Source organism: Cetorhinus maximus, chromosome 20 (assembly GCF_964194155.1).
Source record: "Cetorhinus maximus chromosome 20, sCetMax3.hap1.1, whole genome shotgun sequence".
In the NCBI taxonomy this organism is placed as follows: domain Eukaryota; kingdom Metazoa; phylum Chordata; class Chondrichthyes; order Lamniformes; family Cetorhinidae; genus Cetorhinus; species Cetorhinus maximus.
This window is the reverse complement of record NC_135898.1, coordinates 84819902-84890993: the sequence shown is the minus strand read 5'-3', so window position 1 is coordinate 84890993 and position 71092 is coordinate 84819902. Positions and strand designations below refer to the sequence as shown.

Below are 71092 nucleotides of genomic sequence, written 5' to 3'. Positions count from 1 at the left end.
GAAGGGAAAGACTTTAAGGGGAGATCAAAGGTATGGTCAACAAGACTTTTTTCAACAATAACAACTTACATTTTTATAGTGCCTTTAACATAGAAAAGCATGATCACAATCAGCTGAGAAGCTTTATCTTCCATCTTGTCCAAGATCATAACACATGCTCGGAGGTCATCCTGAGACATAAGTGTTTGGGTACTAGACTAACAATAAGATCATGGGCAGGATTTTTTTGAGGCGGGAAACAGGAGCCAGGTTTGTTTTCAAGTTAGAAACCTGCCTCTGGGGGGAAAGATTAAAGTTAAGGTGTTCACATAAGCCCTTAATTGGTATGGTGACAGGTTCCCTTTCAGGCGAGGGTTTGCGGACTCATGAAGCTGGAGGCCTTGCTGCTTCAGAAAGCACCTGGCTGCAGTACAAGGTAAACACCTCAACAAGGAGGTGCCCTCTCAGCTACCTTTAATAACTTTAATGAGAAAACAGAAAGCAGCCAGGTCACCACTCGTTGGGGGTGGAGTAGGGGAAGAACCCCTCAATAGGGTGCCCTTTATACCCACACCCAGGCAGGCGGGAAGAGCCTGCAGGTCTGTGAGGAGCGCTGGCACCCCAGCCTGCCACCTCCAGGCATTTGCCCCCACCCCGCCCCGGCAGTTGACCACCACCCACCCTGGCCCCAGCAGTTGACCCCCCCTCTCCACCCCGGCAGTTGACCCCCTGCCCCAGAAGTTGCCCCCCACTTCCTCCCCCCTGACCCGGCAGTTGAACCCCCCTCCACAAACTGTCCTCATAATTTAACCATTTACACGCTGGAATAATTCTGGTGAAACTGCTCTGCATCTCCTTCAAGGTCAATATATCTTTACTGAGCTAAAAGGCTTTGATCTGAAGAAGAGTCATACGGACTCGAAACGTTAACTGTTTTTTTTTCTCTCCACAGATGCTGTTAGACCTGCTGAGTTTTTCCAGCATTTTCTGTTTTTGTTTCAGATTTCCAGCATCCGCAGTATTTTGGTTTTATCTTTGCTGAGGTTCAGTGACTGAAGACTGACAAAATGGCCATGAAAGCTGCTGGACTCGCCCAGCTCTTGGCCTGGCCCAACTGTGATGTTTAATGTGCTCGGATGGCATGACAATTAAGACACCAGTTACAAATGTAAGTATTTCAAGAAAGGCAGCCTTCTCAGCAACTCGCATTCTGAGGGCAAATAAGGAACATGAATGCAAGCCATTGTTAATTCATAACAATCACATTCATTAATATATATGTTGCTCCAGGAAAAAAACAGCAGAAGGTAAGGGGAGACAACAGCAAAGTTACTCTGGCTGGAGGGATTGGGGAATGGGTGGGGGGAACGGCATGTGCGGGGAGAAGTGGACAGCATGGGGGGAGGATGGCATGGAAGCAAGGGGAAGGCATGGGAGATATGGAATGGGAAAGCAGGTGGCGTACGAAGGAGGGGTTTGATGGGGACGGGATGGGGATGATATAAGAGGGATGAAAGAAATGGGATGGATGTGCATGACAGGGATGGCAAGGGAAGAATGAATGGCATGAAATGTGGATGGCATGGTATGCTAAGTTGACCGCAAATGTTTTGGAGTTCAAAACAAATTAGGAGCAGGAGTAGGCCACTTAGCCCCTCACGCCTGCTCCGCCATTCAATAAGATCATCGGTGATCTGATTGTGACCTCCACTCCACATTCCTGCCTACCCCCATTACCTTTCACCCTTTGTTTATCAAGAACCTATCTAGCTCTACCTTAAAAATATTTAAAGTCTCTTTTTCCACTGCCTTTTGAGGAAGAGATTTCCAAAGATTCACTACCCTCTGAAAGAAAAAAATTCTCCTCATCTCTGTCTTAAATGAGCGGCCCCTTATTTTTAAACCTTGATACCTAGTTCTAGATTCTCCCACAAGAGGAAACATCCTCTCCACATCCACTCTGTCAAGATCCCTCAGGATCTTATATGTTTCAATCAAGTTGCCTCTTACTCTTCTAAACTCCAGCAGATACAAGCCTAACCTGCCCATCCTTTCCTCATAAGACATCCCTCCCATTCCTGGTATTAGTCTAGTAAACCTTCTCTGAACTGCTTCTAACACATTTACATCCTTCCTTAAATAAGGAGGCCAATACTGTGCACAATACTCCAGATGCGGTCTCAGCAGTGCCCTGTAAAACTGATGCATAATCTCCCTACTTTTGTATTCAATACCACCCACAAAAAACAATATCATTCTATTAGCTTTCCTAATTACTTGCTGTATCTGCATACTAGTCTTTTGTGATTCATGCACTAAGACACCCCAGATCCCGCTGAATCTCAGAGCTCTGCAACCTCTCACATTTAGATAATATGCTTCTTTTTATTCTTCCCGCCAAAATGGACAATTTCACATTTGCCCATATTATACTGCATTTGCCAGATCTTTGCCCACTTACTTAACCTATCTATGTCATTTTGTAGCCTCCTTGCGTCCTCTTCACAACTTACTTTCCCTTCATCCAAATCATTTATATAAATTGTAAAAAGTTGAGATCCCAGCACTGATCACTGTGGCATACCACTTGTTACAACCCGCCAACCAAAAAAAAGACCCATTTATGACTACCCTCTGTTTCCTGTTAGCCAGCCAATCTTCTATCTATGGCAGCATGATACCCCTACACTATGAGCTTTTATTTTCTGCAATATCCGTTGATGTGGCACCTTATCAATTGTCTTCTGGAAATATAAGCATTCACCAGTTCCCCTTTATCCACAGCACATGACTCCTTCAAAGAATTTCAATAAATTGGTTAAACATGATTTCTCTTTCACAAAACTGTGTTAACTCTGCCTGATTGCCTTGAATTTTTCTAACTTCCCTGACATAGCATCTTTAATAATAGCTTCTAAAACTTTCCCTATGACAGATGTTAAGCTAACTGGCCTGTAGTTTCCTGTTTTCTGTCTCCCCAATCTTTTTGAATAAAGGAGTTCTCTTCTAGTTTATGCATATTTCATTTTGTATCTGAGTACACTTTTGCAACAACTTTGTGGGTCGAAAATAATCTCCGGATCAGTGATAATTTCATCAGTTTAGCAGGTCTGGATTGGACATGTTGCAAAAACATCTGATATTGTACTTGAAGTATCAAACTGAGAGGTTAGAGCTATCAGGAAAGACTGAGGGTCTGGTCTGTAGAAAAGTGAAGACTGAGGAATGACTTGAAAAAAGGTCTTTGAAACCATAAAGGTGTTCGATAAGGCGAATGTAGAGAAGATGTTGGGAGCAAAACTAGAGGTTGTAAATGGTTCCTAATAAATCCAGTAGGGAATTCAATATAAATATTTTTGTACCCAGAGTGGTTAAAATGTAGACCTTACTGCCACATTGAGTAGTTGAGGTGCATAGCGTGGATGTATTTAAGATATTTAATAGATAACCACACGAGAGAGAAAAGTACAGGGATATGTCAATGGGGTAGTGGATAGGAGAAAGCTCTTGTGGAGAATAAATACTTGCCCAGGTCAAATGGTCTGTTCTGTGCTGTGAAACTATTTGTAATTCTATGGATAGCAATGGTGTGTGGCTCGAGGCTGCCTCAGCCCTATCTCTGGAATTCCCCAAACCTTTCTGCATCTTTCCTTTATTAAGACACTCTAAACCTATCCAGGGTGATCTGCTGTATGTCTTCATGTGTGCCTTGTGTCAAATCGCTCCTGTGAAGCTCATTGGGACGTTTTATCATGTTAAAGGTGCTACACAAATGCAAGTTGTTATTGTGTTGGTGGGCTGCAGGTATTAATTTTAATACTTTTCATTTAAACCAAAGGCAAAAGGAGTTAATCTCACTTTAAACTATTTATACAGGGCAGATCTGTTTATAAAGTCCAGCTGAACAGTTCAATAAATTCGCTTTACCGATCAAAACAATCAATAATAAATCAAAACAGAAAACTTACAGCCCCATTGAATTCTGCCACGCACAAAGATGGACGTTTTCTCGGTTAGCAATTTCCAAAAAAAAAATCAGCTGTAACCTTCATCTTTTCGTCAGAAAATTATACAAAGGAAAATAACTTCAGTGAGCATAATTTTCCTGCTTACTTCTATCGATAAATATTCTTTAAAATAAATAAATAGGTGACTGCTGCCCCTCACAAAAATGGCAGCTTGCGGTATCCAAGGTGGTTGCTAAGGGTAACGGAGCCAGTGGACGGGGAGGGAGCCAATGAGAGCGCGCGTTGTTGAGGGGTGCGCTCCCTGTTAGGAGGACATGTCTGACTCAGGCAGGGCCTGGGAGCTGAATATTCATCAATGGAAACCTGGCTCCCTGTTGCATGATCCACAGGCTGCTTAGCACTGCAAGGTGAGTAGGCGCCTTTAAACGAAACTTAAAAGGCACAATTTATGCATTTTCAGCATTAATATGTGTTTTTTTTTGCATTCTTATTCTCCTGAATTTGAATTCTCCATGGGGAGCTCCATTCAAGGGTTTGTCCACCTGTCCATTATATTGCCAAGCCTTATCTCAAAATTGATTCATTTATTTGTGCATGCATTTTTTCTACACACTAGGTTCTTGCTGTTCTGAGGGGTACTATTTGCCCATTCTTGATGCATAAGGTTAACGAATGTCTGTTGGATATTTGGCTGTGTAGCCCATCACAGTTAAGCCTGATCATGTTCCTGTATCTGTGTGTGCATGTTCATGTCCAAATGCAGCAAGGCCTGGACAATATCCAGGCTTGGGCTGACAAGTGGTAAGTAACACTTGCGCCACTCAAGTGCCAGGCAATGACCATCTCCAACAAGAGAGAATCCAGCCACTGTCCCTTGATGTTCAATGGCAATACCATCACTGAATCCCCCACTATCAACATCCTGGGCGTTACCATTCACCAGAAACTGAACTGGACTAGCCATATAAAAACTATGGCTACAAGAACAGGTCAGAGGCTAGGAATCATGCGATGAATAACTCACCTCCTGACTCCCAAAGCCTGTCCACCATCTACAAGGCACAAGTCAGAGTGTGATGGAATACTCCCCACTCGCCTGCATGAGTGCAGCTCCCACAACACTCAAGAAGCTTGACACCGTCCAGGACAAAGCAGCTCACTTGATTGGCAACACACCCACAAACATTCACTCCTTCTGCTACCGGCGCAGAGTAGCAGCAGTGTGTACCATCTACAAGACGCATTGCAGGAATTCACCAAGGCTCCTTCGATAGCACCTTCCAAACCCACAACCACTACCATCCAGAAGGTCAAGGGCAGCAGATAGATGGGAACACCACCACCTGGAAGTTCCCCTCCAAGTCACTCAGCATGCTGACTTGGAAATATATCGCTGTTCCTTCACTGTTGTTGGATCAAAATCCTGGAACTCCCTCCCTAACAGCACTGTGGGTGTACCTACACCACATGGACTGCAGCTGTTCAAGGAGGCAGCTCACCACCACCACCTCAAGGGCAACTATGGATGGGCAATAAATGCTGGCCTAGCCAGCTAAGCCCACATCCTGTGAATGAGATACATTTTTAAAAATGAGGACTCAAGTATTTAACGTTCCAGCAGAGCCAACAATTAGGAGTGGAATCGCTTGGCTGCAGCTGATTTATGCACCCCCTGCTCATTCTAGCCCAGGGATGCTGTGGTCAATTCCCCCTATTTCAGATTGATTAACTCAGCATAGATCAGGGATGGAGATCTTCTTGTGTTGTACACTGAGGTGCCAGCAAATGCTCAGTACGTGGCACTCACCTCAGAGGCAGAAGGTTGTCGCTCCAGAGACTTGAGCACATAATCCAGGGCCACATTTCCAGTGCAGTACAGAGGGAGTGCTGCTGGTAGAGGTGACGTCTTTCAGATGTGACATTAAAATTGAGACCCAACCTGCCCGCTGAAGTGTGTGTAAAAGATTTCATGATATTTTGAAGAAGAGCAGGGAGTCCTTCCTGGTGTCCTTGGTTAATATTTATTCCTCAACCAAGGCCTAAAACAGATGATGTAGGCATTATCACATTGCTGTTCATGGGAGTTTGCTGCGTGCAAATTAGCTGCATGATTCCTACATTACAACAGTGACTACATTTCATTAGTTGTGAAACACTTGGTTATCCTAAGGTTATGAAAGGTGCTATAGCAATGTAGGTTCTTTCTCTAGCTGTTATGTGGAGTTTGACTGTGAGAATGTGAGTGCCACTGGCAAGGCCAACGTTTACAGCCCATCTTTAATTCCCTCTGAGAAGGTGGTGGTGAGCTGCCTTCTCAAGTACAACTGAGTGGCTTGCTTGGCCATTTCGGAAAGCAGTTAAGAGTCCACCACAACAAAAACAGAATTACCTGGAAAAACTCAGCGGGTCTGGCAGCATCGGCGGAGAAGAAAGGATTTCCAGCATCCGCAGTAGTTTTTTGTTTTTATATAAGAGTCCACCACATTGCTGTGGCATATAACAATAACAACAACAATAACCTGTTTTTATTTATGTAGCACTTTTATATAAGTATTCCAAAAATGCAACACAGAGGCATTATAAAACAAAATATGATATTGAGCCACATAAGGAGAGACTAGGGCAGGTGACCAAAAGCATGGGTAAAGAGAGAAATTTTAAGTTGTGTCTTGACATATATTAAAGAAAAAAAGTCAGATAGAGAGGAGAGATTTAGGGAGGGAATTCCAAAAGGTTAGGGCCTTGACAACTGAAGAGGTGACCGCCAATGGTGGAGTGAGTAAAATTGGAGATACTCGAGGCTGGAATTTGAGGAGCATGGATATCTCGGAAATAAATAGGTCGCACAAGGTTAGCAGATTTCCTTCCCTAAAGGACATTAGGGAATCAGATGGATTTTTACAACAATCTGGTAGTTTCGTGGTCACCATTACTGGGACAAGCTAGTTATTCTGGAATTATAGTTGATTCAGTTTCCCAGCTGCTGTGATTGGATTGGTCCCTGGATTATTAGTCCAGGTTTCCAGATTGCTAATTCAGTAACATTACCACTATGATACCATTCCTTTAAGTACTCTGTGTACTTCATGGCCTCTGGGTTCCATATCGGAATTTTTGAGTTACCTATTCATTCAGTTGGCATAAATTGGTGGTTGGCTGGTGCAATAATAACTTAAAAATAGGAATTGGATCAGTTTATTGGAAGGGAAAAAAATTGCGCTGCTATGATGGAAAGGACGGGATGGTGGGACTAATTTGATAGTTCGTTCAAAGGGCTGGCACAGACCTACTTCTGTGCTGTATCATTCCATAATGCTTCATGTAAAAGGGGTTATACATCTCATTCCCTGCACCAGAACCCGTTTTCTGTAAATATTCGTCCCTCCACAGCCACCATATTATGTCATATGAACATACGAATTAAGAGCAGTAGGCCATTCAGCCCCTCGAGCCTGCTCCACCATTCAGTAAGATCATGCCTGATCTGATTGTGGCCTTCACTCCACTTTCCCTCATACCCCCTATACCCTTTGACTCCTAATTAGTCAAGAATCTATGTACCGCTGCTTTAAAAATATCCAATGACCCGGCCTCCGCCGCTCTCTGGGGAAGAAAGTTCCACGGATTCACAACCCTCTGGGAGAAAAAATTCTCATCTCTATCTTAAATGGGAGACTCCTTATTTTTAAACTATGTCCCCCTGTTCTAATCTCTCTCCATAAGGAGAACCATCCTCTCAGCACCCACCCTGTTAAGCCTCCTCAGGATCTTAAATGTTTCAATAGGATCACCTCTCATTCTCCTGGATACAGGTCCAGCCTGTCCAAGCTTTCCTCTTAAGATACCCCCCCTCCCCATCGCAGGAATCAGTGGAGTGAACCTTTTCTGAACTACTTCTAATGCTATTGTGTCCTTTATGTCGACAGTGCAGCTCACATACAGAATGCACTGTAGCCCCTCCCAAGGCCCTGACCTCACCCCTTCAGGACAAGGGCAGCAGAGGCATGGGAACGCCATCACCTGCAAGTTCCCCTTCCAAGTCACACACCATCCTGAATTGAGACTATTATCAGACCCCTCGCATTGCTGATACTGAATGTAAACACCAGCTGAGGAAGTCGCACTTCGAAAACCAAGATCCCCACTGCGGTATATCAGGGTTCAAGAAAAGGTCTTATCCATTATTACAGAACTGACGACAGAAAATGAGATGATATCTGGCTGTTTTCTTTGATTTTACAGGTCATGCAATGAACTGCACACTTGGGTGTGTGGTTTAGCACTTTAGAATGTCCTGAGGATATGTTAAAGTGCTGTATGAATATAACTTTTCTAAGCACCTTAGCTGAACTTTGTGGATAATGGAGCTCCCTCAGGTGACAAACAGGTGGAACTGCAATGTTTGAATTTATTGCATTTAACCCCATGGGTCCGTAATATCTAATAATACCGACTGAATGGTGGGATCATAAAGCATATCTTGATTCTTAAATGCAATTAATCTATATACTACCCCATTGAAGGCCTGCAAATCTGAAATTGCCTTCCTAAACCTGTGCGCGTGGATCTCTCTCTCTCCTCGCCCCTGTTAAATAGTTCCTTAACACCCACCTCTTAATATGTCCTTTTATGGCTCTGTGCCAAATTCTGGTCAATAATGCTTCTGTGAAGTGCCTTGGGAAATTTTACTGTGTTTAAAGTTGTTCTATAAATGCAAGTTGTTGTTCCGTCTTTTTTCTCTCCTGAAAGTTTTGGTTCCTTGCAGTATTAGTTGGGGGAAACACTGTCAAATTTAATCCTGCCCTCTGGGATGGGGGTATAAACTGGATGTGCAGGAGCCTTGTGTACTCTTTCCCTCACCTGCACCCCCACCCCTCCCCCCAGTTCCCCAATGCAGGGGCAGTAGATTTATTTTTTATTTAAGTGTGAGCACACTAGGTGCAATACAGATTTAGCAGTTGATGAAACTAGTTTGGTATTGGTCCCTGGGGTAGAGTAGCTGGGCTGGGGAGCAAGGCTCGGGGTCAGTGGCTGGACTGGGGAGAGGGGCCTGGGAACAGAACCTGGTTCTTCCTGGCTTTGAGTTGCATCTTTTATTTTGAGTGTTTTTTTTCTTTTTAAACCAGCTTACATATCTGACTCCATTTCCTGCCTGCAGCTAGCTGCAGGTTAACAGTTAACGAGTAAAGGTTATATTACTGGCTGAGTAATCCAGAGATTGAGTTGAGATCCACGGTGACAGTTCGACAATTTGCATTTGGTTTAAAAAGAAATCGGGAAATAAAGAACATTGGCGTCATGAAGCTGTCAGATAATCGCAAAAACACCACTGGCTCACTACAGCAACTTGCATTTATGTAGCACCTTTAACATAATAAAATATCCCAATCTGTTTCACTGGAGTAGAATCAGTCAACAGGTGTCCAAAACCTTGGTTAAAGAGGTTGGGTTTTAAGCAGCATCTTCAAGGAAGAGAGAGAGATGCGGAGATATTTAAGGGAGGGAAATCTAAAGGCAACTGAAGGCACTGCTGCTAATGGAGGACAAAACAAGTTGGGGATGTGCAAGAAGCCAAGGCTGAAGGAGCGCAGAGATTTCAGAAGGTTTAGACTGGAGGAGGTTACAGATATAGAGATGGAGAAACTTAACATCCTTCTTACCATCTTCATCATAGACCTCAGGGTCTATATGTGACTCCACCATCACGATATACTCTGCCCTGAAGTTATAACAGTACCATCTCAAGTCCTGACTTTGCCAGTGAATTTATTTTCCCAATATTGCTTGGTCGTCAGGAGTGGGAAAGATTTTTTTGTTTTAATTTTCTACTCCTGATCCAGGATCACTGAGGCCAGCTTGTTTTAGACCCCTACCACTGACCAGGATGAGAGTAATGCAGACCATGAGTTGAATGTGGAACTTTAGCCCAGTTACTCACAGGAATGACTATTGTTTTTCATTAGATTGGAACATGACGCTGATCAAAGGAACCTTCACCTACTCGAGTGGTGAGGAGTATCATGGGGAGTGGAAGGAAGGTAAGTCATTCTCTGTACAGTCTGCTGTTGTGTGGCCTGCAAAGCGTGACTGAGGCCATTTATCCTGTCTCTCTGGATAACTTCCTGGTCTTTATTGGGGTCCCAGTGATGTCGGCGCACATTTATACAACACCTTTTTAATCCAGTAAATGACCTGAGACAATTCATGGGGGTGAAAGGAGTGGGTGAATCCAGAGAATGTGGTGAGGTGAGACAGCCAAAGGTTGGAGGGGGTCGGGGTGAGGTGGCAGATGAACAGGGAGCCAGAGTCAAATGACCCAAGGTCATGGGTTGGCAGGTAGGACTAGAGGAAATTACAGTAGTAAGGCCGGGCGTGGCCATGTATAAGATGCTGACTTGTATTTATATCGCGTCTTTTAGGACACCACAAAACAATTAAGTATTTTTCAAAGTATCATTGTGTTAACTGTTGCAATGTCAGAAACATAGCCAATTTGCACATAGGAGACTCCCATAAGCAGCAGTGAGATAAATGACCAGATAATCTGTTTCACTGATATTGTTTTGAAGGGTAAATATTGGTCAGAACGCCAGGGATGACTCCCCTGCTCTTCGAAATAGCTCCTGAGAGGGCGGATGGAACCTCAGTTTAACACCTCATGTGAAAGTGCAAAGCTCCTTCAGTGCTGCATTGGAGCATCAGCTTAGATTTTGTGCTCAAATGTCTGGCGTAGTTTTCTGACTCAGAGGTAAAGGTGCTACCCACTGAACCACAATTGACATGTAGGATGTGTTAGATGAGAATTGTGACCTAGTTGTGTAATCTGCAATGAACGGTGAAGTGAAGCTTCCACACCAGTCAACTTGATCTGTGACACCCTCCTGAGTGGTGCTACTCTAACCGTCACCTACTGTACCAAAGCCGTTAATAGAGAAAGAGTTTTGATAACGCCTGGGTAAAGGATTCTTTGTCTAGTCAGTGGTGGGAGCAATCTGAGATGGTGAATTTGGGTATAACTACAGCCACTTGCATTTATATAGCACCTAGAACGTAGTAAAATGCCACGAGGTGCTTCAACGGAGCATTATTAAATAAAATTTGATACCCAGCCACATTCAATACTGGGACACATGACCAAAAGCTTGATCAAAGAGGTAGGTTTTAAGGATGGTCTTAATGGAGAAGAGAGGTTTGAGGAAATTCCAGAGCTTACGGCCTAGGCAACTGAAGACATGGCCGCCAATGGTGCAGCAATGAAAATCAGGGTTGTGCGAGAGGTCAGAATTGGAGGAGAGCAGAGATTTTGGAGGGTTGGACCAGATGGGGTTATGGAGATAGGGGTGAGGCCAAGGAGAGATTTCAAGGTAGGGATAATTTTAAACTTGAGGTGCTGTTTGACCAGAAGCCACTGCATGCCAACGAGCACAGGGGTGATGGATAAATGGGACTTGCATGGCAAAGCACAAAATTGAAATATATTTGCTTAAATTCCTCTTTTCCCATCCTGTACAGTGATTGGGACCCATATGGTGGACTACTGCCTCCAGCAAGTACTAACGTGAGTGTGCAGGGCACATGGAGGGGCAGGGGGCATGTTTCCTAGGACCTTGTGTTCAGGCTGCTGACATTAACTATCTTTGCTGACCATTCCATCCCCTGACCCCAACTCCTTTCCTGAGAACTCCCATATCTGTGTATAAGTTGCCTTGGGTACTAACACCACCCTCCAATACTCCAGCCAAGTGGGTCAGCGCAGAGCTGAATAGCGGACATCGGGAGTCCATCTGCGCTAAAACATGACTTAGCCGAGCACAGGGTCATTTCAGCTTGATTAACTGGATAGGAATCTTGTAGGTGGTAGAGGTCACGGGTTTGGATGGTGCTGTCGAAGGAGGCTTGGCGTGTTGCTGCACCACATCTTGTGCATGATACACACTGCTGCCACTGTGCATTGGTGGTGGAGGGAATGGTTGTTTAAGGTAGTGGATGGGGTGCCAATCAAGTGGGCTGCCTTTTCCTGATCGCTGTCAAGCTTCTTGAGGGCTCTTGCAACTGCACCCATCCAAGCAAGTGGAGAGTATTCATTCACACTCCTGAATTGTGATTTGTAGATGGACAGAAAGACTTTTGGGAGTCAGAAGGTGAACCACTTGCCATAGAATACCCAGCTTCTGGCACTGAGGCCAATTTGTAGCACTTCTCAAATGCTACTCCATTTAAGATTAGCACGAACCTAGAGATCGAAGCTGGTGAGTTCCAGGTTTTCACACGGCCATTTACCCAGTGAGTTGCCAGGCTACTGTCAATGGAACTGTAATGCTCTGTGACATCATTCAAGCTGTGACCTTTTACCCTTCCACTGCACCAGGTCGCCGGCATGGGATTGGGCAGCTGAGGTTCGCGGACGGCAGCAGCTACGTTGGCCAGTTTGAGAATGGCCTGTTCAGTGGCCGCGGGATGCTGGTCTTCTCTGACGGCTCGAGGTAAGCCAGAGTCCAGACGCAGATCACGTCCCTGTACTACAGGCACTACAGTCCAGGCAGAAAAGGCTGTCCACTTCCTGACTCTGCCAGTAAATCTCAAACAAAAGAATTAGCTTTCATTTATACGCCGCCTTTCACAACCTCAGGACATCCCAAAGCACATTCCAGCCAATGAAGTACTTTTTGATGATAATTGTTGTAATATACGAAAGGTGGAAGCCAATTTGTGCACAGCAAGATTCCACAAACTGCAAAGTGATAATGACCAGATCATCTGTTTCTTAGCTGTTGGTTGAAGGATAAATGTTGGCCGGGACACTGGGGGGAACTCCTCTACAACTATTCAAGATAGTGGGCATGGGACCTTTTATATGCATGTGAGAGAGCAGACAGAGCCATATGACATGATAGATGGATTAAAAACTGTGCATATTTTTATAATCATATATAATCAGTGACGACTTGCACGGAAACTGTTGAGAACCAACTAATATCAGCTTAAGATACGCCTCCCTGTGGCGTTCAAAGTTAGTTCTCTCTCATATGTCTGCAATGGGCAGTCTATCTAACAGCTATGGTAGTTGTTGTCTGTGCCTGCATTGTTATTCCCCTTCTTGCCAGAAGGTGTTGCTGCACTCTATAGTCCAGTTTAAACAGTGAGCCTATCTGTTGGGCTTCACCAAAACACAGTCTTTGCACCAGTTACCTTCCAGTGGTATCAAGGAAGACTTACATTTATATAGTGCCTTTCATTACCTTCAGATGTTCCAAAGTACTTCATAGCCACCCTGGACGTAGAAACTCTTGTAGGAAACCTGGCAGCTAATTTGTGCACAGCAAGCTCCCACAAGCTGCAATGAGCTTATGTCCAGACCATCCACTTTTTAAAGATGTTGGTTGGCCAGGATAGCTAGGAGATCTCCCCTGCTCTTCTTCCAATAATGTCTTTTACATCCACCCAAGAGGGCAGACAGGTCCTTAGTTTAACATCATCCAAAAGACTGCATGGATTTTTCTTTGGTATATTGGCAACTGGACACGCTTCACGTGTGACTATTGACATGCTATTCTGCAGCATGGGGCCTCACAGCTGTGTCCAATCCTGTATCTGTGGTCATCTCGCATCTACATGCCTGAACCTTCACTCAAGGTTGATCAGGGCCTGATCTTGAGTGCTTTTTGCCCAGGGGTTACTTGTGGTAATTCATAGTGCCTCTTTTTCCATATTGGATGAGATCATTAGAAGCAGCACATTCTGGAAATCAAGCTGGGACATTGTGGTTTGTAAAGCCCAGTTACACGCTACCTTTACCAGCTGAGCTGCCAGGGGGTATTGATGCGGTGGCAGGGTTCATGCAGTAGGGAGGTACACAGTCCTTTTTAAGGAAAAACTAAAGCCCAATCTGGTAAGTGTGTCACTGCTGACTGGAATAAACGTTGTATTTGTACCAGGCAGAGAAGACTGAGGGGTGACTGAATAGAGATCTTTAAGATTGTGAAGGGGCTTGGTAGAGTAGAGGTAGAGAAGATGTTTCCACTTGTGGGAGTCTCAAATTAGGGCTCATAAGTAACAACTTGCAATTGTATAGCACCTTTAATGCAGCAAACCATCCCAAGACATTATAAATATCATTACAATAAATCCAATAGGGAACTCAGGAGAAACTTTTTTGCCCAGAGTGGTGAGAATGTGGAACTTGCTACTACATGGAGTGGTTGAGGCAAATAGCATAACATAGATTCATTTAAGGGCAAGCTAGTTAAGTACATGAGTGGGACAGGAATAGAACGATTATATTGACAGGGTGAGATGAAGTAGGGTGGGAAGAAGTTCATGTGGAGCATAAACACCGGCATAGACCAGTTGACCTGAATGACCCATTTCTGTGCTGTAACTTCTATGTAATTCTAAGCATGATGGGATTCGGGGCTGGATGAGGTAACACCACCTGGTTGTTGGACTATGGTAAGCTGAAGCAAAGCTAACTTGACCATGGACAGCTTAAGAAAGGGCAATGTATCTTAGCATACTAAAACTCACTGATGTGGTTTCTGTCATCAGATATGAGGGGGAGTTTGTACAGGGCAAGTTCCAAGGAGTTGGCGTCTTCACTCGATGTGATGGGATGAAGTTTGAAGGAGAGTTCAAAAATGGACGTGTGGAAGGATATGGTAAGGAGTGATCTACTCAATTAATCTCTGGAGCATGTTGAAAAAAGCTTTCGGTAAGAGGCAATCTCAAATCCATCCAACTCAATCCAGCGGGGAGTAAAAACAGAAAATGCTGGAAATACTCAGCAGGTCAGGCAACATCTGTGGAGGGAAATGGAGTTAACGTTTCAGGTTGATGGCCTTGCGGTGATGAAGGGTCATTGAACCAGGAACGTTAACTCTGATTCTCTTTCCACCGACGACGCTGCCTGACTTGCTAAATATTTCTAGCATTCTCTGCTTTTGTTTCAGATTTCCAGAATCTGCAGTATTTTGCTTTTGTGCTCAGTCTAACCGGGCCCAGCCTAAGAAGGGTCAATTCAGGCTAGCTTATCTTAACGTGACACAGCCCATCCTAGCTCAGCTCAGTCTAACCCAATCCAGTCCAGTTTAGTCCATTTCCATCCGAACTTATTTATTCCCGTGATCCGAACATTTTGCACCATGGTTGGGAACGCTGGGCCATTTCTGCCGGAGGCTGAGAATGAATATGTAAAACAAGTGCATGGGATAATCAGGGATTGTCAGTGCGTCATGGCTGAAGAGTTGTGATTTTCTCAGAAAATTCAATCCAGAGTATCTTGACTTGTTGATATCGCTAATGAACGCAGCAATTGTGGTATAGTAGAGACTTTGGACTTATCCTTGGTGGGATGGTAGAGCGTCAGGGTTGTGATGGGAAAGAAGTGAGAGGCTGGACATTTAAATGAATGCAAAACAAAAACAGAATTACCTGGAAAAACTCAGCAGGTCTGGCAGCATCGGCGGAGAAGAAAAGAGTTGACGTTTCGAGTCCTCATGACCCTTCAACAGAACTGAGTAAAATTAGGAGAGGGGTGAAATATAAGCTGGTTTAAGGTGGTGGGGGGGGGGGAGAGAGAGAAGCTGAGGGGCGGGGCGGTGTGGTTGTAGGGACAAGCAAGCAGTGATAGGAGCAGATAATCAAAAGATGTCAAAGACAAAGGAACAAAGACGTGTTAAAGGTGGTGATATTATCTAAGAGGATGTGCTAATTAAGAATGGATGGCAGGACACTCAAGGTACAGCTCTAGTGGGGGTGGGGTGGAAAGACTGACAGGGCATTACAGGTATAGATTTAAAAATAATGGAAATAGGTGGGAAAAGAAAAATCTATATAAGTTATTTGAAAAAACAAAAGGGAGGGGGAAGAAACGGGAAGGGGGTGCCGATGGAGGAGGGAGTTCAAGATCTAAAGTTGTTGAATTCAATATTCAGTCCGGAAGGCTGTAAGGTGCCTAGTCGGAAGATGAGGTGCTGTTCCTCCAGTTTGCGTTGGGCTTCACTGGAACAATGCAGCAAGCCAAGGACAGACATGTGGGCAAGAGAGCAGGGTGGAGTGTTAAAATGGCAAGCGACAGGGAGGTTTGGGTCTTTCTTGCGGACAGACCGCAGGTGTTCTGCAAAGCGATCACCCAGTTTATGTTTGGTCTCTCCAATGTAGAGGAGACCGCATTGGGAACAACGAATGCAGTAGACTAAGTTAGGGGAAATGCAAGTGAAATGCTGCTTCACTTGAAAGGAGTGTTTGGGCCCTTGGACGGTGAGGAGAGAGGAAGTGAAGGGGCAGGTGTTGCATCTTCTGCGTGGGCATGGGGAGGTGCCATAGGTGGGGGTTGAGGAGAAGGGGGTGATGGAGGAGTGGACCAGGGTGTCCCAGAGGGAACGATCCCTATGGAATGCCGCCGGGGGGGTGAAGGGAAGATGTGTTTGGTGGTGGCATCATGCTGGAGTTGGCGGAAATGGTGGAGGATGATCCTTTGAATGCGGAGGCTGGTGGGATGATAAGTGAGGACAAGGGGGACCCTATCATGTTTCTGGGAGGGAGGAGAAGGCGTAAGGGCAGATGCGCGGGAGATGGGCCGGACACGGTTGAGGGCCCTGTCAACGACCGTGGGTGGAAAACCTTGGTTAAGGAAGAAGGAGGACACGTCAGAGGAACTGTTTTTGAAGGTAGCATCATCAGAACAGATGCAACGGAGGCGAAGGAACTGAGAGAATGGGATGGAGTCCTTACAGGAAGCGGCGTGTGAGGAGCTGTAGTCCAGGTAGCTGTGGGAGTCAGTAGGCTTATAAGGGATATTGGTGGACAGTCTATCACCAGAAATTGAGACAGAGGTCAAGGAAGGGAAGGGAAGTGTCAGAGATGGACCATGTGAAAATGATGGAGGGGTGGAGATTGGAAGCAAAATTAATAAATTTTTCCAGGTCCCGACGAGAGCATGAAGCAGCACCGAAGTAATCATCGATGTACCGGAGAAAGAGTTGTGGGAGGGGGCCGGAGTAGGACTGGAACAAGGAATGTTCCTCACACCCCATAAAGAGACAGGCATAGCTGGGGCCCATGAGGGTACCCATAGCCACACCTTTTATTTGGAGGAAGTGAGAGGAGTTAAAGGAGAAATTGTTCAGTGTGAGAACAAGTTCAGCCAGACGGAGGAGAGTAGTGGTGGATGGGGATTGTTCGGGACTCTGTTCAAGGAAAGAAGCTGGTGGGGGATGGAGGTGTAGAGGGATTGGACGTCCATGGTGAAGAGGAAGCAGTTGGGGCCAGGGAACTGGAAATTGTTGATGTGACGTAAGGTGTCAGAGGAATCACGGATGTAGGTGGGAAGGGACTGGACAAGGAGAGAGAGAAGGGAGTCAAGATAATGAGAAATGAGTTCCGTGGGGCAGGAACAGGCTGACACGATCGGTCTGCCGGGACAGTTCTGTTTGTGGATTTTGGGTAGGAGGTAGAAGCGGGCCGTCCGAGGTTGGGACGCTGGTGGGAGGAAGATCTCCAGAGGATATGAGGTCAGTGACAGTCCTGGAAACAATGGCTTGATGTTCAGTGGTGGGTTCATGGTCCAGGGAGAGGTAGGAGGAAGTGTCTGCGAGTTGACGCTCAGCTTCCGCGAGGTAGAGGTCAGTGCGCCAGACAACAACTGCACCACCCTTGTCAGCGGGTTTGATGACAATGTTGGGGTTGGACCTGAGAGAACGGAGTGCAGTAAGTTCAGAGAGAGACAGATTAGAATGGGTGAGAGGAGCAGAGAAATTGAGACGACTAATGTCACGCCAACAGTTCTCAATGAAAAGATCAAGAGAAGGTAAGAATCCAGAGGGAGGGGTCCAGGTGGAGGGAGAATATTGGAGGTGGGTAAAAGGATCTGTTGAACGGGGAGAGGACGCCTGCCCAAAGAAGTGAGCACGGAGACAAAGACGGCGGAAGAAGAGTTCAGCATCGTGCCGAGCCCGAAATTCATTGAGATGAGGGCGTAAGGGTATGAAACTAAGTCCTTTGCTGAGCACTGAACGTTCAGCATCAGAGAGGGGAAGGTCATGGGGTATAGTGAATACACGGCCGGGGCTGGGATTGGAAGATGGGGTGGGGACAGAGGGACAGGCAGGGGTGGAGGATCCTAGATGGGTGTTGGTGTCAATGAGTTGTTGGAGCTTTTTTTGTAAAAATATAGTGGGTACAAAGTACCCGTAATTTAGTTTGGATTGTCCAACCACCCTCAGCGCTCAGCCAGGGGTGAACTGTGGAGGGAATGAGACTGTCTGTGTGGGTTGGGATACCTCCCAACTATTTTCTAATAACCCTTTAGGCCAGTGCCCAATGGGTGGGATGATCCTTGCTCAAGAAGCAATGAAAGACTTGTGTTCTTTGCTGGTAGAATGTATAATAAGGAAACCTGACCTTTAAAATCAATCAAGCAATTCAGGAAAGAAGTTAAGAAACTCTTCTTCATGCAAAAGATGGTAGATGTGTGGAACTGTCTCCCACAAAATGCAGTAGGTGCTAGCTCAATTAATCATTTAAATCTGAGATCGATGGTTTTTTTCGGCTAGCCAAGGGTATTAAGGGATATGGATGGAGCCTAGGCAGGTGGGATAGGATACAGATCAATCATGATCTCATTGAATGGTGGACCAGGCTTGAATGGCTGAATGGCCTTCTGTTCCTAGGTTGCTAAGTCACAGGGTTTTAACCACTTGTTAAAACTTGCGTCTGCATCTCTGAGCTTAAGTAACTTTGTCTGTCTTCCACTCAGGGCTGTTAATGTTTCCCGATGGCTCATGTGGGCACCCGAGAAATGAGGGCATCTTCGAGAACAACAGGCTGTCTAAACGGGAGAAGTGTCAAGCTGTGATCCAGAGAGCGCAGGCAAGCGCAAAAAGCGCACGGGGTCTCTCCCTGTAATCGTTCCTTGTGTGTAAATCAATTTAACAGCTCGTCCTATTTGTGTGGGAAAACGTGGAAAGGCTGTCTTTGCGTTCAGAGCTGTTGAATTCCAAATTGTGAATTCCAAATGTGGTCTCTCTTCCATTTCTTTCCCAGTCAGTATAACAGTATGGGGGGGGCAGCCCAGCACAGCTTGGAATGGGAGACACATAGGCTCCATCTGCTGAGATCCCAATCCAGAGCTGCAGTTCTTGGGAAGCCTGGGTGTCGATGGTAGGGGGAAGAGTTGGCTTCCAGCCACTGCCATCCGCCCCTGCATATGGACAGTATTGGCTGTAGGTCAGTGGGGGGGTGGGTGGGATGGGTGAGGAGGCAGGGGGTGATTTGGTGGGGTTGTTGGAGGGGGGGGATTGACTCAAGGAAAATGTTCTCTCAAGGTGTCCCTGAGTACTTCAAATCTCCTCTCTGACTCGCTGGCCTCCCAACCCGGGCTGCAGCTGGGAGGATCCCGAGGCCACATAGAGGCTTCTGACAGCTTGGTTTGGTCAACCAATTTACCTTCTGTGATGCTGCAGCACAACACAATAAGCTCCTGACTACCTCTCCCATCCCCCACCAAACAAAAATTGAGCCTCCAACTAATTGTTGATGTTTTGCACCATTGGATTTGTTCTCAATTATGAAGAGTTTGAATATCATAAATATAGGAAATCTGTTCCTACAGTCAAGAGGGTGACTAACCAGAGAACAATTAGTAAAAATACCAGAGGCGGAAATGAGTAGAATTTACTTACTCAGCAAATTTCTGTGATCTGGAATTCTCTACAGAGGGTAGTGGAAGCATATTTAATAGTAATTTTCTATTACTGGAATAGTAATTCTAGTATAAATGCTTGAAGCGGGAAAAGCATTTGCAGGGTTATGGGGAAATAGTGTGGAGTGGGACAAATTGGATAGCTCTTGCAGAGAGACAAGTGGCTGAATGGCTGTCTCCTGTGCTGTTAGAGTCACTGATTATGTCATGATTGCCTGATGGGGACCAGCTTATCCTGTCACTCAGGGACACCAACCCTGTACTATCTTCCCAATACAGCATCAGTGTCCTGGTACTTGTCTTTGTGGGTTCTGTACCATGGAGCCTTTATGCCGTACGGGGCAAAGTTGAAATCTCTTCCCATCACTGGACCTATTTAAGTTGGTGACGCTTGCAGCTCTTTGGTGTTCTGATTTTGGATTTATCCAGTGGGCAACGTTAAGAGCAGGCCTTCCCAAATCTCCAGACCCACAAATATCAATTGGGACAAACCAGTAAAAAATGTAAAACCATGAGACCCCAGGCTTGGTGGGAAGCATGCTGTGCACCCCTGTGCTCTGGCGTCCAGGAGTTACGTAAAGAAGTCCCATATCCTGGCCTCATTCACTCTTCCTACCAATCCATTCCAGATGTTGATTTCCCCCCCTGCCACAATTGTAAACACATTCTACCTGGCTTCTGCCCGCTAAACCTACTGTTCACGTCCCCAATTCTGTGCCCTCTTGTCCTACTGCCATGGCATTTCTTAGAAGCATTGTATAGGTCTCTTGTACTCCTCAGTAAGGTCTCCTCTGGGACCATCGGTTCAATGACCACACTTTGTTGTGCATGATGCTTTCCTTGGTTGCAGTGCCTTTATTGCCCCATGCCCTATGTTTTTTTTTGTTGCTATTAACCAAACACAACCCAGGGGCAGCCAGTCTTCTCCCTGTTTAATTCTCTGCCCCACTCTGAAACCTCTAGCAAGATGAGAAGCCTTGACACAACTCTCCATACGACATAATCCTCCCTCCTCTCAGCATCTGTCCATACGTCCACTCCCTGCAGTAGAACTTGCCCCCTCATTTCCATCTTAAGAATGCCACACCTTGGTCTGATTGCTGCTCCGTCTCCTGACTCAGTCTTCTGCGTCATCCATAGTTATTTATTGACCAAGTGCTGGTATAATTACTGAGAACCAAATGTCTGTTTGACACAGCCTGCTGGTGCTGAGTTATTGCTCCTGCAAGGTTTAGTCTCGCCAGCATCCAGTGTCATCTTGAGGGTTTGTTTTGTTTTCGATCTGTCGCAACGTTTGAGCGATGCCTTGAAGCAGCCGGCTTACTGAACAAGCCTATGTTGTATTTCCATTGGAATATAGAAACAGGAGGAGGCCATTTAGCCCTTCAAGCCTATCCACCATTCAATGAGATAATGGTTGATCGGTGACCCAACTCCATACACATGCCTTTGCCCCATATCACTTAATAACTTTGGTTAACAAATAATCTTTCGATCTCAGATTTAAAATTAACACTTGACCCATTATTAATTGCTGTTTGCAGAAGAGTTCAGGTTTAAGCTTACAGTATTAACTAGTCAGAATTGCACAGGCCGTTTACCGCTGAACCATTCAGTGTTTTCAAAGGTGTAAAAAGAACAAGGTGAAATGGACAGAAAGCCTTCAGTATTCTTTGGTTCTGATGAGCCCCCAGCTGAAACGTTAACCAATCTTTCTCTTTCAGAGATTGGCAGACTCAGCTGTGCATTTCTTATGTTTTATTTCATTGTGTATATAGTAATGTAACTGGTCATTTCTAACCTGCTTTATTAATTTTAAAAAAAAATGCCTTAATTACCAGTAAGCCGTGACAGGATGTCGATTTGAATGGGGTCCTAGTCTAGGCGATGCACGATTGGACTAGTAGAAGCCGAATTTACCTCCTACCTCGCTTACAATGGGGTGATCTGATTAATGAGCGTGCTGACAAGACCCCCACCCCCTGGCAACGTCTTATTGTGAGTCCCTCAGGTTGACAGCACTATTTGGGGTGTAAGGGTCTGAACTTATTTCCACTCTCCCACTTTCCATGTTCCATCCATGCTCTCGTATGTCTAGTGGAAATAAAGGGAACTCCTAGCTACCCTGACCACCCCCATTTCAAACTGCTCCCATTTCTGCTCCTTTAAAGTGTGGAGAGAGGCTTGTGGTCAGCCTAGGAATGAGTGGGAGTGGGGGTGGGGGTGGAACTGAGCTGGGGCAATATCAGTGGAGATTTAAGAAAGGAAAAAAGTCAAATGCCTTAATTATGCAAATAATAACTGCTGTGTTGTTTTGATGGGTGGCGAGGTATGTGAGTGCGATGTAAGTCAGAAAGCAGCCCTGCACCTCATGATTGTAAAACAAACCAGATTCTTCCCTTCAGAGCAGGCTGCTGGGAAATGTGAATTTAAGAGAACTGAAATTTGCAAAGCAATTGTCTGCTTTTTAATTTTAAGTAGTGTTGTTTTGCTGCTGCTGCTGTGTTTTTGTGCCTTTTTTTTGCTGTATGATACAGGGAAGCATAAAACTGGGAGTGAATGTGTCAAAATTGGGGAGATTTCTCTCTCAAACAGATATAATTTGAGACAGTGTATGTGAATAATTTGAGATATGGCATGTGATAAGTGTAGCTTTGCATGGGGAGAGGGCGCTGGAAGGGCGGAGAGGTGACTTTAGACCTCTGGTTTCCAAAGCTTTCCACCACTGGGGCTTTTCCTCACCAAATATCTGGGTCTGTTGTGCACTCATCGATAGAGATTGATTCCTATGATTAACCAACAACTCCTTTATTGTATTATGCGACTATCAGGATGGTAGAAGGTGAACTAGATGGACTTGGTCTTTTCTCACCTGCAAATTCCTGTGAATGTTAAACGTGTGACCTATTTATTATTGTGATGGAAAAATGGAGCCAGTAAAGTAGTTGCACGACAATCTTGTTCTTCAGATGATGCTCCAAATCTTACTGGCTTCATGTGAACCAACCCCCCCGCCCTGTCCTTTTGATGGTAACAGTTGCTGCACATGTGTTATTTCTTTCTGCTGGAAGATCCCAGGTTTGCTCCATTCCAAGTTGTTGGGTGTTGCAGTTGACCTCAGTACCTTTTCGGGCTTGAGATGGTTTATAACTCTATTTATCACTATCCAGTGCTCCCACCCCTCCCAACCCCAGGCCGATAGCCTGAACTCTCTTTATTTACCCCTTGCTTTTGCCTGTGTGTTCCCTCTCTCTCGTTATATACTTTGCATGAAGCAGAAAACAGGAGTGATTTGTGACAAAAACCTCAGCTTCAACCCCTCATCCTACCAGCTAATTTGGCTACACCCCATCCTCTCAGTTCTCAGTATTGGCCAAATCTCTATTGTCATCAAAACCATCTCAGGAGCAGAAGACTTGCTAATGAGGTCATTCGTGTGCTGCTGCCATGATTTGTAATGGATGGAGCACATTGCAAATACGTTAGTATGCTTTCTTTTATGCTTCAAGAAGGGCTGGACTCTTTTTAAGCTATTTTTTTAAATGGTTGCAGTTCCTGTTTTAGCGCAGATATCCTAATCTAGCATGAAACAGGCAGGAAGGCTTATGTACCATACTATTCAAAAATTCCAAATTAATCGCAATGTAAGTTGAAGTGAAACATGGTGCTTTCTCATTACTTGACTATTTACTTCCATGCCTTCAGTATCCATGAGGAGTTGGTGGATTTTCTTGCACATATTTAACTGAGATTGAAATCTATTATGGAAATGTATTAACTTTACATTCTTACATGTGTTGCCTTTTTTCTCCCCAAGTCTTATTTTTCAAGTGCAATTAAATATTTATTGTGATTACAAACTGGTTTGTCCAAATAATGCAATAAAAGTGGTCTCTATAACTGCTTATTCTCTCTCGATTGTAATTTTTTTCCCCTCGCCAGGCGAGTCTGGTGATGGCTCAGTTGAAGAGCATTCTGACCTCGGAGTCGTGGGTTTGAAACCCACTCCGGCATTTGGACACCTGATCCAGGTTGATTTCCCCATGTAGTTCTGAGGGAGTGCTGCACTGTCTGAGGTGCTGTCCTTTAGGATGAGGCCCTGTGTTCCTGTTCAGGTAATTGTGGTGGATCCTTGGGGAAACCGGTGAAGACCCAATGACACTATTCTAAGAATGGAGTCATTGAATATTCCAGCAGAGAAACAGGATAGATCTGTTTGTTCCAGTGTCTTTTCACCTAATCTAATCCCACTCGTCTACTCACTCCTCATACACTTCAAGTATCCCTGTTTCAAGCAACTGTAATCCCTTTCAAAAGAATTTATATTCTGCGTCAAGAAGTTGTGTGTAGCAGAAAATTTCACATTCTAAGCATCTGGAAAGCAATTCTTTTCCTAGTCTCTAATTGCTTCTGTAACTAATGATTTGTAATCATGAAGGAAGTCATCCCTTAAACTCTGCTCAGGTGAAAAATGTTGCTGGTTGTCAGTCAAGTTCAGCAAATTGACCCGATATCTTGTAGTTTTAGTTGTGGCTTAGTGAGTAAGTACTCTTGCCTCTGAGTCAGAAGATTGTGGGTTCAAGATCCACTCCAGCGATTTAAGAATAAAATCCAGCTGACACACCCAGTGCAGTAGTACCCAGAGAGCACTGCTCTGTTAGAGGTGTTGTCTTTTGAATTAAGCCTTAAACTGCCTGGCACTATTTCTAAGAACGGCAAGGGAGTTCTCCCCAGTGTCCTGGCTCATATTTCTCTCTCAAATAATGTCACTCAGATAGATAGATTATCTGGTCATTATTAGCTTGTTGTTTGGGAGCTTGCTGTGTGCAAACTAGCTATCTGTGTTTCATACATTGTGTTATAATGTACTTCATTGTTTTTTACTGACGTCCTGAGGTCAGGAAAGGCACTACAGAAATGCAAATCTTTATTTCTGCTTCTTAAAAGTGCACCGTGAAGTTGGGCAAGTTTTTTTCCTGGGACCCGCCACACCATTGCTCACCCTGCCTTCATCTGCCTAGACCATGGACATTAAAATTCTCTCCCTAAACCCCTCTAGCACTCCCTCCTCTTTTAAAACTCCTTAAACCTACCTCTTTGACATAGCTTTTGGTCTTCCGTCCTAATATCTCCTTAGGTGGCTCTGTGTTGAATTTTGTTTAACGCTCCTGTGAAGCACTTTGGGATGTTGTACTATGTTAAAGGTGCTATATAAATACAAGTTGTTACTGTTAACACCTGAACACAGGGTATCAGAGAGTCAATATTGGTTGTGGACCTATCAACACTGGAGTGAGGGGAGAAAATAGTGATAAAATACAACATTTTAAACAAAATGAAATATTTATTTTGCATTTTGTTTGTGATATTTTAAAACATTCCACATTATTACTAATTAAAAAGGTGAAGATGATCAATTATAAATATGGTTTAACAAAATCACTTCTTTTTGATTAAATTGATAATTTACACTTGAACAGAGAAGGAGAGCGAGATACCTTGTGTCAGTATCGAGCACTCCTAGGCCTGGTACAGTTTGGGTTAAGATACAATTATAGTTTCCTCTGCGCTGTCCCCATCAAACACTCCCAGGACAGTACAGCACGGGGCTAGATACAGAGTAAAGCTCCCTCTACACTGTCCATTCAACATGTCTGAACCCTCACTTTGAGTGCCAGTGAACAGTGACACTACCATTTCCCACATCCTTGGCAAATGAGAGACTGCAGGACATGTGCCAAGTGAGTGTAGCGTGAACTTAATCCTGAAAAGGGAACTGGACACATTGTAGCACTGACATGTGAGCTAGAAGGTCAGGGACATAATGCCCCCGTCCTTTTTCTCTGCAGTTTCTCTCCATTTAAGGTGCTTAAACCTCAAGGGCAGCCTCGATATCTATTACACTATTACAAACAAGCTGTACTCCCAAACCCATTAATCCTTCAAAAGGAAAAGCAGGACAAATACTAAACTCAGCAACAATAAAACATAAAACCTACTACCTATAGACAGTAACAATGAAGTCATGTTCAGGGTCACATGCCTCAACACTGACTGAAATCTTCCAGAATTAACTTTTGCAATATTAAACACAAACATTCAGGGGCCCCCTACGTGAACTGATGACAAAAAACCTTGGCATTTCAGTTTTGGAGTTTGCTCCAAAAGTGTGACCACAACTCCACCGTCCATGTCAAAGACTAGTACAAACTCAACCGATTACACCAGTTCTGACCTGATGAGCTGAAGACCTATTTCTGTGCTGGAACATTTTGTGGGTCAAAAGTTTTAGCAATGGAACTTTGTTTTTTTAAATATAAAAAAGTTATGATTTATCACGGACAGCATTCTGATCAACTACTTCTGAATTGTGGAGAACACCCTTGAGCAGAAACTGTTAACTGGAGAACCTTCAGGAAAGCCCAGAAGACTGGAGATAGTTTTAAGAATACAGCAGTTCTCTCCCTCTAAAGTTTTGCTTTTCCTACTGACCTGTTTGAAAGTTTTGATGAAGAAAATCGAGAAAAAAAACCATCTACACTTTTGGGAACTGGTAACTGAAAGACAGAAGCTTTAAAGATTACTACTAAACAAAGAAAGGGAGAGATTAAGAGAATTTATTTTGTGAAGGGTCGTTAGGCCATAAAATGCTTCACTAGAAAAGGTTTTTGATGCAGAATCTGTGGAAGAAAAATGGTTTATAAAGTAAAAAGGGTATGTGGGAAAAGGGTAGGGCAATCACAAAGTGGCTTGTTCTTTGAGATAGCGGGTGCAGGTGTAATGTGCTGAATGGCCTCTTTGTGTTGGGTGTAAAACTAGGTGTGTCATGTTCCGGAGGTCCGGGATTTTGTTTCTGAAAAGTGTTAAGTGGAGAGAAAGCCAGGTGTTGCTGAGTTGCCCTGACAGCACGGTTGAGATTAGGAATTTTCCAGGTGTAGAATCACAGATGGGACCATGGTGTGCTGTACAGTTTGTGGTGGGCGCACTGTCTTTTTAAAATAGAATTGAAAAGCAGGGAAGTTATGTTAAATTTTAAAGTACCTTGGTTAGATTACACTTCGAGTACCTAGTCCGGTTCTGGTCTTCATATTACAAATTGGATTTGAAGGTAGCGGACAAGATGCAAAATAGATTTACAAGAATGGTGCCAGAACTGAGAGGTTATACTCTGGGGCTAGAAAAGAGGAGGCTGAGGGGTGACCTAAAAGAGGTCTTTAAAATTATTAAAGGGGTTTGATAGAGGAGATCATAATATGATTACTAATAAATCCAATAGGGGATTCAGGAGAAACTTATTTTTCCAAAGTGTGGTGAGAACGTGGAACTCACTACCATATGGAGTAGTTGAGACCAAGACCATAGAGGTATTTAAGGGGAAGCTTGGTAAGTACATGAGGGAAATAATAATAGGAGATGCTGATGGGGGTTGAAAGGAAGTAAGGTGGGAGGAGGCTTGTGTGGAGCATGAACACCAGCATGGACCAGTTGGGCCAAATGGCCTGTTTCTGTCCTGTAAAATTGTATGTAATTAAAACATAATTTCAATGCAGCAGTTCCCCAGTTTGCAGATGAAGTTCAGGGCAAAGGTGAAATGACATGCACTTGATTAAGGAATTAGTAACAGCCCTCAACTTCATGTGAATTAGAAATTAAACTCCTTCCAAAGCACAGGACCTATGGCTTTTGCTGCAAACAAGGTCAGAGCCAGCCGTTGGACGCAAAGTCATTCCGTAAGTCCTTTCTCTCTACCTCGGTCAATGTCAGCAGGGGAGCACGGCAAAGTCCCCCGTAATATCCAAACCATTCCATCGCCTCCTTGAGGGCTGCAATGCCAAATTTTTGCGTAACCTGAGGAGATAAGAACACTTTCTCTGTTATGTCTGAGTGGGAGCTTCTTATCAAAATATAAACTGAAGGGTACAGGTCATTTTTAATACCCACCCTTATTGCTTCTGAGAAGGTGGTGGTGAGCTGCCTTCTTAAACCGCTGCAGTCTGTGGTGAAGATGCTCCCACAGTGCTGTTAGTTCAACACAGCAATGATTAAAAAAAACCCACCAATATAGTTCCAATTCAGGATGGTGAGAGACTTGGGAGGGAACTTGCAGGTGGTGGTGTTCCCATGCATCTCCTACTCTTGTCCTTCTAGGTGGTATAGGTCTTGGGGTTGGAAGTTGCTACAATACATCTTGTAAATGGCACACACTGCTGTCACTGTGGTGGTGGAGAGTGTGAATGTTTAAGGTGGTGTATAGGGTGCCAATAAGGTGGGCTGCTTTTCCTTAAAAGGAACTGAACTTCTGAAGCAAAACTGAAGCCACACCCATCGTGGCGAGCAGAGAGTATTCCATCACAACTCATAATCCTGACTTGTGCCTTGCAGGTAGTGAAGAGGCTTTGGAGGGGTCAGAAAGTAAGACATTTGCCACCTCTGACCTCTTCCCACGTGGCAACTGCACAGCGATCACGACTATCTACCCAAGCTGTTCTTTACAGCCAAAGTACTTGAGAAGTGTCGTCACTGTTGTAGGAAATGCGGCAGTTGATTTGCACAGAGCAAGATCCCACAAACAGCAACATGATAATGACCAGACTGACTGTTTTAGTGATGTTGCTTGAGGGATAAATATTGGCCAGGACCCATTCTTCATCAATAGTGCGATGGGATCTATTATACCAGATTTATTTTTTCCCACCTCTGTCAGTGCAGCACTCCCTATGTACTACACTGGGAGTGTCAACCTAGATTTTTTGCTCAAGTCCTGGAGTGGGTCTTGAACCTACAGCCTTCTGACTCCCCTCCACAATGGCAGTCTGGCAGCTGGAGCCATTTTTAATTTCAACCATTTTAAAAAGTGTTGAGAGGACACCTGCATCTTGAGGCACCCTCTCTCTGTTACCTGCATCAGCAAGTTACAGCTCTCAATGCTGGAGGACCTTCTGTTGGCTCCCCACGATCAGGAATACCCCCACCCACACCCCCAACACCTTCACACCACCCCCCCCCACCCACCCAACCAACCATTAATTGAATGGCGAGCGCGGCCCTGACCGCTAACTGGCCTTTCACTCAAAAGTTACACAGCACATGTCACACCAATGCCTTGCGGGGCTAGCATCTGGAAACTAACCTGATATCGGGTCTCAACCCAACAATGAAAACCTGGCCCCTGTTTTGTAAGGAAAGGTTGAAGCTATACTTACTGCTGTGTTGGGCTCAATCAGCCTGTATTGGAGTTCTCTAGCTTCCTCCCACTGCCCCCTGAGGCACAGCTTCTCCAAGTTGCACAGAGGCTCTCCGAGCACATTGGCCAGTGCGCACACACCACCCACAGCACCTTGAACAATCAGGGACAGAAAAATCAGTTTCCTAAGGGAAAAAAAACAAACTTGCATCTACATAGCAACTTTCACAACCTCACGTCGGCTGTGGCTCACACTCTACTTCTGAATCTGAAAGTTGAATGCATTCAAGACCCACTCCAGAGACTTGAGATCACAATCCACACTGACACCTCTGATACAAGTACTGCGGGCGTGCTGCCCTTTTGGAGGTGCTGTCTTTTGAATGAGACATCACAGCAACCTCCATCTGCCCTCTCGGGGACGCAAAACATCTAAGGCACGGTGTCAAAAAAGCAGGGGCTTCTCTGTCCTGGCCAATATTTATCCCTCGACTAACATCATGAAAACGGATTATCTGGTCATTTTCACATGGCTGCTGAGACCTTGCTGTGTGCAAATTGATAACAACACTATTTTTCTTTCAGAACACTTTTGGTTTTGAAGTGAAGTCACTATTTTATAATCTACCTAGGAGGTGGGGGAGACAATGTGGCTTGGTCAATACACAGGTACCTCAGTTTAGAATCCAGCACAGGCTATAATTATCCAAGTGAAATAGGTTTGGGGTCTCAACCAAGATGGCAAAAATCCCACAGCTCCAAATTTAACGACTGTCCTAAAGCAGGAGATGGAGTCAGAGAGGTTTAGGGGAGGAATGCCAACGCTTATGGTCAAGACAGCTGAAGCCACGGCCACCAACGATGGAACAATTAAAATTGTGGATGCACAACAGGCCACAATTGGAAGATCGCAGCTATCTCAGAGGGTTGTCGGAGGTTCCGGAGATAGGGAGAGGCAAGGACATGGAGGGATTGAAAATGAGGAGGAGGATAAGCTTGTTGCATATTTGCAATTTTTGTATGCATCAATTGTCACCATCTCCAGCAATGGCTTAACAAGTCACTCAGTTCAAGGGCAATTACGGATGGGCAACAAATGTTGGATAAGGAAAAGCTGCTCCTTAATAAAATAAAATTGAAACCTCGACAGATCAACCACAGTGTGACAGGTGTATCATCCCAGTCAAACTCCCCAGCTGCCACTGTCCCTTGAGATTGTTCCTCCCCACTCCATGACGAGCATTGAGGAACAAGCCCAGCAGGAGGCTGATTTATAAAAAGGAAAGTAAATTCCATTTCATTGATCCCCAACTCCAGCTGCTCAGACGCCTCAGATCTGCAAAGCTGCTTCTGTGCTTCCCCCAAGATACATTTCCAGAGTCAGTCAGAAAACGCTTTTGCAATAAATGGGACTAATCCGATAGTTCTTTCAAAGAGCCTGCATGGGCACGATGGGCCAAATAGCCTCACTTCATGCTGTTATGATACTCTTCACCTGTTAACCAGCACATCCCCAGCTCCCTTTCACCCATCTGGGTTGCCCCTTACCTACTGAATAAGCAGCGAGGAGATACCCCGCCGATCCAGCCAGCACTTGGAAATCCTGGTTCCTGGTTTTGTGAACTATCAGTGCAATTCTTGTAACCTGAGGAAGATGAACTGAAGCTTAAAACAGTATCTATTGCTAGTCAGTCAATGAGTTAGAGGCAGGGTAGGACTTACAACAGCAAATAAACAGAGTCTATTTAAATAATAGTCTCTACAAACTACAACAAACAGAATTGCAACAGACACAACAGCAACATCTCCCAACAAAAGCAGGATTATTCCTCCTGGGCAGTGAGTGGAGGATAGTTACATTGCACAAATTATGTAGGTAAAACCAATGCCAGTCATTTACAACAGTTTGGTTTCCAGGAGTGACTGGTGGGGGCGGTGAGGGGAGGTGGAATTACCCCAATCATCTTCATTTAGGGCAGGGTTTGTGTTGTCTAAAACTGTCTGCCCTCCTCTGCCACCTGTGAGAAAGGGCATGGGATACAGCTTGAAGGTCTCAAGGATTTAAACGCTGAGTGTAATCAGCTGTGATTCAGTGGGCAACACTCTTGCCCCCAAATCAGGAAGTTTTGGAATTAAGACTCACTCCAGAGAGCTGAGCACAAAAAGTTTGACTGACACTTTCTGTGCAGTATGAAAGGAATGGTCCATAGTCAGACACGCCATCCTTAAGATAAGATGTTAAACTGAGGCCCCACCTGCCCTCTCAGGTGTACATGGCAATATTCCGAAGAAGAGCAGGCACATTCTCTCTGGTATCCCAGCCAATGACTATCCCTCAACCAATATCACTAAAGGAGAAACAGATTACCTGGCCCTTATCACATTGCTGTTTCTGGAAATTTCCTGTGTGTAAATCGGCTGTCACATTTCCTACATTACAACAGTGAATGCACTTCAAATGTACTTCAGAAATGGTGGTGTAGTGGTAATGTCCCTGGACTCGTAATCCAGAGGCCCAGGCTAATGCTCTGAGGATATGGATTCAAAACCCACCATGGCAGCTGGTGGAATATAAAACAAAACTATCGTCGAATGTTGTAAAAAAAAACATCTGGTTCACCAATGTCCATTAGGGAAGGAAATTTGCCATCCTTACCTGGTCTGACCTATATATGACTTCAGACCCACAGCAAAATGGCTGACTCTGAAATGGCTTAACAAGCCACTCAGTTCACGGGCAAATAGGAATGGGCAACAAATGCTGGCCTGGCCAGTGACTCTCACATTCAATGAAAGGGGAGGCATTGTGGTCATTACACAGTTTAGAATCCAGCACATGCTATAATTATCCAAGTGAAATGGGTTTGGGGTCTCAAGCCAGGTGACAAAAATCCCACAGCTCCAGATTTAATGACTGTCCTAAAGCAGGAGATGGAGTCAGAGAGGTTTAGGGGAGGAATGCCAACGCTTATGGTCGAGACAGCTGAAGCCACGGCCACCAACGATGGAACAATTAAAATTGTGGATGCACCAGAGGCCACAATTGGAGGATTGCAGCTATCTCGGAGGGTTGTCAGAGGTTCCGGAGATAGGGAGAGGCAAGGACATGGAGGGATTGAAAACAAGGAGGAGAATAAGCTTGTTGCATCTTTGCAGTTTTTGTATGCATCAATTGTCACCATCTCCAGCACTGGCTTAACAAGTCACTTAGTTCAAGGGCAATTAGGAATGGGCAACAAATGCTGGCCTCACCAGTGATACTCACATTCAATGAAAGAAATAAAAAGAATATTGGCTGTGAAGTGCTTTCGCAGTGTCATGAAAGACACCATCAAAAGTTCCTGCTAGCTCTTTATGCTGCAGTTTAGCTGATCCTCGGCAACATAGCAGTGCCTGGGCTAGAGGAGGGGTGGAAAATAATAGTGGGAGCATTCCTATCCCAGTCACCATCTAGTAATTCCTGCTGGAAGTAAGATCGGGAACCTATTGCCGATTGTCATTAAAAACCCATCTTGTTCACTAATGTCCTTTAGGGAAGGAAATCTGCCACCCCTACCTGGTCTGGCCCACATGTGACTCCAGACCCATATCAATATGGTTGACTCTTACCTGCACTCTGAACAAGGGCAATTAAGAGTGGGTGATAAATGCTGGCCTAGCCAGAAATGCCCACATCCCATGAACGAATAAAAAAACAGGCTCCACTCTGATGCCTCTTCCTGCTGGTCACTGACCCCAATGTTGTCTCACACATCAGTAAGAGGCTGATGTCAGTGGAGCTGTTGCCCATAGTATGGTGCAACCTTAAAATTAGAGTTCAGGGTGATGTCAGGAAGTACATCGTCACACAAAGGGTAGTGGAAATCAGGAACTCTTTCCTCCAAAAAGCTGTTGAGAATGGGTGGGGGGTGGGAGGGATCAGTTGAAAATTTTAATACTGAGATGGCTAGATTTTTGTTGAGTAAGGATATTAAGGATTATGGAACCAAGGTGGGTTGATGGAGTTAAGATACTGATCGACCATGATCAAACTGAATGATGGGACAGGCTCCAGGGGCCGAATGGCCTCCTCCTTTTCCTGCAAGTCCCAAGAGAGAAAGCAAGAATGACAATGACCACTTACATTGTTGCCGCTGTCCTTCAGCCCGATGATGTTGGGATGTTGAGAAAGAGTGAAGATGGCGTCCATTGGTAGCTGCAGTGCAGTGTTACCTGGGACACTGTACAACACAACTGGCACAGGTGAGGCATCAGCTACCTGAATTTTTAAAAAAACATCGAGAGTAATTGGTTAAAGGTCCCCACCTGTGATCTGACACACAACAACATGGGAGTGCCACACTAAAGCTCACCACATTACTGCTGACTGACACTCACAACTGAAGAGAGTGATGTGCTGAGATCACGCGGTGGTATAGTAGTGACAAATGTATTTGTACAAAACTCTTTTGTCTACTACATGTCATCCGTGATTCAGTTGGTAGCATTCTCACCTCAAAATCAGAAGGTTGTCTGCTCCAGATCTTGAACATAAAAATCAGTACTGGGTGAATGCTGCACTGTTGGAGGTGCTGTCTTTCAGATATTAGACCAAGACCCTATCCGTCCTCTCTTAAGAGATTCTATGGCACTTTATTTAAAAAGATCAGGGGAGTTACCCTGGTATCCTGATCAATACTTATCCCTCAAACACACAAAAGACAGATAAACTGATTGTTATCACAATGATGTTTCTGGGAGCTTGCTGTGCAAAATTGGCTGCTGTGTTTTCTACATTATAACAGCGATGACAGTTCAAAAAGTACTTAACTGGCTGTACTTTGGGAAGCACTTTGGTTCTTGCTTTGGTCATGAAAGATGCTATAGAAATGCAAATCTTTTTTATTATTTACTGATGGTTCAATGCTGACTTGTTTTTTTGGACTCTGCTACTGAATTGAGCTCTCTCTAATCAGCAAAAATCATCAAGCTTCAGTTTGATCTCAGTCTAAAATCTTCTGATGCAGTTGCCGCAGTCAGATGGAGAAAAGGGAAAAGTCATGATTTATAAAGAATGAAATGAGCACAGTAAACAGACAGAGCAAACATGAATGCAACAGAGTGAGAGAGAGAGAGAGAGAAACAGAGCATGGGGTGGAGGGACTGGGCAAGGGGTGAAGAGGCAGGAAGATGGGGAGGGCGGAAACTACCGGGAGAAAAAGAAAGTGGGGGAGGGGACAGAGATCTCCTCGTTTGCCAATTAGCATGCAGAATCACACACATACGTACTTGGAGCAGCATTTCACTTGCATTTCCCTCAATTTAGTCTACTGCATTCGCTGCTCCCAGTGTGGTTTCCTCTACATTGGAGAGACCAAACGCAGACTGGGTGACCGCTTTGCGGAACACCTTCGGTCTGTCCGCAAGCATGACCCAGACCTCCCTGTCGCTTGCCATTTTAACACTTCACCCTGCTCTCTTGCCCACATGTCCGTCCTTGGCCTGCTGCATTTTTCCAGTGAAGCTCAACGCAAACTGGAAGAACAGCACCTCATCTTCCGACTAGGCACTTTACAGCCTTCTGGGCTGAATATTGAGTTCAACAATTTTAGATCATGAACTCTTTCCTCCTTCCCCACCCCCTTTCCGATCCCCCTTTTCCCAATAATTTATATAGATTTTTCTTTTCCCACATACTTCCATTATTTTTTAAATGTATTCCATCCATTGTTTTATCTCTACCTTTTAGCCTATTTCGATTCCCCCCCACCCCCACTAGGGCTATCTGTCCCTTGCTCATCCTGCTTTCCACATTTAATGTCCCCATTAGCACATTTCTTAGCTAATATCACCACCGTCAACACCTCTTTGTCCTTTTGTCTATGACATCTTTTGGCAATCTCCACCTATCACTGGCCCTCTATCCAGCTCTACTTGTCCCATCCCCCCTTAAACCAGCTTATATTTCACCTCTTTTCTATTTTTCCTTAGTTCTGATGAAGAGTCATTCGGACTCAAAACGTTAACTGTGTTCCTCTCCGCAGATGCTGTCAGACCTGCTGAGTTTTTCCAGGTATTTTTGTTTTTGTTCTAGATTTCCAGCGTCCGCAGTATTTTGCTTTTTACTTGGGGAGATCTGGTGCAGTATAAAGGACAACCAGCGGAAGTTGCTCCTCCAACTGTTTTCAGTGGGGTAAGGAAGGAAAAATAAGATTGAGAGCGAGAAGAGGCACCAGAAAGTGTCTCGGCTAAATGAACTGAGCAGTAGCAAGATGTCATTTTGCTATTAACTGCTCTCTATTAAAACAGGCGTGTGTGTCACTGTTACCTGTGTATAGTGCTGTATGAAGGCAGCACTGTTCATTCTGCCTCGGTAATAACACGGAGTGATGACCATCACTGCGGACGCCCCTGCTTCTGCCATATTGCGTGTCATCGCAATGGTGGCCTCTGTGGCTGTTGGAAAATAAAGCAAAATTGCCACTTAGCCCATTTGCAGTGATGCAGTAGCCACGGCAACGGGATCACATTCACTGACCCATAACTGAGGCTGTCATTTATTTGTTGGAAAATCAATCACAGGGACAGTTACAGGTAGAAAAGGACTGGGCCCACTCAAGCTAATCCAATAGCACAGTCATGGCTGAGTGTTACTCTATCTCTCGTTGCCCCGGTTCTCTCAGCTCTGTTCCCTTGTGCACTAGTACTTGAAGTGTTTGTTCCCCAATCACATCCATTGGGTTAGCCAGACTGGTTCTTTATACCTCCATCACATCACCCATCTCTGCACCGACCTCTCCCTTACCGCCAGTGAAACCTTCAGCCACAACTTCACATTTAGGCCGAGGCCCTTACCGAGCCTGTTCCGGTGAAGAGCCCTATCCTGAACCATTTACCTGTCCTCTGCAGCAATCTGATTTTTGTCTCAGAACATTCACGATCTCCACTTACATTCACAGCCAGATCCAGCCACCAGCAGCTTCTCCTCAGGTAGCACCTGCCTCACTCTGCGAACAACTTCAACACGCTCCTCACTGGTCAGGAAGACAAACTCTCCATTGGAGCCCTGAACAACTAGTCCTGCAAACAGAGAAATCTTGCATTTATATGGTGTCCATTTCTACCTCAGGAAATCCCAAACTGCTTTACAGCCAAATGAGTTTTTTTGAAGAAGTGTAGGTATCATTGTAGGAAACACAGAAGCCAATTTGCACACAGCAAGATCTCACAAACAGCAATGGCCTGTTTTAGTGACGTTTGTTGAGGGCTGAATATTGGCTCAGATTGGAGAACTCTCCTGCTCTTATTTGAATTAGTGCCATGAGATCTTTTACACCCACCTGAGAGGGCAGTCAAGGCCTCAGTTCAACATCTCAGCCAAAAGATGACACCTCCAACATTGCAACACTCCCTCAGCACTTGGTAGAGCTTTATTGAAGATGTAACCAACAGAATAGACAATGGTGAACCAGTGGATGTAGTATATTTGTATTTTCAAAAGGCATTTGATAAGGTGTCACATGAAAAGTTGTTGCATAAGAGAAGGGTTGGAGGCAATTAGCATGGATAGAGGATTGATTGTTTTCTATCCTTGAACCCAGTCAGTAGGAATGAAGCTATTTTGAAAGGATCAACATTGATACTTCAGCTGTTTACAATCTATACTAATTATTTAGATGAAGAGTCAGAGTATAATGTACCCAAGTTTATTTCATTTTTTCATTCATTCACAGGATGCGGGATTTGCTGGCTGGACCAGCACTTACTGCTGATGATATAAAGATAGCTGGGAAAGTGAGCTGTGAGGAGGATACAAAGAGTCTGCAAAGGGGTATAGAATTGTTTTGCGGGTGGACAAGAAAGTGGTAAATGAGTATAATGTGGGGAAATGTGAGGTTATTCACTTGGATAGCAAGACTAGGAGGTCTCATGGTAGTGTCCCAAGCTCTGGGTTCAAGTCCCATTTCATGACTTGATGGCCACGGAAGGCACATTCATACCATGGCCAAACAAGTTGACTATCAGCCTGTAAATGCTTCCAATATGCCTGATGGCAGATGGTAAGAGATGAGAGTTTCCTGGTCAGCCATACTGCAGAAGGTAATGGCAAACCTCTGTAGTACTTTGCCAAGCACAATCATGGACCAATCCAATGGAGGTCCACAGTTACCAACACCCTCTTAGGGCATGGTACCTGAAAGTAATGTTGAGGAACTATTAATTGTTGAGAATTCAGGGGATTTGGGTGTTCTTGTACACAAACCACAGAAATGTAGATACAGTATGCAATTGGGAAATCAAATGGTATGTTGGCCTTTATTGCAAGTGGGTTGGAGTTTAAGTGTAAGGAAGTCTTGCTATAATTGTACAGGACTTGTGAGACCACACGTGGAGTACTGTAGCCTCTGTACCTAAGGAAGGAAGATAAGGATAGAAGGAGGCGATGGCACAGTGGTATTGTTGCTGGACTAGTAATCCAGAAGGATTTCCCCCAGGGTAATTCTCTGGGGACCAGGGTTCGAATCCCACTACAGCAGATGGTGGAATTTGAATTCACTAAAAATCTGGAATGAAAAGTTTAATGATGACCGTGAAACCATTGTTGATTGTTGTAAAAACCCATCTGGTTCACTTTAGGGAAGGAAATCTGCTGTCATTACCTGGTCTGGCCTAGATATGACTCTTAAATGCCCTCTGAACAAGGGCAATTAAGGACAAGCAATAAATGCTGGTTTAGCCAGCAACATTGGCTAGGGGCACAGCAATAAAAAAAATACTCCTGTTGGATGCACAGCAAAGGATGACTAGATTGATCCTTGGGATGATAGGGTTGTACCATGAGCAGAGACTGAGTTGATTGGGCCAAGCTCTCTGGACTTTAGAAAAGTTGAGAGGTGGCCTCATTAAAACATACAAGATTCCAAGAGGTAAATGCCGAGAGGCTGTTCCCCTGTCGGAAGAGTCTAGAAGTGGGAACATAGTCATTTAGGGCTGAAATGGGGAAAGATCTGTTCATTCAAAGGGTTGTGAATCTTTGGAATTCTCTACCCCAGAAAGCTGTGGATGCTCAAGGAAGAGATTGATAGATTTTTGGGCTCTAAGGAAATCAAGGGAGATATTTTTATTCTTTCATGGGATGTGGACATTGCTGGCTAGGCCAGCATTTGCTCCCCATCCCTAATTGCCCTTGAGAAGCTGGTGGTGAAACACATTCTTGAGCCGCTGCAGTCCATGTAGTTCCTCTCAAGTTCCAAGTTCCCCTCTAAGCCACTCACCATTCTGACTTGGAACTATATCACTGTTCCCTCACTGTCGCTGGGTCAAAACCCTGGAACGACCTCCCTAACAGCACTGTGAATGCACCTACAACACATAGACTGCAGCGATTCAAGAAGGGAGTTCACCACCAACTTCTAAAGGGCAATTAGGAATGGCCAATAAATGCTGGCCTAACCAGCAACGCTCACATCCCATGAATGTATTTAAAATTTGAATTTAAATCCTCTAAAATTCAGCTTTTTTGTTGATGTTTGGACCAAGGCTGTAATGGGGTCAGGAACTGAGTGGCCCTGGCGGAACCCAAACTGAGCATCAGCGAGCAGGTTATTGCTAAGCAAGTGCTGCTTGAAAACACTGTTGAAGACACCTTTCATCTCTTTGCTGATGATTGAGAGTAGACTGATGGGACGGTAATCAGCTGGATTTGTCCTGCTTTTTGTGGACAGGACATACCTGGGAAATTTTTAACATTGCCGGTGTTGTAGCTATACTGGAACAGCTTGGCTAGGGGCACGGCAAGTTCTGGAGCACAAGTCTTCAGTACTATTGTCGGAATATTGTCAGGGTCCATAGCGATACGGGGATCAGGTGGGTCTGGGGAAATTGGGCGGAAAAATGGATTTGAAGTAGAAGACCAGCCATGGCATGGTGGAGCACGCTCCGGGGCTTTTTGGCCTACTCCTGCTCTATTTCTTATGTTCTTAGACCCCTCTGATAGTGGAGTGCTTTTGGATTTTATGCTCAAGTCTCTGTAATGGGGCTTAAACCCACAACTTTCTGACCCAGAGGTGAGAGTGCTCCTCGCTGAGCTGCAGCTGATGTATTTTCAAAGTCTGACAGGGAATGCTATTTGGGATGTGGCATTCCCCCTTTTTTTCCCCCTCAGCCTCCTGACTGGACTCTGATTCAATCTCAGTGTTTTGATTAGTTGGCTTCTGACATGACGACAAAAACACCTGGTCTGCACCAGTCCCGTGTGGAGCCAGAGACCCTAAGAACAGTTCGCGGAACTCAACAACTGCCTTTTGCATTTATATAGCACCTTTAACATAGCAAAATGTCCCAACGCACTTCACAGAAGCGTTATTGAACAAAAATTTGACACTGAGCCACATGAAGCGATATTGCGACATGCGAGCAAAAGCTTGGTCAAAAAGGTAGATTTTCAATCAGCGTCTCAAAGGAGAGAGAGGCGGAGAGATTTAAGGAGGGATTTCCAGAACTTAGGGCTCAAGCAGCTGAAGGCAGAGCCACCAATGGTGCAGCAATTAAAATCGGGGAAGGGCAAGAGGCCAGAATTGGAGGAAATGCAGAGATCTCAGAAGGTTGGAGGGCTGCAGCAAATTGCTGAGAGGATCAGAGCCACAGAGGGATTTGAACACAAGGAGGAGAATTTTAAAATTGCAGAAGAAATTCCATCCCAGTTGCCACCAGAACTCTGATGGTTAAGTGGTAAACATTCCAGAATATGGCCAAAGGTAGAAAAAAAGATGTTTGTTTGCCAATGTTCTGCAGTAAAAGGGCCTTTGACATTGGAACTTGGAGAACTTTAGTGACACATTAAATCAAACAAGTGGGCAAAGAGTACAGTCAGGATGGAAAATTCACCAGGCTCAATGTCCAAGGATCTTGTGTGTAAACATTCACGTAGAAAACAGGAATGGAGCCTAAACCTGCAGAACCAGTGACCTGTAGCCAGCAATAGTTACTGGTCCACTAATATGACAGGAAGAGGTACAGACATGGCTTGTGGGGCAATGAACCATCTAGGTGATGAAGCTGGGCTACATAAGATCCCAAGTTTGTATCCTCGACTTAGCTGACTCCAGCCCTAGGCGCTATAGTCACTTTTATTGTTGTTGGGCCAGTGAGAGGCTTTCCAAGTCAAAATCTTGAACTAGTAACCCCGACCCTCCGCTACATGGGACATATGGTGACCTCTGACCTCCAGATGCATGGGACACATACGTGGTCTTAAGAAAGACTTTTGCATTTATATAGCACCTTTCATAACTACGGGACCCCACAAAGTGCTTTCCAGCCAATGAAACACTTGTGAATTGTAGTCACTGTTGTAATGTGGGAAACATGGCAGCCAATTTGCACATAGCAGGATCCCACATACAGCAACATGATAATGACCCGATAATCGATTTTTGGTACTATTGGTTGAGGGATAAATATTGGCCAGGACACCGGGGTTAACTCCTCTGCTTTTTTCCGAAATAGTGCCATGGGATCTTTTGCGTCCATCTGAGAGGCTGGACTGGACCTCGGCTGAACATTTCATCCAAAAGACGGCAACTCCAACAATGCAGCATTCCTTCAGCACCACACCGGCACTGTCAACTGAGATTCTTGAGCTCAAGTTCTGGAGTGGGACTTCAACTCTCAAACTTCTCACTCAGTGAGGCAAGAATGCTACCAACTGAGTTACGGCTAACGTCTGACATTGGCTGTGAGCAGGATCAAATGAGGCTAAAACTCACCTGGATAAAAGAAATTACTTGCAGGGCTATAGGACTAATTGGATAGCTCTTCTAAAGAGCTGGCAAAGGCACGATGGACTGAATGGCATCCTTCTGCGGTATATGATTCTGTGATTCACTTGGGCAAGGTACTGGAGTTCATGGGGATACATACAGCGCATGGGGGGAATAAATGCTCAGTGGTGGAGCACAGATACAATATTAAACCCTCCCACCCTGCGGAGTATGATCTCACACTGTAGCCCACCACCCCTCCCCCACGACCCCACTGCAAGACTTGGTTAAAAACATGTTTATCCTTCCAGGTATATAGCTGTCGGGATTGGGAAATCAAGGAATGCGGATCAAGGGCAGACTTGACAAGAGGCCAGGATTGGAGGAGCTGCCAGATCGGAAACCAACTGAGGTTGGTAAGCACAGCGGGTCATGTGTGAATGGAACTTGATACAACTTAGGCCATGGGCATCAGGGAGTTAGATGAGTTCAAACACAAACTCATGAGGTGTGAGTGATACTGACCAAACCAATCAAGTGCCCACACAGTGCCCCTTATTAAACTGTTGTTTTTAAATGCAAAATTTCACATAACACATTACCTCTGAAAGGGATCTTGCTCAACTCATGGACGTTACTCTCCAGCTGCTGATAGTCCACCTGGCCCTTCTGGTTAAAGGGGGTCACTATAGGCGGGTAGATACCCCTCAGGTCCAGCCTACTCCCAGAGCTGACGCCTCTGCCCTGTTGGAACCCCCTCCACCCCAAACATTTCCCGATTAAAGCTTTCCTCAAAAACATTATCTCAACCAGGAGCACTTCTACTCCTTCCTTCAACTCCCAACCAAATTCAACCGCTGTATTGATCCGGAACCGTTAGTCTATTTAACCACGCCCCCCTCCCCCCCAACAAACTTTTTGTGATTTTGTTTTCAATTATTGTTATTATTTTAGAGACGAAGATATAAAAAAAATGATTTTCCCCAACGGATAAAGCTTATTTTTTAATGTTTGGGGGAAAAGTTTGGACGCGCTGGAATCTGGCACTTATCCCGAGGGCGAGATACTGCCTCATTCAGTGAATTTCCAGTCAATTTACTGACAGGTTTAATTCATAACTAACCTTATCTTCTCTCGCTCTTTTACCCATTATCTTCAACCCGCGGCAGAGCTAAGAATATAAACACAGAGTGACCAGGGTTGATTATTACCGTGTCTCTAGAGCCAGTAAGACACACCTACTCGTTTTCAATGATAATAAACGGTATCTCGTCATTACTACCAGAGCCAACCCCAATTCTAATCCCTAACCACAACCCTTAACCCTAACCACAACCCTGACCCCTGACCTCCGCCCCCACATAACCACAAACCCTAACCCCTGTCCCCAGTGGCTACCCCGAACCCCAAATTCAGCCACAAGCTCCTCTCCCTAGGCATCAACTCCACCCCTCTCCTTATATCTGAACCTGATTGCTTGTAGCCTTGGTATCATATCTGACTCCAAGATAAGCCATACTCCAGCCACATATCCGCATTGTAACGAAGACCAGCTTTGTTTTCCTTCATTCTTTCATGGGATGTGGGCATCATGGGCAAGGCCAGCATTTGTTGCCCATTCCTAATTGCTCTTGAACTAAGTGGCTTGCTCGGCCATTTCAGGGGGCCAGTTAAAGAGTCAACCGCATCACTGTGGGTCTGGAGTCACATGTAGGCCAGACCAGGTAAGGACAGCAGATTTCCTTCCCTAAAGGGTCATTAGTGAACCAGGTGGGTTTTTACAACAATCGATGATGGTTGTCATGGTCACCATTCCTGGGACTAGCTTTATATTCCAGATTTATTAACTGAATTTAAAGCCCACCAGCTGCCATGGTGGGATTTGAATCCATGTTCCCAAAGCCTCTGGATCACATGTCCAGACACATTACCACTACACTATCATCCCCCCACCCCCATCTCTGTAAAATCACTCGACTTCACCCCTGCCTCAGTGCATCTGCTGCTGAAACCCTCATCCAAGACTTTATTGCCAATAAACCTGACTCTTCCAACACACTCCTTACTCCCACAAAGTACTGTCCAACCATCACTCCTGGGCTTGCTGACTTATGTAGGGTCCCAGTTAAGTAACACCTGGATTTTAAAATTCTCATCCTTATTTTCAAATCCCCCAAATGGCCTCTCCCCTCCCTATCTCTACAGTCTCCTCCAGTCTCACAGTCCTCCAAGATCTCTGCACTCCTCTAATTCTGGCCTCTTTAGCATCCCAGATTTAAATCACTCCACTATTGATGGCCATGCCTTCAGCTGCTGGGCCCCAAGCTCTAGAATTCCCTCCCTAAACCTCTCCACCTCTCTGCCTTTCTTTCCTCCTTTAAGACACTCCTTAAAACTTGTCTCTTTGACCAAGCTTTTGATCACCTGCCCTAATATCTCCTTATGCAGCTTGGTGTTACATTTTGCTCTATAACACTCCTGTGAAGTGCCTTAGGATTGTTAATTATGTCAAAGGTATTACATGAATACAAGTTGTTTTTGTTGTCAAAAGCCTCTTAAAACCCAACTTTTTGACCATGGCTGCCTTCTTCCCCATAAATCATCGGCTTCCATTTCTACCCCTTGTAAAACTCTCCAGAATACCCTTATCTGGTACCGGTTAGGCCTCAACTGAAGGATCATTTCCAATTCTGGGCACCACACTTTAGGAAGGATGCCTAGGCCTTGGAGAGGCTGTAGAAATAGATTACAAGAATGGTACCAGGGATGAGCGACTTCAGAAACATGGACAGAACGGAGAACCTCGGATTGTTCTCTTTAAGGCAAAGAAGGCTAAGGGGAGATTTATGGAACCACAGAATGGTTACAGCTCAGAAGGAGGCCATTCAACCCATTGTATCCATAGCAGCTCTCTGTAAGATCAATTCAGCTAGTCCCACTCTCTCACCCTTTCCCTGTAGCCCTGCAAATCTTTTATTTTCAGGTACTTATCCAAATTCCTTTTGAAGACTGCAACTGAACCTGCCTGTGCTACCCTCTCGGGCAGTGCTTACTAGATCTTAACAACTCACTGCGTTAGAGAAATGTTTCTTTTATGTCTGCTTTGGTTCTTTTGCCAATCACCTTAAATCTATGTCTTTTAATTTTAATAGCGGTGTTCAAAATTATGAAGGGCTTTGATAAATACAGAAACTGTTTCCATTGGCAACACCATCAGTAACCAGAAAACATAGATTTAAGATAATTGGTAAAAAGAACCAGAGGAGACGGGATGGTCAAATGAGCAGATAAGTGGCAGATGGAATTTAACCCTGAAAAGTGTGAGGTGATACACTTTGGAAGGCGTAATTTGACAAGGAAGTATTCAATGAACGGCATGACACTAGAGAGTTCTGAGGAACAAAGGGACCTTGGCGTGTGTGTATAGATCTCTGAATGCAGAGGGGCATGTTAGTGGGGTGGTGAAAAAGGCATATGGGACACTTGCCTTTATCAATCGAGGCATAGATTACAAAAGTAGGGAGGTCATGTTGGAATTGTATAGAACCTTAGTGAGGCCACAGCTGGAGTACTGTGTGCAGTTCTGGTCGCCACATTATAGGAAGGATGTGATTCCATTGGAGGGGTGCAGAGGAGATTCACCAGGATGTTGCCTGGGATGAAACATTTAAGTTATGAAGAGAGGTTGGATAGACTTGGATAAAAACAAAAAACTACTGCGGATGCTGGAAATCCAAAACAAAAACAGAATTACCTGGAAAAACCAAACGTTCTGCTGAAGGGTCATGAGGACTCGAAACGTCAACTCTTTTCTTCTCCGCCGTTGCTGCCAGACCTGCTGAGTTTTTCCAGGTAATTCTGTTTTTGTTTTGGATAGACTTGGGTTGTTTTCATTGGAGCGGAGAAGACTGAGGGGCAACCTGATCGAGGTGTACAAGATTATGAGGGGCATGGACAGGGTGGATAGGGAGCAGCTGTTCCCCTTAGTTGAAGGGTCAGTCACAAGAGGGCATAAGTTCAAGGTGAGGGGCAGGAGGTTTAGGGGGGATGTGAGGAAAAACGTTTTCACCCAGAGGGTGGTGACAGTCTGGAATGCACTGACTGGGAGGGCGGTGGAGGCGGGTTGCCACACATCCTTTAAAAAGTACCTGGATGAGCACTTGGCACTTCATAACATTCAAGACTATGGGCCAAGTGCTGGTAAATGGGATTAGGTAGGTAGGTCGGGTGTTTCTCACATGTCGGTGCAGACTCAATGGGCCAAAGGGCCTCTTCTGCACTATGTGATTCTGTGATTCTGAGATGAGGAGAATGTTTTTTAATGCACAGAGTTGTTATGACCTGAAATGAAAGGGCATTGGAAACAGATTCGGTAGTAACTTTCAAAAAGGAATTGAAAGGATAAATACTTGAAGGACGAGGCACTTGCAGGGCTATGGGGAAAGAGCAAAGGGAGTGATACTTAATTTAATAGCTCTTTCAAAGAACCAGCACAGGCACAATGGGCCAAGTGGCCTCCTTCTGTGCTGTATGACTTTATGATTCAATGTGTGAGGAATGCCTCATTAAAGTGAGCTGTTGTTAAGCAACTCTCAAGATGTGATGGATCCTGTGCTGGAGGTAGGGTTGCCAACTCTCTTTGGGTGTATAGCTGGAGGTTCCATTTCGTGACTTCCCACATCAAACCATCCCACCCCCACACTCCCATTGGTCCATCCTCAAGGCACACTGCCTTCCCACAGCCAATTAGAAAGCAAACAGATTCTTTGCTATCCAGTTGGATGAACCATGACCTTTAATCAAACCACTTTCCTTCTCCCATCTCTGTTACTTTTAAAACCAATAACTTAAGTTGTTCAAGGAAAATTAAAAAAATTAATGCCCCCTACGATTTTCCTCCAAAAGTGTCACTCGCGGTCATTTTCTGCCTGGAGATGAATCTCCAATTCTTGAACACTCCAGGGCAATCCTGGCTGGTGGAGCAGGGAAGAGGAGAGATGTCCTTTTGAGATGTAAAGATGAATAACTATTCTTCAGATTTCTTTATCTTCAGGAATCTGAGAGTTATTTATATAGAACATTCCCAGGAGAGTAAATAGTAGAGTCCATGGTAACCTAAGTTGTACCCATTCTGGGAAAGAAATGGTTTTGATGGGCTGAATAGCTGTTTCTCATTCAGTGTTTCTACATGTTCTGTTGTTTCTGAATGCCTCTTCAATAACTGCAAAAATCCTGAAATAAGTGTGAAAAAAAATTGGCCAAATAAAATATATATTTTTAATGCAGAAAGTAATACATCATATTTACTTAACTGGGTGCATCTTACAAGTACCAACCTTGAAAATATAGCTACAAGCAGCTCAATGCTCACAGGGATATATTAACAGGAGGAGGCTATTCAGCCTCTCAAACTTGTTCTGACATTCATTTAGATCATGGCTGATCTGCACCTCTACTCCATTTATCCTTAAAGCCTTACTCAACAAAACTCCATCAAACCCAGACCTGAAAATTTCAATTGAACTGCAGCACCCACAGCTTTTTTGGGTGAGCACATTCCTGATTTTCACAACACCCATTGTGTGAAAAAGCGCTTCCTAATTCCACCCCTAAATGCCTAGCTCTAAATTTTAAAATTGCAGCCTCTTGTTCTGGATTCCACAACCAGAGGGAATTGTTTCTTCTGCATCTACTCTATCAAACCATTTGAATCACCTCAATTAGATTATAACTAAAACTTCTAATCTCAAGGGAATACATTGCCAAGTTTATGCAAAGTGTCCTAATAGCTTAACTCTTTAAACCACAAAATATCATTCTGGTGAAGTAGCTTTTCATGAACCACTGCTTTCTGAGCTCTACTCATCAAAACATAGATGACATCATATGCTTGCGATGTTGAGATCACCTGTCCACCACAGGCATACAGTATTTTTTCATTATTCTGGAAGGCATTACGCTGAACTTGCATTGCTTCCCAGCATGAAAAAACAGTAAAACCTGGGAAATAAGAGTATTAGTCTGAGCTGGTCTTGTATACCTTAAAAAGGAACGCTAGTAAAAACTGGGGAATAAGAATACTGATCCGAACTGTTTCTTCCTTCTGGGTTCTCAAATTTATTAATCTTCCACCGCAACCCCTTTCCAAAACCCTCAACATCAGTCAGCAGTGAATAAGCGTCTGGTCAACTTGGCTTTCGACTGCCTAAGCTGCTTGTTATGTGTTTCCTGTGGCCATTGGTGAAAACAGAAGACAAAACATGACCCAAGTATTGGCTCAGCAGTTCCAAAAATATTTCCAGTCTTCTTGAAGGTTTATTCTGCTTTCAAATGCTATAGTTAGCTACTATTTTGCATGGACAAGTGCATCCTTGGTATCGAGGTGCCACTGCTGTACCAGGTCAATTGGAGTCTTTCCCTGCTAAAATAAAAAGGAAACACAAATTGATTTTACTCAGGCAAACTTGGCAGCCAATTTTCACAGAGTGACCTCGCAGACTTTGACCTTCAACCTTTCACACTCTGATCTCTAGAAAGATTCGCCCTCATGAGTTTCATAAGCCATGGTCGAACCCATTAAACGTCACCAGAAAATGTGAGAATGAGAGGTTGACATCTCTGATCAGAAGTCCCTCCTCTGTTTCATCTCATTGGCTGCAGTGTGGTGAGACCAAACAGCTGGCAGAAGTGGGGGTGCATTACTTTTCTTTATTCTTTCTTGGGATGTGGGCGTCACAGGCTCGGCCAGCATATGTTGCCCATCCCTAATTGCCCCTGAGAAGGTGGTGGTGAGCCACATTCTTGAAATGTTACAATCCATGTGATGTAGGTACACCCACAGTGCTGTTAGGGAGGGAGTTCCAGGATTTTGACCCAGCGACAGTGAAGAAACAGCAATACATTTCCAAGTCAGGATGGTGTGTGACTTGGAGGGGAACTTGCAGCTGGTGATGTTCCCATTTATCTGCTGCCGTCGTCCTTGATGGTAGAGGTCACATGTTTGGAAGATGCTGTTGAAGGAGCCTAGGCGAGTTGCTGCAGTGCATCTTGTAGATGGTACACACTGCTGTCACTGTGCATCAGTGGTGGAGGGTGTTCATGGTGATGGATTGGATGGTAATCAAGCGGACTGCTTTGTCCTTACTCCCCCAATAAGACCACAAATGTCATGGGTAGCTCTTCCATATGGAAATTACCCTGACCCTGCAATTTGGGATGGGTTTAGGGATGAACAAGACTTACTGCACCGGCAGTGGAGGATCAGCTACCTGATAATTCTGCTACCAATGTGTTCTACATCTTCGGCCTGCTCCCACCGATCTCCGTGCATTGAAAGAAAGGCACACTTGCACCACCTTTACCTCATTCACCCAGGCTTTCAGGACAATGGTCCTGACCTCTTTCAGTCTTCCCCTTCCTCATAGGATCCATTTAAGCCTAAGCTCAGTGTCACCTAACCACTCCTTCTTGACTTCCATTAACTCTCCCGCAACTCTTGGTGATCCTCCTACACTATGATTTCAAACCTAGAATCTTCTCAACTTGAAAGATCCCATGAGGAACGCTTACCGCATTTTTGACTCTCAAATTGGCTCCTTGTAAAATAAGCAGCTTCGTTATCTTGTACCGGTTAAGTCGGACAGCATCATGCAATGCTGTATCCCCCTCCTGTAGAACAAAGAACAAAAGGCAATGAGAATCTTATTTGTAACATTTTAGACCTCCTTATGTGACCTCTCCGTATTTGCCAACCCATTTCTTCCGCCTTTTAATTCCCCTTTTGTCTTTCTAACACCATTGCTTCACCTGACTGGTATCCAGCCCCTTTCCAATTTCTTATTAAGTAACATTTACATCAATTAAACCCATGTTTTGGAACTTGCTGTGACATGGAGTGGTTGAAGTAGAGAGTATTTAAGGAGAGGTTTGATATATATCTGAGGGAAAAGGCAACACAGGAACCTGGGGGTTGGTGGAGAGAAAGACAATTAGAGCAGGAGGATGTGGGCATTACTGGCAAGACCAGCATTTTATGCCCCCCTCTAACTGCCCTTGAGAAGGCAGTGGTGAGCTGCCTTCTTGAACCGCTGCAGTCCATGTAGTGTAGGTACACCCACAATGCTGTTAAGGTGAGAGCTCCAGGATTCTGACCCAGCGACAGTGAAGGAATAGTGATATAGTTCCAAGTCAGGATGGTGAGTGGCTTGGAGGGGAACTTACAGGTGATGGTGGTGTTCCTATGTGTCTACTGCCCTTGTCCTTTTAAGTGGTAAAGTTCGGGGTTTTAGAAGAGGTTTTGAAGGAGCCTTGTTTAGTTGCTGCAGTGCATCTTGTAGATGATGCACACTGCTGCCACTGTGTGTCGGTGGTGGAGGGTGTGAATGTTGAAGATGGTGGATGGGGTGCCAGTCAAGCAGGTCGCTTTGTCCTGGGTGGTGTTGAGCTTCTTCAGTGTTGTTGGAGCTGCACTCATCCAGGCAAGTGGAGAGTATTCAACTCCTGGCTTGTGCCTTGTAGATGGTGGGCAGGCTTTAGGAAGTCAGGAGGTGAGTTACTCACCGCAGGATTCCTAGCCTCTGACCTGCTCTTGTAGCCACTGTATTTATATGGCTGGTCCAGTTCAGTTTCTGGTCAATGATAATCCCCAGGATGTTGATAGTAGGGGAATTAACAATGGCAATGTTATTGAACGTCAAGGGGAGATCATTAAATTCTCTCTTGTTGGAAATGGTCATTGCCTGGTACTTGTGTGGTACAAATGTTACTTGCCGCTTATCAGCCCAAGCCTGGATATTGTCCAGGACTTGCTGCATTTAGGCATGGACTGCTTCAATATATGAGGAGTCGCGATGGTACAGAACATTGTGCAATCATTAGTGAACACCCCCACTTCTGATCTTATGATGGAAGGAAGGTCATTGATGAAGCAGCTGAAGATGGCTGGGCCTAGGACACCACCCTGAGGAACTCCTGCAGCGATGTCCTGGAGCTGAGATGATTGACCTCCAACAACTACAACCATCTTCCTTTGTGCTAGGTATGACTCCAACCAGTGGAGAGTTTTCCCCCTGATTCCAGTTTTGCCAGGGCTCCTTGATGTCACACTCAGTCAAATGCTACCTTGATGTCAAGAGCAGTCACTCTCACCTCACCTCTGGAGTTAAGCTATTTTTTTCATGCTTGGACCAAGGTTGTAATGAGGTCAGGAGCTGAGTGGCCCTGGCGGAACCCAAACTGAGCATCAGTGAGCAGGTTATTGCTGAGTAAATACCAGCATTGCCCAGTTGGGCCTGTTTCTGTGCTGCAAATTCCATGGAATTTTCTTTGAGACCTGATTCTTGGTTTTTACCTGCTATTCCCATTTTACTATCTGTGTTTCGTTCAGTCCTATAAAGAGGTGGCATATGTTCTGATTTCCATTTCCAATGTTGGGTCTCAACAGAAACGGGAAACAGTCTTTTCTCTATTGGACCTGCTCTGGAATCCCAGGATTTCATGTTTTTTATTTTATTTGAACACTCGTTTCAAAAGGGTCAATGCAAGGGTCAAAATGGGAGCAGCGCAGTCTCAATGGGAATATATGAATTGGATACTGATTAGAAGTGGAAACTTTGGATTATTTCTCCTTACCTGACCCAGAGGTGTTGAAGTTAACTATATCCAACCTGAGCTACAATAGGAGCAGCAGACTCTTTAGGGCAGTCCTAGGGGGCTAGGATCAGTGAGGAGTAGCTCCATAAGGCTTGATCCTAGGCTGGGCCTCTTTGAAGGACTGTATCAGAGAGGGATTATCAGAGACCTGAGAGTTGATCATGCAGCTGCAAGACGTGTTTGATCAAGAAAATAAGTGAACTTTACCCTGTCTTTGATGTTGATGTTAATGCCACAAGCCATGAGGTGCTCTACACATTCCGCATGTCCAGTCCTGGTAGCAACATGCAAAGGTGTACTGAGCAGCTGCAATCAAAGGAAGAGATAGCAATCTGAATGATTAGCCAACTAGAACATCACACTAACCAACAGCTTCCCCCATTTCTTATTAGAATTAAACAGTGTAGGCTGCTGTTTGACTGGACTGTGGGACAGTTCCAAAATAGAGTCATATTAGACTTGAAACATTAACTCTGTTTCTCTCTCCCCAGATGCTGCCAGACCAGCTGAGTTTTTCCAGCAATTTTTGCTTTCCCCTAGAGATTAATCTTTAATTCCTAGAGACTCCAGCTGGGCAATCCTGGTGGGTTGGTAACCCCACCCACCCAACCATCCACGTATACCTTCCAGAATGGGCCACTAGGCAGCGGTCAGGAGCAGGACCCTGTCTTTCTTTTTTGTAGTTCCTTACCCAGGGTGCTGAGGCTAACTGTGACACACCCAGCACTACCCTGGTTGAGAATGGCTATCTCAGCACTGGTCTTTGACCATGTGTACCTCCGCCGCTGTAATCAGCCGAGGCCCTGGCGACATGTCCCTCACCTTGTCGATGACATTCAAAGTAGCTCCATTTCTCTGCAAGATCTTAAGCACTTCCAGTCTCCCTCCTCGACAGGCCCAGTGAAGAGCAGCACAATTGAGCTAAAAGGACAGGATGAGGTGGACGATAAATCCAAGTCTGAAAAGCTTCAGATTAATTAGATATCTAATGGCCAACTTACTGTGGCTAACTCTTCTGGTTCAATAACTGAAATCGCAGCTCAGCGCTGAGACACGGAGCCAAGTTTGAAGAGGCAGCTTAAGCGCATTAAAATCGTACCGGAAGCCCTGGCCCTTCCTGTCTCAAAGAATCCTGTGCAACACACTTAATTCTGAATTAGGCTTGCCAACTCAAAGAAAATAGATAAAAACCACATTTTTTAATGCTATTGTGATCTTTCTCCCAGTTTGCTCACTGCAAGTATCTAGGAGGTTGATCTTTAAGTCCCGGAGGCTCCAGGACAAGCCTGGAGAGATGACAACCCTATTCTGGATAGATTCTACCCAAGGTTGACCTGTACCCAAGTCCCTGTCCTGACCTTGCACAAAATCCATGTGCAAATGCACATTAATCATGGAAACTTACAGCACAGGAGGAGGCCATTCAACCCAACATGCCCGTGACAGCTTGTTGAAAGAGCTATCTAATTAGCCCCCACTCTCGCCCGCTCTTTCCCATAGCCCTGCAAATTTTTCCTTTTCAAGTATTTATCCAAGTGCCTTTTGAAAGTTGCTATTGAATCTGCTTCCACCGCCCTTCCAGGCAGCACATTCCAAATCACAGCAACTCGCCGTGTAAAACAAATTTCCACCAATTCAGTTCTGGTTCTTTTGGCGATTACCTTAACTTTATGTCCTCTGGCTATTGACCCTCCTGCCAGTGAGAACAGTTTCTCCTTATTTACTCTCATGAAAACCTTTCACGGTTTTGAACACCTCCATTAAACCTTCCCTTAACCTTCTCTGATGGAAGGATAATTAAGTCTAAACTAATATCACCAGTCCAGTTGAAAGATATGATTTAGCAAGGCACCCTAACCGCATTGATCTGGTTAGTGGATAATTACAAACTTGGATAAAAGAATGCTCGATGCTTGGGGCTCTGCAATATCTCTGCTGGAAGGGGAATGTACATTTGTTAATGTTGAGTGAATACAAGACCTAACTCAGGCGTGGTCCCAACCACTGTCCCTTACTCAGGTCTCACAGACACAGACACAGTCCAATAATGTGCCAGTAGTCACCAACTATCCTTACAACCGAGGGATGGTGCATTGAGAAAGGTCTTGGAGCCTTGCTGCTGCATGAGTCACAGCCTCTGTATAAACATACGAACATATGAGCAAGGAGCAGAAATAGGCCATTCGGCCCCGCGAACCTGCTTTGCCATTTAATAAGGTCATGGCTGATCTGATAGTTACCTCAAATCTGCATCCCACCTATCACCCCCTTGTTTACCAAGAACTTATCCACCTCTGCCCTAAAAATATTCAAAGACTGCTTGCACCACTTTTTCGGGAAGAGAGTTCCAAAGACTCACGATCCTCTGGGTGAAAACATTTTTGCCTCATCTCTGTTTTAATTGGGTGACCCCTTATTTTTAAACAATAACCCCTAGTTCTAGATTCTCCCACAAAAGGAAACATCCTCTCCACATCCACCCTGTCAAGTCCCCTCAGGATCTTATATATTTCAATCAAGTCATTTCTTACTCTTCTAAACTCCAGTGGATACAGGCCTAGCCTGTCCAACCTTTCCTCATAAAGCAACCCGCCCATTCTTATAGTCCCAAACACAGAGCCTTGAGCACATAATCCAGGCTGACACTCCCAGAGGAGTATTGAGGGACAGCTGCACTGTCAGAGGTACTATGTTTCAGATGAGACATTAAACTGAGGCTTTGTCTGCCGCCTCAAATGGATGCAAACGATCCCAAGACCAATATTTTGAAGAAGAGCAGGGAAGTTCTCCCTGGTGGGCTGGCCTCTATCAACATTACAAAAACAGATTATCTGTTCATTATCACAATGCTGATTGTGAGAGCTTGCTAAGCGCACATTGGCTGCCCATTTCCCTACATTACAATAGTGACTACACTCCAAAAAGTACTTAATTGGGTGTAAAACAATTTAGGATATTCTATGGTTGTGAAAGGCGCTATATAAATGCAAGCCTCTCTTTCTTGGGAGGATAGAAGTAAAGTTGCAGAATGGAACTCTCACCCTGTCCTTGAAGTCAACAGTTGCTCCTCCTTCCAGAAGTTTGGTCACAATGTCAGCGTGGCCTTCTAGAGACGCTCTGTGTAGGGCAGTCCGCTTAAACTATGGAGCAAAATACATGAAAGAAACACAGTCAGGCCAGAAGATTGAGACTGGACATTCAGTCCAACTAGTTCCTTCTGTTACTGAGGTCCATGTTCCACATCAGAATATAGCCAGTTTTAAAGAGAATTTGTGGGATTATTCATGTCCATTTTAATAATTGATCTTGGGGTGTGGGTTAACACTGACCAGACACATTTCGTTCCCATTTCTAGTTGTCCCCTAAGTAGTGATTGATTTCATGAAGAGGTGGTGTATGGTCAATGCAGAGAGACTAAGAGTTGACCACGCACTGAGGGACTAGAATCACATGTAGCCTTGGGGCAGATGTGATCAATAGGCTCACTTTGCTAAAGGCTATTAGTGAGGCAGTTGGGTGTTTATGACAATATGGATAGCTTTCAAGTTAAACTCTTTTCTGGTGTTGAGTTGCGTTACTGTAGTTACATCTCCCTCATTGAAACCACTCACCCCCACCACCACCACCACCACCACCCCCACTCACCCCCACTCACCCCCACCACCACCATGCTCTGCCCATTTGCTTCAATGACACCATTTCAAAGAAGATCAGGGGAGTTATTCCCAATATCCTCTGGCCAATCTTTATTCCTCAACTAACATGACTAAAATAACAGATTATCTGCTCATTATCAAATTGCTGCTCGTGGGATCTTGCTGTGCGTAAATTGGCCACTACGTTTCCTACATTACAACGGTGACTACACTTCAAAAGGTATTTCATTGGCTGCGAAGTGTTTTGAGACGTCTTGAGCTCCATCTTTCTTTATTGCGTTTCCGTGAAGCGTCTTGGGGTGTTTTGCTCCATTATTAGGTGCTACACAAATGCAAACTGTCGTTGTGTCAGAGTGGCATCAACGCCAGACTGACTCCATTATTACTCAACGCCCTTATGCCGTACATAGCCTCGCCCACTCCCTCTATCCCTGTAATCTCCTCCAGCCCTACAATCTTCCAAGATTTCTGCACTCATCCAATTCCAGCCTATCACAAAATTAATGGATCTTCATTGCTCCACCATTGGTGGCTGTTACTTTAGCTGATTAGGTTTCTAAGCTCTGGAAGTCCCTCCCTAAACCTCTCAGCCTCTCAACCCCTCTCCCCTCCTTTAAGATGCTTCTTTAAACCTACCACTTTGACCAAGCTTTTGGTTACCTGTCCTCATATCTCCTTATATTGCTCAATATCAAATTTTGCTTGTTAATGGTGCTGTGAGGTGCCTTGAGATGTTTTGCTACATTGAAGGTGCTATGTGAATGCAGGTTGTTGTTGTTTTTGACCAGCTGGCAGTGATAAGCAGAAGGTATTGTTCTTCTTCATTGCACAGGTATGCTGAGACCTTGTTGGCCTGTACTGAGTGGAGGCCAGGAATAGATCGAGCTGCTATGATGGGAACGCGGGATTCAAATGAATCAGAGGGTAAACAGCTGAAATTCTGCACTGACCTCATCGCAGGCATCAGGGCTGCCTCCGTCTGCCAGGTACTTCTCAATAATTTTCATTTTTCCCTCGACTGCAGCATTCAGAAACACTGGGACCTGAACTGGACCGGTCTGGAAAAAGATAATCATTCTCAAGGATTGAGTCTCACCATCAGAAACCTTCTCAAACAGAATCTCACCATCTGAATCTCTCTCAAACAGAATCTCACCATCAGAATCCCTCTCAAACAGAATCTCACCATCAGAATCCCTCTCAAACAGAATCTCACCATCTGAATCTCTCTCAAACAGAATCTCACCATCAGAATCCCTCTCAAACAGAATCTCACCATCTGAATCTCTCTCAAACAGAATCTCACCATCAGAATCTCTCTCAAACAGAATCTCACCATCAGAATCCCTCTCAAACAAAATCTCACCATCTGAATCTCTCTCAAACAGAATCTCATGATTAGAATCTCTCTCAAACAGAATTTTTTAAAAAAAGATTCATTCACGGGATGTGGGCTGCGCTGGCTGGGCCAGCATTTATTGCCCTTCCCTAGTTGCCCTTGAGAAGGTGGCGGTGAGCTGCCTTCTTGAACCGTTGCAGTCCATGTGGTGTAGGTAGACCCACAGTGCTGTTAGGGAGAGAGGGAGTTCCAGGATTTTGACCCAGCAACAGTGAAGGAATGGCGATATATTTCCAAGTCAGGATGGTGAGTGACTTGGAGAGGAACTTCCAGGTGGTGGTGTTCCCATCTATCTGCTGCCCTTGTCGTTCTAGGTGGTAGTGGTCGTGGGTTTGGAAGGTGCTGCAGTGCATCTTGTAGATGGTGCACACACTGCTGCTACTGTGCATTGGTGGTGGAGGGAGTGAATGTTTGTGGATGTGGTACCGATCAAGTGAACTGCTTTGAATCTCTCTCAAACAGAATCTCATGATTAAAATCTATCTCAAACAGAATCTCGTGATTAGAATCCCTCTCAGAGTCTCATCATTGGAATCAGTCTAAAACAATGTCCCACCATCGTATGTCTCTCCTAGCCCAAAAGGCAGTCATTTCACTGGGATTCTCAGTACACAATACGCTGTCAGGACTGAAATGCACCCTCTCTCATTGTATTTTTTTCAGTTAGATGGTATGAATTAGTTTGCTAGGGGCTTATGCACACACAGACATCCCAAACTTCCTCCCATCTCATTCTGTTGGTCCGAGAACATTCAATTCTACTGCACTACCCAGCTCCCCATCCGAGGACATGAGACCTTTTCCTGGGTTAGAGAGATAGATGGGTTGAATGAATTGGTTGAATGACGGTATTGGTTGAATGATGGGCCTGATGGTCTTGATTTGAACCTCCAATAAAGTCCATTAAGGATTTAATTTGTATATTTTTTTTTAGCCTGTTCATCCTACATTAATCTAAGTACTGTTTGGAGGGGGTGGGTGATTTTCTGTGTATCAACCGTGGCTCAGTTCGTCCTACTCTCACCTGCAAGTCAGAAGGTTTCAGGTACAAATCCCACTCCAGGACACAAGCACAAAAGTCAAGGCTGACAGTCCAGTACAGTACTGAAGGAGTGCTGCACCGTTGGAGGTGCTGTCTGTGAAAAAAAGGGATGAGGCCCTAAAAGCTTTTAAAAGGCCTCATCCCTTTTTTTCACAGACAGCACCTCCAACGGTGCAGCACTCCTTCAGTACTGTACTGGACTGTCAGCCTTGACTTTTGTGCTTGTGTCCTGGAGTGGGATTTGTACCTGAAACCTTCTGACTTGCAGGTGAGAGTAGGACGAACTGAGACACGGCTGAAATACGCTGGTAGTGGGGAAAATTCTAGAGTCCATTATAAAAGATTTAATAGCCGAGCACTTGGAAAACAATGGCAGAATTGGACAGAGTCAGCATGGATTTACGCAAGGGAAATCATGCTTGACAAATCTACTGGAATTTTTCGAGGATGTAACTAGTAGAGTTGATGAGGGGGAGCCAGTGGATGTGGTTTATTTGGACTTTCAGAAGGCTTTCGGACAAAGTCCCATATAAGAGATTAGCGTGTAAAATTAAAGCACATGGGATTGTGGGTAGTGTATTGAGGTGGATAAAAAACTGGTTGGCAGACAGGAAACAAAGAGTAGGAATAAACGGGTCTTTTTCCAGATGGCAGGCAGTGACTAGTGGGGTACCGCAGGGATCGGCGCTGGGGCCCCAGCTATTCACAATATATGATAATGATTTAGATGAGGGAACTAAATGTAATATCTCCAAATTTGCAGATGACACACAGCTGGGTGGGAGGGTGAGCTGTGAGGAGGATGCAGAGATGCTTCAGTGTGATTTAGACAAGCTGAGTGAGTGGGCAAATGCATGGCAGATGCAGTATAATGTGGATAAATGTGAGGTTATCCACTTTGGTAGCAAAAACAGGAAGGCAGATTATTATCTGAATGGCTATAAATTGAGAGAGGGGAATGTGCAACGAGACCTGGGTGTCCTTGTACACTAGTCGCTGAAGGTAAGCATGCAGGTGCAGCAGGCGGTAAAGAAGGCAAATGGTATGTTGACCTTCATAGCCAGAGGATTCGAGTACAGGATCATGGATGTCTTGCTGCAATTATACAGGGCCTTGGTGAGACCACACCTGGAATATTGTGTGCAGTTTTGGTCTCCTTATCTGAGGAAGGATGTTCTTGCTATAGAGGGAGCGCAGCGAAGGTTTACCAGACTGATTCCTGGGATGGTGGGACTGACATATGAGGAGAGATTGAGTCGGTTAGGATTATATTCGCTAGAGTTCAGAAAAATGAGGGGGGATCTCAAAGAAGCCTATAAATTCTAACAGGACTAGACAGGGTGGATGCAGGAAGGCTGTTCCCGATGGTGGAGGAGTCCAGAACCAGGGGTCACAGTCTGAGGATATGGGGCAGGCCATTCAGGACTGAGATGAAGAGAAATTTCTTCACTCAGAGAGTGGTGAGCCTGTGGAATTCGCAACCACAGAAAGTAGTTGAGTTGAGGCCAAAACATTGTATGTTTTCAAGGAGGAGATAGATATAGCTCTTGGGGCGAAAGGGATCAAAGGATATGGGGAGAAAGCGGGAGCAGGCTATTGAGTTGGATGATCAGCCATGGTCATGATGAATGGCGGAACAGGCTCGAAGGGCCGAATGGCCTACTCCTGCTCCTAGTTTCTATGTTTCTATGTCTTTTGAATGAGACATTAAACTGAGGCCCCTGTCTACCCTCTTGGCTGTTGTAAAAGATTCCATGGCATTATTTCAAAGAATAGTGGAGGAGTTCTCCCTGGTATCCTGGCCAATATTTATCCCTCAATCGACATCACTAAAAACAGATTATCTGGTCATTATCATGCTGTTGTTTGTAGGAGATTGCTGTGTGTGCATTACCTGCCATGTTTCCTACAGTGGTTACACTCTAATTGGCTGGATAGCACTTAGAGACATTCGGTGGTTGTGAAAGGTGCTATATAAATGCAAGTCTTTCTTTCTTTCAGGCACAAGCTCTGACCCATGTGTGATTTATTGGCACACATGGTGAAGACCCAGGATATTCTGCCCCATCTTTCCCTAAATCTAGCCTTAACCCAAGTCCTTTCCCTAATGCTAATCCTATTCCAATGTGAGCAATAATTCACCTCGTAAACAAATTGAAAGAATATTGTTAAAAGTGTTAAGTGCTGCTTCTCAGATGTCGCAGCAGAAATATCTGGTCTGCGATCTATTTTTTCAATGACACACTTACAATTTCCTCGGGTTCCCTCTCTGGTTCAGGAGGCGGAACCTTCTTCCTGTTTTTCCTTTTCTTTCGAAGCTCAATTAAATTTTGGATTCCTCCAATATCGATTATTTCTTCTCGCAGGTCTCTCGAAGTCTTCCTTACTCTTTCTTCACGCTACGGCAACAACAACAGAAGAAAAATCATTGTCACCTTGTCCGCCAATGAATTTTCACACTGGCTGGAAAACAAGGAAAGCTTGTATGTTGACTGTGCATTCTTTACTCTGTATCTAACTCCGTGCTGTACCTGTCCTGGGAGTGTTTGATAGGGACGGTGTAGAGGGAGCTTTACTCTGTATCTAACCCCGTACTGTACCTGCCCAGGGAGTGTTTGATAGGGCAGTGTAGAGGGAGCTTTACTCTGTATCTAACACCGTGCTGTATCTGCCCTGGGAGTGTTTGATGGGGACAGTGTAGAGGGAGCTTTACTCTGTATCTAACCCCATGCTGTATCTGCCCTGGGAGTGTTTGATAGGGACAGTGTAGAGGGAGCTTTACTCTGTATCTAACACCGTGCTGTACCAGTCCTTGGAGTGTTTGATGGGGTCAGTGTAGAGGGAGTTTTAATCTGTACCTAACCCCGTGCTGTACCTGTCTTGGGAATGTTTGATGGGACAGTGTAGAGGAAGTTTTACTCTGCATCTAACGCCATGCTGTACCTGTCCTGGGAGTGTTTGATGGGGGCAGTGTAGAGGGAGATTTACTTTGTACCTAACCCCGTGCTTTACCTGTGTATGCGAGTGTTTGATGGGTACAGTGTAGAAGGAGAATTGTTCCGTATCTAATCTAGTGCTGTATCTGTCCTGGGAGTATTTGATGGGTATCGTGCAGAGGGAGCTTAGCTCTGTATCTAACCTCGTGCTGTATCTGCCCTGGGAAAGTTTGATGGAGACAGTGTAGAGGGAGGTTTACTCTGTATATAACCCCACACTGTATCTGCCCTGGGAGTGTTTGATCGTTTAGTGAAGAGGGAGCTTTGCCCTGTATCTAACCTCGTGCTGTATCTGCCCTGGGAATGTTTGATGGAGACAGCGTAGAGGGAACTTTACTCTGTATCTAACCCTGTGCTGTATCTGCCCTGGGAGTGTTTGATGTGAATTGTGTAGATGGAGATTTACTCTGTATCTAACCCCAAGCTGTATCTGCCCTGGGCGTGTTTGATGTGGACAGTGTACATGGAGCTTTACTCTGTACCTAACCCCATGCTGTACTTGTCTGGGGAGTGTTTGATGTGTACAATGTAGAGGGAGCTTTACTCTGTATCTGATCTCATGCTGTACTTGTCGTGGGAATGTTTGATTGGGACAGGGTACAGGGAGCTTTACTCTGTATCTAACCCTGTGCTGTACCTGTCCTGGGAGTGTTTGATGTGGACAGTGTAGAGGGAGCTTTACTCTGTATCTAACCCTGTGCTGTACCTGTCCTGGGAGTGTTTGATGTGGACAGTGTAGAGGGAGCTTTACTCTGTATCTAACCCTGTGCTGTACCTGCCCTGGGTGTGTTTGATGGAGACAGTGTAGAGGGAGCTTTAATCTGTATCTCACCCCGTGCAGTATCTGCCCTGGGAGTGTTTGATGGGGACATTGTAGAGAGAGATTTATTCTATATCTAATGCCATGCTGTATCTGCCCAGGGAGTGTTTGATATGGACAGTGTACAGGGAGCTTTACTCTGCATCTAACCCCATGCTGTATCTGTCCTGGGAGTGTTTGATGAGGACAGCGTAGAAGGAGCTTAATTCTGTATCCACCCCTGTGCTGTACCTGCCCTGGGAGTGTTTGATGGGGACGATGCGGTGGGAGCTTTACTCGGTATCTAACCCAGTGTTGCACCTGTGCAGGGAATGTTTGTTCGGACTGTGTTAGAGGGACTTTACTCTGTATCTAACTATGAGCTGTATTTAAAATAAAAGCAAAATACTGCGGATGGTGGAAATCTGAAATAAAAACAGAAAATAATGCAAGAAATTAACAGTTCTGTTAGCATCTGTGGAGAGAGAAACAGAGTTAATGTTTCGAGTGGTGGAGGGGACAAAGAGAGCAAGAGGGAAAGAGAGAAATAGCAAGGTAGGGAAATGAGAAGGAAGAGAGGAAGGAGAAAAGAACCTTGAGAATGTTTGATGGGACAGTAAAGAGGGAGATTTACTCTGTATCTAACCCCGTGCTGTACCTGTCCTGGGAGCGTTTGATAGGGACAGTGTAGAGGGAGCTTTATTCTGTATCTAACCCCATGCTGTTCCTGCCCTGGGAGTGTTTGATGGGGACAGTGTAGAGGGAACTTTACTCTGTATCTAACCCCATGCTGTACCTGCCCTGGGAGTGTTTGATGGGACTGTTTCAGAGGGAGCTTTACTCTGTACATAACTATGAGCTGTACTTAATATAAAAGCAAAATATTGCGGATGCTGGAAATCTGAAATAAGAACAGAAAATAATGCAAGAAATTAACAGTTCTGTTAGCATCTGTGGAGAGAGAAACAGAGTTAATGTTTCGAGTGGTGGAGGGGACGAAGAGAGCGAGAGGGAAAGAGAGAAATCACAGGGTAGGGAAATGAGAAGGAGGCGAGGAAGGAGAAAAGAATCTTGAGAATGTTTGATGGGACAGTAAAAAGGGAGATTTACTCTGTATCTAACCCCGTGCTGTTCCTGGCCTGGGCATGTTTGATGGGTATAGTGTAGAGGGAATGTTCCTCTGTATCCCACCCCGTGCTGTACCTGTCCTGGGGACGGTGTAGAGGGAGTTTTACTGTGTATCTCACCCTGTGCTGTACCTGTCCTGGAAATGTTTGATGGGGCCAGTGCAGAGGGAGTTTTACTCTGTAACCGCCCCCTTGCTGAAATGCACTCATATTTAACACCACAGCCAAGAAACAAAATATCTCTGACACTGACTTCCACAATAGAATAGCGGGAATAGACAGGATAGCTCTGTCATAGCTGAGCATTCCTGCTCCTGGGAAACAGTTCAGCACAGTGCAGGCTCATGCTGACTGACTGAATAAATGTGTCTTTGGACAAATAAATTATCAGGAGGCTGTGGTGTAAGCTGAGATTTCCAGGAGTAATCCATCAGTGCCAACCCCCACTGCCCTCACCATGCGTTTGAATCAAATCTGTTTTTGACATGTCACACTCTGTGATTCGTAATACATGCCAAAATACAAAACCCTTACAAGCTCTCTGTCTAGTTCTGGCATCAGCCCAGTTTCATTCCATTAACTGAAGGGATAAGGTTTCACTCTCTTAGGAAACTGCTTTGGTTTATTCCCTTGTTAAGGAAAATGGAGGTTGGCCCAGCCCTTTTGAACTGAGCTGAGGAGTGCTTTCTTCACTCAGAGGATTGTGAGGCTTTGGAATTCTCTATCCCAGAGAGCTGTGGATGCTTAGTTGTTGAGTCGATTCAAGACTGAAATCGGTAGATTTTTGGGCACTATGGGAATTATGAGACTGAGTGGAAAATTGCAGCTCAGGTAGAAGATCAACCATTTGGCCCACTCCTGCTCCTCTTTCTTATATGCCTTTGTAAGTCATGATAATTAAAGTGGGAGGTAACAGTGCTGGGGCAATAGGACACTTTGTCATTTCCGACGTCCAGTGTCAGCATCCTAGTATCAGCCAAAGTGACCGTGGAGCCATCAGATTGTCATTAAAAACCCCAGTTGGTTCACTAAAGTCCTTCATGGAAGGAAACCTGCTTTACTCTGTCCCGATCCAGTCTGTGACTTTTTGTGACTCCAGTCCCTCACCAATGTGATTGACCCTTAATTGCCCTCTGAAGTGACCTAGCAAGCCACTCATTTGTACCAAACCACAACAGTTGATGAAGAGGCCCACTGGGAAACCAGGGCATGGTAAGAAATATTAGTGGCGTCCACATCCAGAGATTTATTTTTTTAATCCTGGGCTCCCAGCGGCATGGCAAGGTGAAGTGAAGGATGAATTCTCATTGCTCTGCCCCAGCTAGTTGCCTTGACCCCCAAGCTCAGAAGAGGATCAATTTTCCATTGTCTACACCACTCACTCTAAAAGTGATTAGATTGAATTGTTTAGCGCAGTAGGAGGCCATATGGCCCAACTTAGAAGTGATTTAGATGAAGGAACAGTGAATCTGCTTAAGTAAGAACCTTGGAGATTAGACGTGTTTTGTGCTTTCAGTTCAAACTAGGTGTAAACTCAAGTCTCATGGGGGAAAGTCTGGCGTGTGACACAGTGCAGCAGTCAGCCCCCTCCACCAATGGATGATCCCAGACCTGAACACAGCAGCAGGTGCAAATGTTATTGGCATTGAAATAAATACAAAGGTCACTAAATAAATCTGCATCATAAAACAGCTGTTGTATAAAGCTGCTGCACATTTAAAGCAACATACCTACTGATTTGTGTAGAAGGGATGTTGCTGTGACCTGATTGCCGTTTCCAAGGTGACTGGTTGATCTCCTGTGATATTTCATATTAGGGGGTATTAGTGATATTGGGAGATGTGTTGGGCATAGTGAGTGAGCACTGTTTTCCTATGGTGTCTACTTCAATTGTATTGGATCGTTCATTGTTCGTTTCTGGCAATATAGTCCTGAACTGTGGGGATACTGTGTTATGTGATCCAATGCAATACGCAATATTGTCACATGACACACTGCAGCAATACTGCATCACATGACTGCAGCGATACTGCATCACGTGACTCACTGCAGCAATACTGTCACGTGACACACCCGCGATACTGCATCACATGACTCACTCCAGCAATACTGTCACATGACACACACTAGCGCTATTTTGTATCACATGACTCACTGTAGTGATGTGTCACATGACTTACACTATAATGACACATTTCACATGACATTGTAACAATATTTTATATCACATGACTCATGCTATTGCGATACTCTATCACATGACACACTATTGTGATAATATATCAAATGACTCAGTGCTGTGATACTCTATCACACAACCCAATCTGTTGACTTTGTCCAATAACGTTCACATTTCAGAGAGGGTTTAATGTGCCTCAGTGGTGGGGCTAAGTGACAATTACCTTTACTGCCGGAAATTTGCTGCTTTTAGCTGGCTCCCTGTATTTCTCCTTTTCCAGATCCACTGCGACCTTGACTCTGATTGTCATCTTGGCACCCTGGGGTTTCTACAAAAATGGGGGAAGAAACAAGCATTTCATTTTTTTGCAATTTATTGGGACATGGCAATCTTTCCTTTATGGAGCTTTTAAATTTAGGAATCCCTCCTCTTTCTGTGGCAACTCTTTTCTGTGTCAACCAGGGAATATAACAGATGAGCTGATCATTTATCATGTTACCATTTGTGGGATCTTGCTGTGCACAAATTGACTGCAGTGTCTGCCGACATCACAACACTTCAATAAAGTACTTCATTGGCTGCAAAGCACTTTGAGATGTCAGGTGTTTGTGAAATGTGCTATATAAACGCAAGTTTTCTTTTCTTTATTGGCTCAACATTAGTCTTTGACTATTTTAAAGCATGAATATAACAAGTTTAGGATCTCATTTTAGAAGCACACAGTGGAATATTATGCAAACATTTTCAGCAGGGGGGAAATTAAACCTCCAGGCTGTTCATACCAAATCATTTTGTCCTCTATTTTAAGATTTAACTATTTAACCCCTTGCTATAGAAGAAAGTTTTATATTTATACAACGCTTTTTACAGCCTTAGAACATTCCAAAGCGCTTTACGCCCAATTAAATAGTTCCTCAAGTGCAGTCACTGTTGTAATGCCGAAACACAGCAGCCAATTTATGAACAGCAAGATCCCACATACAGCAATGTGATAAAGACCAGCTAGTCTATTTTTCTACACACGTTTCTTGAGGGATAAATATTAACCAGGACACCAGGAAGAACTTTTCCGTTTTTTCTCGAATTAGTAACATTGGATCTTTTACATCCACCTGGAGAGGGCAGGCAGAGCCTCAGTTTAACATCGTACCTGAAAGGCAGCACCTCTGACAGTGCAGCACTCCCTCAGCACGGCACTGGTAGGGTCAGCCTGGATTTTGTGCTCAAGTCTCTGGAGTGGGACTTGAACCCACAGCCTTTTGACTTAGAGGCAAGAGTGCTACCCAGTGAACCACAGCTGGCATCAAAATAGTGGACAGTGGAACTTGATAGATCTACTAACACAGCATAACTTCCAGGCCTATCAACCATGGAGTGGAACTGTCTGTACACATAAACTTCTGCTATCTCACAGCACACATAGTGAGTAATTATCTTAAATACTACAAACATTAGGATCATAAAACATTCTGCGGTGGATCTGACTGACCTGAAAGACCAGCACTCCTCAATCTCCCACCGCATCAAATATCTTTCCAATTCTCCCTCAATGCCCCCTCGCTCTCCATCTCCCGAAATCATCTATCCTGTACACTCCCCACCCTCTGTGAAATACAGTAAGGTCTGGAACTGTCTGTGCTCATTTTCTCTACCGAATCTGGTTCTGGAGTTGCTGCCAATTTCAGACATAATTTGGAATTCACGTTTTTGACTCCTTCAAGGGCATTTAAAGATTAGTTAATATCGCCAACCTCCGAGTCTTCTCTTCTGGACTTAAGTAGATGGTAACTGGACTTTGATTAACTCAGAGGACAGGGTTGGGGTGGGTGCGGTGCTGGTTTCTCCTGCTGACTCCTGCAATAACCTTGGCAGAAGAGCTAGAATGGGGGTAACAGTGTTAACAGTCTTTTCCCAGGGTATCTCCACAACCCATTGGCTTAAGTTATGAGGCCATCAATTAGAATTTCACTCCCTGGACATGGTACTAATTATCGAATATTCACGTCCTCCCTTGATTGATTAAGAATTATTTTTGAGGTGTTGCTGAAACTGCACAGAAGGAAGCCGTTCAGCCCATTGTGCCTGTACTGGCTTTTTGAAAGAATTATCCAATAAACCCCACTCCCCTGCTTTTTCCCTATCCCCCTGCAAAATTCTTTCCTTTCCAAATTTATCCAAATTTCTGAAGTTTTGTATTTTTGTAAGCAATAATAAATACCTGCGGCTCCGCTCTCTCCAAGTTTTCCTTTAATTCCACCTTGTTGATTAGAGAGCTGATTTCCACATCCGCATCCATGCCTGATCCTTTCCGCGTGGCAGAACAGGGAGAACTGAAACTTCTTCCCTGTGCTCTGTGCAGGGAACAGGCTCTTGTACTACAAGAAGACAAAGAGTCTCCCAAGAGTTTTATAACTGCTGACTGGTTGGGCTGTGAGCACAGGGAGGGGAGAGGGTGGGAGGTGGGTACTTGCCTTGGCAGTCATGCCGATCAACAGGTGGGCCCTGAAAATGCACACGCGCACCCAGGCTGGCTCTGGGCACTGCTGGTCCGGTTGGATTGGGTTGGGTTGGTTTGGGGTGGAGGTGGGTGTGTGGGGGGTGCAGTTGCCTTGGCACAACGTTGGAAACCAGCCCTGGCATGCAGGGAATGCAATGACTTTGAGGTCATCGAATAAGCTCATTGCCAAAGTGAAGTAGTGCGGTTATGGAATAAAATGACACACATAATGAGTGCTTGTAAATCATGGAGGGGATTTGAGCTCAGGGGGGAAGATGACACCAAGGCAGAAGTATGTGAAGGGCACATGATTGATATTTGGTGATCTGAACAGAGGAAGAATGTGGAGATTATCATCTAATTTGTGCTGCTCGTGTTCTGTAACTGAACCAAAACAAAACTCTACTTCACAGCTGTAGGCTCCAAACAGAGAAACGTCCATAATCTTTTTTTTTCAGTCTCTCACAGGATGTGAGTGTCGCTGGCTAGACCAGCAAATATTGCCCATCCCCAATTGCCCTTGGGAAGGTGGTGGTGCGCCCCGGGAAAATACTTGACTGCCTTAAGGAAATGGCGAGGAATCTCACAGAGATTTTCGCGAAAGTAGAGTTGGAGCTGGATTTGCCGGAGAAGGGAGAAGAGGCGGAGTAGCTGGTTGAGCCTCCGGTGGAGTTCCCTCATTTCACCTCATTCTCCTACTGTTATACCACTGCTCTCCATATGGTGTAGGTACACCCACAGTGCTATTAGGGAGGGAGTTCCAGAATTTTGATCCAGCGACAGTGAAGGAACGGCGATATGGTTTCAAGTTAGGATGGTGCCTGGCTTGAAGGTGGAGTTCCCACTTTTCTGCTGCCCTTGTCCTTCTAGGTAGTAGAGGTTGTGGGTTTGAAAGATGCTGTCGAAGGAGCCTTGGTGAGTTCCTGCAGTGCATCTTGTAGGTGGCACATATTGCTTTCCCAGAGATGTAAGGGAAATGGGCCTTGAGCCAAGAGAAGGCGAAATTAGAAAAAGTAACTGAAACTTGCCCAAAGTGGTGAATTTCAAGGAGGGTGTAACAGTAGGAGAATGAGCTGAAATGAGGGGAACTCCAGCAGAGGCTCATCCAGCTCCTCCGCCTCTTCTCCCTCCTCCGGCAAATCCACCTCCCACTCCAGCTCCAACACTACTTCCATCTCCAGAAATTTCAGGAAAATCTCTGTGAAATTCCTCCCCAGTTCCCTAAGACAATCAAGTATTTTCCAGGGGTCGTGATCACCCAGTTAAGGCTAACCAAACCCTGCGCCACCGTTAATGACCATTGTCCTCTTCCCTCGGGAACAGAGAAGGTCAAACCAGGCTTTGGGGAGAGAAAAGAACCAGAAAAGTGACATTATTTGTTTGCTAGCGGGACAGAAATATGTTCCAATGGTGTTCTTGCATTACAGTATGCAGCAATTACAAGGAAAGCGGCATGAAATTCTCAGATAGAACTTGCATTTCTATAGCACCTTTTGTAGGACATCCCAATTACAGCCACCAAAGTGCTTTTAAAAGTTTAGTCACTATTGTGATGGAGGAAACTGCAGCAGCCAATTTGCACACACGAACTCCCCAAAACAGCAACGTGGTGGGGTCAAAAATAGTCTGGTTTTGTGCTGTTGGGGCTGAGGAATAAATATTGGACCAGACAGCGGGGAGAACTCCCCTGCACTTCTTCTAAATAGTGGTCATGGGTTATTTTACATCTATCTGAGAAGGCATTCAGGGGCTTGGTTTAACTTCTCATTCGTAAGACGGCATATTCAACAATGCAGCATTCCCTCTGTGTTTGCAGTGGGAGTGTGTCAGCCAGGATTACGCCTCAGCTGCGAATTCCACATCTTCACAGCTGTCTTTGGACAGGAGTTCCTCTTGCTCTTCATTCTCAGAGAATCACAGAATTGTTACAGCGCAGGAGGAGGGCCATTCAGCCTGTCATGTCTGTACCTGCTCTCTGAATGAGCAATTCACCCAACTCCATTCCCCCGCCTTCTCCCTGTTGTAAATCTCTCACATTTAATCTGTTATCAATATCACCTCAGTTGCTTTATATATTGCCTCGATTTTAATATTTTCTTCCTTGTATTCAAATCCCTCCATGGCCCTGCCTCTCCCTATCTCTAACCGCCCCCAGCCCTACAACCCTCTGAGGCCTCTGCGCTCCCCCAAACCTGGCTTCTTGCACATCCCCAACTTTAATCGCTCCACCATCGGCGGCCGTGCCTTCAGTTGCTGAGGCTCTAAGTTCTGGAATTCCCTCCCTAAGCCTCTCCACCTCTCACTCTTCCTTTAAGATGCTCCTTAAAACCTACCTCTGTGCTAACATCTCATGTGGTTTGGTGTCAAATTTTGATTATTACCTGTTTCTGGGTCATTTGACTATGTTTAAAGGAACTATATAAAACACAATGACCAGGCATCATGGTTTTGCTGGGACAGTCCTGATTTTTCATTAAATGTCCCGACAATTTCCTAAAAATGGTTCAAATGTCATGGTTTTCACCTTTTCCCTTTTTTTTGTCATATATAAACTGGGCTGGGGGTGTGAGAGCTGGGGAGAAGATCTATGTGAAATTCTGTCCTTCTTCCAATAAACACCCATCACATCGTATTGCATTGCAAGCAGTATGCAGACCTGTTTCCCTCCCCGCACCACCTCCTTGACATCTCCAAGGGAGCGGTCACTACCTTTTTGGTGCCAATGACTCTATTGGTGATGATGCCTTTTTAACGATCCACAGAATAGGGTTGCCAATTCTGGCTGGGTATATTCCAGGGGCTGCCATCAAATGACATCTTCGACTACCCCTCCCCCCAGACTCCTGCCATTGCTCATCCAACATGTTAATCGTCGCGGGGCCCCACCTTCCCACGGCTTTTTGGTGTGTCCCAGTTCTGACTTTTGAAAATCTGGCCAACCCTAAAATAAATGCAAGCTGGTGCTGATGTTGTACTGATGGGCATTCAGTTGTTTTGAATATAATTTATTCATAGTCATAGAGTTTTACAGCACGGAAAGAGACCATTTGGCCCATCGTGTCTGTGCCAGTCATCAAGCCCCTATCTACTCTAATCACATTTTCCAGCACTTGGCCTGTAGCCTTGTATGCTATGGCGTTTCAAGTGTTCATCTAAATATTCCTTAAATGTTGTCAGGTTCCCGCCTCTACCACCCTTTCAGGCAGTGAATTCCAGATACCCCCACCCTCTGGATGAAAAAAATCTTTCCTCAAATTCCCTCTAAACCTCCTGCCCCTTACCTTAAATACATGCTCCCTGGTTATTGACCCCTCCACTAAGGGGAAAAGTTTCTTCCTCTCTACCCTATCTATGCCCCTCATTATTTTGTGCACCTCGATCAGGTCCCCCCTCAGCCTTCTCTGTTTTAAGGAAAACAACCCCAGCCTATCTAGTCTCTCTTCGTAGCTGAAACGCTCCAGCCCAGGCAGCATTTTGGTGAATCTCCTTTGCACCCTCTCTAGTGCAATCACATCCTCCCTATCGTGTAGTGACCAGAACTGCACACAGTACTCCAGATGTGGCCTAGCTAATGTTTATACAGCTCCAACATAACCTCCCTACTCTTGTATTCAATGCCTCGACTAATAAAGGCAAGTATCCCATATGCCTTCTTAACCACCCTCATGTCCTGCTGCCTTCAGGGATCTATGGACAGGTACATCAAGGTCCCTCTGATCCTCTATACTTCCTAGGGTCCTACCATTCATTACGTATTCCTTTGCTGTATTAGTCCTCCCAAAATGCATCATCTCACAATTTTTAGGACTAAATTCCATTTGCCACTGCTCTGCCCATCTTACCAGCCCATCTATATTGTCCTGTAGTCTAAGGCTTTCCTCCTCGCTATTTAACACAGCACCAATTTTCATGTCATCTGCGAACTTACTGATCATACCTCTTACATTCATTTCTAGATCATTAATGTACACTATAAACAGCGAGGGACTCAGCACCGAACCCTGCTGTATGCCACTGGACACAGGCTTCCAATCACAAAAACAACATTCGACTATCATCCTCTGCCTCCTGCCACTCAGCCAATTTTGCATCCAATTTGCCAAATTGCCTTGGACCCCATGGGTTCTTATCTTCTTGACCAGTCTCCCATGAGAGACCTTGTCAAAAGCCTTACTGAAGTCCATATAGACTACATCAACTACACTACCCTCATCTACACACCTAGTCACCTCCTTGAAAAATTCAATCATGTTAGACATGATCTCCCCTGACAAAGCCATGTTGACTATCCTTGATTAATCCCTGCCTCTCCAAGTGGAGATTAATCCTGTCCCTCAGAATTTTTTCCAGAACTTTCCCTACCACTGATGTTAGACTCATTGGTCTATAGTTCCGTGGTTTATCCCTACCTCCCTTCCTAAATAATGGTGCCACATTAGCTGTCCTCCAGCCCTCTGGCACCTCTCCTGTGGCCAGAACTGATTGTAAAGTTAATGTCAGGGCCCCTGCAATCTCCTCCGTTTGCCTCCCACAACAGCCTGGGATACGTCTCATCTGGGCCTGGGATTTATCCACTTTTAAGCCCACTAAAACCGCTAATACCTCCTCCCTCTCAATGCTAATTTGTTGAAGTATATCACAGTCCCCCTCCCTGATTTCTATACCTACATAGGCCTTCCCTATAATGAACGTAAATGCAAAGTGCTCATTTAAAACCTCACCTACGTCTTCTGTCTCCTCACACAGATTGCCACTTTGGTCCCTAATGGGCCCTACTCTTTCCCTGGTTATCCTCTTGCCCCTAATATACTTATAAAACGCCTTTGGATTTTCCTTTATTTTACCCACCAGTGTTTTTCCATGCCCCCTCTTTGCTCTCCTAGTTTCTTTTTTAAGTAACCCCCTGCATTTTCTATACTCCTCTAGGGCTTCTGCTGTTTTGAGCCCTTGGTATCTACCATAAGCTTCCCTTTTTTTTCCTTATCCAATCCTGTACATTCCTCGACATTCAGGGTTCTCTGGACTTGTTGGTCCCACCCTTCACCTTTACGGGAACATGTTGGCCCTGCACTCTCACTATTTCCTTTTTGAATGACTCCCACTGCTCTGATGCAGATTTTCCTACAAGCAGCTGCTCCCAGTCCACTTTGGCCAGATCCTGTCTTATCATATTGAAA

The 71092-nt window shown here is 44.8% G+C and overlaps 3 protein-coding genes across 4 annotated transcripts; 1 reads left to right on the top strand and 2 right to left on the bottom strand.

Moving 5' to 3' along the window:
* Positions 1–4222: 4222 nt before the first annotated feature.
* morn4 (MORN repeat containing 4) lies at positions 4223–19217 on the top strand. Its single transcript, XM_078565093.1, has 5 exons — positions 4223–4354; positions 9911–9985; positions 12316–12430; positions 14493–14602; positions 18700–19217. The coding sequence occupies exons 2-5, from the start codon at positions 9919–9921 to the stop codon at positions 18846–18848; spliced, it is 441 nt and encodes a 146-aa protein (XP_078421219.1). The 5' UTR covers positions 4223–4354; positions 9911–9918; the 3' UTR covers positions 18849–19217.
* A 7493-nt stretch (positions 19218–26710) lies between these two features.
* hoga1 (4-hydroxy-2-oxoglutarate aldolase 1) lies at positions 26711–41437 on the bottom strand. Its single transcript, XM_078565092.1, has 7 exons — positions 41172–41437; positions 35759–35887; positions 35136–35263; positions 32952–33086; positions 30377–30473; positions 28848–28981; positions 26711–27492 (listed from the first exon to the last, which is right to left on the bottom strand). Exons 1-7 carry the CDS (start codon positions 41368–41370, stop codon positions 27343–27345), a joined length of 972 nt encoding a protein of 323 aa, XP_078421218.1. The 5' UTR covers positions 41371–41437; the 3' UTR covers positions 26711–27342.
* Positions 41438–45832: 4395 nt separating this feature from the next.
* LOC144694535 (ankyrin repeat domain-containing protein 2-like) lies at positions 45833–65803 on the bottom strand. Of its 2 annotated transcripts, none has more exons than XM_078565089.1 (9): positions 65637–65803; positions 63642–63746; positions 58567–58716; positions 54827–54934; positions 53262–53360; positions 51043–51141; positions 50428–50526; positions 48139–48237; positions 45833–46990 (listed from the first exon to the last, which is right to left on the bottom strand). In XM_078565089.1, the coding sequence occupies exons 1-9, from the start codon at positions 65712–65714 to the stop codon at positions 46916–46918; spliced, it is 912 nt and encodes a 303-aa protein (XP_078421215.1). In that variant the 5' UTR covers positions 65715–65803; the 3' UTR covers positions 45833–46915. The 2 variants fall into 2 exon arrangements, with proteins under 2 accessions (XP_078421215.1, XP_078421216.1); XM_078565090.1 differs by lacking the exon at positions 65637–65803 and adding an exon at positions 65170–65190.
* Between the last annotated feature and the right edge of the window lie 5289 nt (positions 65804–71092).

Bases quoted from the DNA above. Each gene is read 5' to 3' on its own strand.
- morn4 (XM_078565093.1), top strand. From the start codon at position 9,919: ATGACGCTGATCAAAGGAACCTTCACCTACTCGAGTGGTGAGGAGTAT. The intron at 12,431-14,492 runs GTAAGCCAGAGT...TTCTGTCATCAG, and splicing joins GTCTTCTCTGACGGCTCGAG to ATATGAGGGGGAGTTTGTAC. The intron at 14,603-18,699 runs GTAAGGAGTGAT...TCTTCCACTCAG, and splicing joins TGGACGTGTGGAAGGATATG to GGCTGTTAATGTTTCCCGAT.
- hoga1 (XM_078565092.1), bottom strand. From the start codon at position 41,370: ATGTTTTTGAGGAAAGCTTTAATCGGGAAATGTTTGGGGTGGAGGGGG. The intron at 28,982-30,376 runs GTAAGGGGCAAC...TGATTGTTCAAG, and splicing joins CCTCGCTGCTTATTCAGTAG to GTGCTGTGGGTGGTGTGTGC. The intron at 27,493-28,847 runs GTAAGTATAGCT...TTATCTCCTCAG, and splicing joins TGATTGAGCCCAACACAGCA to GTTACGCAAAAATTTGGCAT.
- LOC144694535 (XM_078565089.1), bottom strand. From the start codon at position 65,714: ATGGATGCGGATGTGGAAATCAGCTCTCTAATCAACAAGGTGGAATTA. The intron at 63,747-65,636 runs GTATTTATTATT...CCATTTTTGTAG, and splicing joins TGGAGAGAGCGGAGCCGCAG to AAACCCCAGGGTGCCAAGAT. The intron at 46,991-48,138 runs GTAAGCGTTCCT...TTTTTATTTTAG, and splicing joins ATTTGAGAGTCAAAAATGCG to CAGGGAAAGACTCCAATTGA.